Here is a 72,089-nt window from a genome sequence, read left to right as displayed (position 1 = left end):
GCTCTCATCCACTTGTTCTTGAGTGATTGTTGGTTGGAAATTTGGGTTGTTGTTGTTGATGGTCATGCCGAAGAGACCACGGATAATACCAAGAGAGTCTTCTTGGGATTGCGCATCTTTATAGGAATCCTCAATGTATTGGGTGTGGCGCTCTTTTTGGACCCCAAATTGCTCGGCCACTTGCCCTCTCCAAACATTTTGTTCCTTCCACAAGGCCTCATTTTCTCTTAGCATCTTTTTTTGGGCCGCTTTGGCCTCCGCACTCAACCTTTGATGTTCCATGCTAGCCACTCTCCATTGGTCTATGCTTTCTAGCCTTGGCCCTTGTTGTTGTTGTTGCCAAGCATAAGAACTATCAACTCTCCCACTAATGGCTTCCAATGTCCCCCGGGTGTCATTGAAGTAATCAAACATTTTTTTGTTACCAAGGGGCGATTGGAGTGCTTGAACTTCCCCCCGCCTCATACATTGGTGTATCTTATATGGTCAGGCTACTCTCAATACTCTCAATTTCCCTTTCTTCTTCACTCTCCATATTGACAATCGGGGGTGTGCCTACTCTTCTTGTTCTTACCCTTGGCCCTTGTTCTTCTTCCGCATCGGCCGGGCAAAAGAAATGTACGGCAGGTGAGCCACTAGGAATTGGATCATTTCGCGGGAGGACCATGTATGGAGTCTTCTCCATTCCCAACCAATTGCCTGAAAAATTAATTTTGTTGGTAACCTTGATCATGTGAGTTTCCTCCAATCCTTGGATATTGTAAAAGTAATTTCCCCAAACGGGAATTTGATCCTCTGGGATGTCCCCCACATACTTAGCCACAAAGAAAGTGACCAAACCTCCACTATTGATAGGACCCCCTTTTCTTTTTCGGTGCTTGATGCATGAATTGACAAAAAGTCATACCCAATCCGGCACCCCTTCACCTTCCGGAAGCATCGTCCAAATACACTCCCTCACCGCATCACTCACTTTTGTTGGCTCTTCCATAGAGAAGAACAAACAAGCTATAAACCTCATCAAAATGCGGATAACGGGGTTGGTCATGGCGGAAAGCTTGTCATTGTGGTCTTGTGTGTACCTCCCCGTAAGACTACATCATACTTTATTGAGCTTCCCCCGAGGTGGGTTTGTAACACCCCCATACTCCGAGTGCCTTACCAGGACCACTCAGGTATGAAGACATCACCATCTCGGTTGCCCGAGGTATGATAATCAAATAGACAAAACAGAAACAACATTTATTATAATAGTTTAATGAATAAGTACAATCCTCGAAACCAAACTGAAAGTATAATACATTATTCCAAACTGTCTGAGCTCAACTGAAATGTAAATAAAACTAGACTACAGCGGAAGACTCTATCGTCATGTCGTGGCCATCCCAGCTATCCCAGTATCATCTCTATACCTGCTCGATATCTGCTCACCATCCCCGAATGGATCACCGCAGGTTTACAAAACAACACCGGGTCGACTAATCACACAATCAATATAGATAACAACAATAAGACAAACAGACAAATTGAACCGCCACACACACACACATCCAACCAACCGTCTCAATCTCTCGACATCCCCACCGGACCCGCCACCCGATGGGGGACCGCAACCGTTCCCACCTAAGCCCCGCTCATCGTACGAGCGATAACCCCGCTCATTAATGTGCACATCCCTTCGTGGCGGGTTCCACGAAGGCGAAACTAGGGCGTGAGATCACTCCCGCAAGTGACCCCACTCAGCCGAGAACGCATCTCGAGAACCATCAACAAACACAACCACAATCACAATCACAATTACAATCATCATATCAATCGACTAACTACAGCACATCACCAATATCCCATTATGGGACTAATACTGAGTAGGAAATCCTACCTGGAAAGCATAATTATCAGACGGTCTCTACAAATTTGTATCAAAAAGGCTCTTCTACAAAACCTCCTCCTATCATACAAACATACAAACACTACCGAATCACAATCTACACAAAAACCCCCAAATCCCTAAATTAGGGTTTAACCAAATTAAAGGAAAGACAATAAAAAGGGTACATAGATCTTACCCTCGACGCAAGGAACTCAACGGTATAAACAACGACAAGAACTGACCGTCTGAACTCCGGGAATTGCTAAGAATGCGATTAAGAAGATGAACTTGTTTGCTTTCTCTCTTAAACAGAAATTTAGGTTTTGTAAAAGTGATTTACAATAATGACGACGAAGCTTAAATACCTTAATCGCATAATTAACAAAACCCGTGAAAACTCCCCGTAAAACCGGACACTCGATCGAGTACCCAAGGTACTCGATCGAGTACCCCTCTACTCGATCGAGTGCCCCACTACTCGATCGAGTACCCAACAGTCGAAAACTATTTTATTTCACAACTTACCCTCACTCGACAGAGTAAGGCCTACTCGATAGAGTACCCCAAGACTTATAAATACGGAGTATTACAGTCTTCCCTCCTTAAAAGGAACTTCGTCCCCGAAGTTCAACCCATACTCTAAAAACAAACATACTAACTCGATCAAGACACAACAACGTGACTAAGAACTCAAAACGAAACTCCAACCCAAACATGAACTCGTAACGCCAACTTCACTAACTATTCCTACCTCCACAACATGGCTCACGATATCGTATCTACCACATATATATCTCATACGACACTAACTCCATACATAACCAACTACATAAATATCAAACGGAATGTTACATTCTACCACCCTTAAAAGGAACTTCGTCCTCGAAGTTTACTCACACTCATAACATCATCCTCCAACTGTCAACACTATATAAAATATTCTCATACTCCGAAGCATCACACTACTACAAGCACGGCCATGGCCTTTTATAAGTATTATCCACAAAACAAATCCCTCCTTTACGCTACGCTAACACTCTACTTCCAATTATATTACCGCATGCACCACCATGAAACTCTCTTTTATTGCATCCTACTCCTCTTAAGACAAATGTTACGTCCTCGTAACTCACTAATACTAAATCCTTAGCTATATTTCATTACCCTCTTTACCACTACATGTCAAAGATAACCGTTTATAAACCAAACACTCACTATTCTTATATCCAAGGCTCCCGTACATAAACATTTCTCATTCCTCAACTCATTCGGCGTAGCACCTAACCTATACCATAAACTCGTAGCAAATCGCCATACCCACTCTTCATTATTACTGCCAAACAACATACCTCTCTATGTAAGGCACTTATCTCCCAGAAGCATAACTCACGATCCGCACTCGTTACGTACACGCACACTAGATCCTCAAGTTCTTTCTTTCATTACCGCAAAACTCATACACAACTTGACATGACACTAATTCCCCCAACACCCTACACTCATTGTCTCAACAAAAGATTATGAACTACCTGCCGCTTTCAGATCATTACAACACATATTCCGCGAATCATTTACCATTACCATGTCTCATCTGAAAACAAGATCAAAATTATCAGAACAACCTCTCACAACCGTGTCCCATCAACAGAATATCATTATACCATGACAACAACGAAAACATATTCAACTCTATTTCATATCATACTCTACCTCATTCCCAACTTAACCTGGTAAAGAAAACATCAATAAGCAAGACAACTGTCTATCTGCACAAACTGAAACTCGCAGGGAGCAACATCAAACAAAACAACAATCTATGTATAACTGGTATGTACTTTCGAAACTCGAATCATAATCATCCCGCCTACTCCACCACAACCGGTGACGGCATCACAACACCGCCACCAACAGCCACACCGTAGTGCGAAAATACCCGTATCACAGCACTATGTACCGTGCCCGGATCACCACCCGAGGCACCACAACCACACCGATAGACATCACAACTGCATACAGCTCCCATAAACACTGACTCAGAATAACTTTTCAGACCAGAAAAACTTACTCAAATCCACTTTACTAAATCATAACACAACATATTTTATGAATTAAACAGATAATAACCTCGTGAATATCATCCCCTTACCATATCACAGATTGACATGTATCATGAATACAGACAAGCATAACTAGTCATGCCAAATCAGTCAAATTATTACCCTTTTTTAAACATCGTTCCATTACGTTCTCGTATCCAACATGTATTACAGAAAATTCAGATAACAACATTATAACTATCACACCATACCGCTTCTCGTGAGGTCACAACCTCACACAAACATTATACACATCATAGACCCGTAATCACATCCAACTGGTCAGTCCTGATCACGTAAGTTACCACTCAACATAGGTTACCTGCCGCCCGAGCTTAACTCATCTGCCCCTCACAACATTTTCCCCTATTCGCACAACCATCACTTCTTGTCAAGTATAACCATACCATTACTATTCAACTATTAGCATCCGCCTCATCTAACCACATCTTATACCTTCTCACAACTATACACAACAATCAGGTCCCTACCAAATCAACCTCTTTTGAATTGTTACCTTTATAATATACCATCACTCTTAACCCTTAGTCACCAACCATAACACCACTATTGTCCGGACATCAAACCTCTTTCACTCATCTCTAAACATCACGATTTCTTTCCTATCTTCGGTTAACATTCCAAATAACTATCATCAAATTCACCAACAAAATTTACATCAACATCATTCCCAATACTGTCTTATTTGTATTGTCATCCAACTCTCCACCAAATATCTCGTATCCTGCCAATACTCCACCAACTTATTACTCCCTTAATTCCTCGAAACTCATTATCAATCATATTGTCCTGAAACTTCTATATAATCATTAACTAATATCCTCATGATAATATCATAAATCTCGACGATTCCTTACTTCTATATCACATAACTCTGGTCAACATTTTTCTCAGCTTACTTTTATCTTTCTTTTCTCTTTACACTCAACAATAACAATTAATAGCTCAATTTCTTATTCCTTCTAGCTAACTCTTTAGTAATCCAGTTACCCTTTCGTTGCTCCAAAACTCAAATTCCATTATTTTCTACCGACATCATCTCACTCTTTCTTACCATGGATCTTCTCTTATTATGCTATCACTCACACTTGCCACTAATCTATCCATAAAATCAACGTTCACTGTCCAAACAATTGCATCTCCTTTGTACCTCTCTAGAAATCAGAATTCATTTAATACCGTCAATTGCCCAAGGAAATCCCACAGTGGTTTCACCTCTTAATAAACCAAATCTCCCCAAACTCCCTCACTGTCTACAAATCCACCTCGCGACATGTCTCCACAAAGTTCCCTATATACCCCTCTTCTCAACCCCTTTAAAACGAACTTTCACTATGTATATTCTTAACTCACACGACTCCTAACCATCCCCCTCCATGATTCTTTACACATCTCAAGCTGCCACCATTTGCGTCCCTCATTTCAATCTTTTCATTCTCACGTTCCATAAACTCACACCATCCCTTGCCCACACTCATTTACTTTTGCATTACCCAACATACAAACATATCGCTCATCTCATCTCACAAAACATGCTCTATGTCTCAATAAACCATACCAATCTTCCTTTTCTTTTTCCACTATTTATCACAACACATATAACTTATGTCCTCCCACCGAACTCCTACTCACCACAGGTGCCACTCACTTCACCATAATATTGGGTAACTTACGTATCAAGACCAACATATATGTAAAACAATGCATAAAGAAGCAAAATAACATCTTTGAATTAAACATAATATGCAACGAAGTCAAAAAGGTAAGCATATGACCCAAAACAGGGGTCACTAGATCGAGTACAGGCCACTCGATCGAGTAAGGGACTTACTCGATCGAGTAGGTGAAGATCAGAAGCACGTAAAACAATTCACCAGGGCCACTCGATCGAGTAACTAACGTACTCGATCGAGTGCCCCCTTACTCGATCGAGTACCAAGGATACTCGATCGAGTACCCCAATTCTCAGCACTGTCCAGTTTTCGTAAAACAGTCATAACTCACTCTTTTCTTGGTCGTTTTGGGCGTGTGACCTATCGTTAGAATCGTAAAAGGACAAGCTATCACCTCCAATTGGAATCACATCAAAATCATTTATGAATCTCAAGTTATAACAGTTTAAAGACAACTTTCTGTAATCGGGCGACATAACTATTTGATTTTTACTTCCAAACAGCTTAAACAACAACCAAGCAAACAAAACCAGTCCAAAACTCATAAAACCAGTATTCATAATCATATGTTACTATTTTCAAAAGCCAAGCAACAACATTCATCATGCACATAGCTTATCTAACTTGCCAATTATGACTTACCCACATGTTTTTATTCTATCACTTTTCGTAAACAAAATCACAAATACATGACATCAAGTCCCCTATTCACATGTTACTACCACGATGATTCATCTTTTCCACTAATTCATCCATCATACCACATATTTATCCACCATATTCGTTCAACATATTCACTCAAAGACATGTTCAATTCACACTCCCAACCTTCTGTACTTTTACTCAACACGACAACAACAACATGTATACTTACACATCGCTTTATATATATATATAGACAAAACACTTTTCCTTACATAATTATAACATACCAAATTACATGTATCAATCCTTATACTTTCATGCTTTACAATCAACCAACATACAATTCACGTCATCATCATCTTTCAATTCGGATCCCCATCCTCCACATGCATGCATCCATCAATTCATACAACATACTACTACATAGATACACACAACACACATTAAGCACATAACGATCCCGACACATATCCCATGGTGACTGGTTCAAAATTGTAGGGCGAGTTCGCGACTTTAGGACGTCTCCCAAGTCTTTGCATTAGCTCCTACAACCTTTACCCCCGGTTCATTTTAATTGACTCCCTAGATTCATTAGATTCATTGGTTACGGGTTTCGGGATCGTCTCTCTGATACCATTTGTAAACACCCCCATACTCCGAGTGCCTTACCAGGACCACTCGGTATGAAGACATCACCATCTCGGTTGCCCGAGGTATGATAATCAAATAGACAAAACAGAAACAACATTTATTATAATAGTTTAATGAATAAGTACAATCCTCGAAACCAAACTCAAAGTATAATACATTATTCCAAACTGTCTGAGCTCAATGAAATGTAAATAAAACTAGACTACGACGGAAGACTCTATTGTCATGTCGTGGCCATCCCACTATCCCAAGATCATCTCTATACCGCTCGATATCTGCTCACCATCCCGAATGGATCACCGCAGTTTACAAAACAACACCGGTCGGTCGACTAATCACACAATCAATATAGATAACAACAATAAGACAAACAGACAATTTGAACCGCCACACACACACATCCAACCAACCGTCTCAATCTCGATCCTCCACCGGACCACCGCCGATGGGGGACCGCAGGCCGTTCCCACCTAAGCCCCGCTCATCGTACGAGCGATAACCCTGCTCATTAATGTGCACATCCCTTCTGTGGCGGGTTCCACAGAAGGCGAAACTAGGGCGTGAGATCACTCTCGCAAGTGACCCCACTCAGCCGAGAACGCATCTCGAGAACCATCAACAAACACAACCACAATCACAATCACAATTACAATCATCATATCAATCGACTAACTACAGCACATCACCAATATCCCATTATGGGACTAATACTGAGTAGGAAATCCTACCTGGAAAGCATAATTATCAGACGGTCTCTACAGCTGTATCAAAAAGGCTCTTCTACAAAACCTCCTCCTATCATACAAACATACAAACACTACCGAATCACAATCTACACAAAAACCCCCAAATCCCTAAATTAGGGTTTAACCAAATTAAAGGAAAGACAATAAAAAGGGTACATAGATCTTACCCTCGACGCAAGGAACTCAACGGTATAAACAACGACAAGAACTGCGACCGTCCGAACTCCGGAATTGCTAAGAATGCGATTAAGAAGATGAACTTGTTTGCTTTCTCTCTTAAACAGAAATTTAGGTTTTGTAAAAGTGATTTACAATAATGACGACGAAGCTTAAATACCTTAATCGCATAATTAACAAAACCCGTGAAAACTCCCCGTAAAACCGGACACTCGATCGAGTACCCAAGGTACTCGATCGAGTACCCCCCTACTCGATCGAGTGCCCCAGCTACTCGATCGAGTACCCAACAGGTCAGAAACTATTTTATTTCACAACTTACCCTCACTCGACAGAGTAAGGCCTACTCGATAGAGTACCCCAAGACTTATAAATACGGAGTATTACAGGGTTAACAAGGGACGGACGTTGGGTGATGTCTAATACCTCCCGGACTTCCTCAAAAGTTATTGAATGCCACACCTTGTTTAGCCTAAACTTGATCCTCTCATTAGCACCCTCCCCCGTGAGGGTGATTGTGGTGAGAAATTCAAAGATATATGATTGAAAAGTGTCCGCATATATATCCATGTACCTCTCTAATTCCACCCGACTCAAAAGTTAGAAGGTGAGCTCTTCTAGTCCTAATTTTTGGAGGGTGTCTTGGTGGAGAAATTTGGTTATGGACAAGGGGTGGTCTTTCTCTAGCCTTTTGAAAGTCTTTTTGAGTTCGACATTCAACCCCTCATCTCCCAAAAATGGCTTTGGTGCACTTAGTTTCCCTTGTTGGACGACCTTTCTTTTACTGAAAACCATTGTACCCAGTGAGAAGAAGCAACAACAATACCAACAATGCACTCAAAACTGTTTTTCACTCTTAGAGGCAATTCAAGAAACACCTTCTATGAACTACTTTAAGAGGGTAGAAATGAATGATGTTTGATGACTTCCTTTGCCCTCACTCAGAAAACAAGTTTAATCCAGCAATTATACACCACAAGTGACAATCACAATCCAAAAAATGACACAAATTGAGACTAACTTCGGATTTCCTAAAGCAAAAATGAAAGAGTTTGTAAACGTTGTCTTATACCTTCCCGATTCCACTTAATTTGCTTGATGATTGATTTATAATACCAATTAACCCTCCTAGAGTGCTCCAATACCTAAGGAAACCACTTGAGATGCTTGAAATCAAAGGTTTGAAGAGTTAGGGTTTGGGACGAAATTGGGCAAAAATTCAGATTTTTGATGCAAAAATTGATTGATTGATGGTGGTGTTATTTGGAGATGAATTTGATGATGAAGTTGGTAGTTTGTTGAAGTTGTAAGTGGATTTGATGGGGTGTTTAATGTTGGTGTTGGTAATAGAAGGTGTTTGTGTTGGAATATGTGTCCTCCGACAATAATGCGATCACAACTGTCGACCATGATGATCACATGTTTAAATCTCGTTTTTAAGAATACATGTGGGATGTAATATCTTACAGTCAACTGGTCCACACATATCGGTAATGATTGGCTGACTAGAGTTTGACATTACTGTCGTGCGACGGTGGTGATCAGTTGATCCCCTTAGGCCATACCTAAAGGGTAACACTCTTAATTAAATATTAATTGATCGTATGACGATACGAGTTAATTAAATTACTTAAAATTGACGGACGATTTTGGAAGTAATATTTACGTGTCTCATTGTAATTTGATTAAATAAGATACGGTCTAAGTAATCAAATTGTTTTATTACTTAGATGAAATTATTGTTTACGGAAACAATTGAAACTGAATGAATAATTTATTATAAATACAAGATGTTGTGATTTATAAATTAGTAAACCATTTTAGTACAAGTAATTGTGAATTACTATGTTAATTTTTATACGTGACATATTTTATTAATATGTTGATTTTTAATTGTTAAAAATACATTTCATATATAAGATGTCATGTAATGTGTCACATGTGACATATTGACAAAATCACAAATAAAATGGACTCATCCATTTTATGTGTGTGTCTTAAAATGGAGGGTGTATTAGGATAAAAATTGTGTTGATTATTTATAAGTGGAAAACATAATTATAAAACCTACACCTAGCCTTGCATGCCTATATTCTTGGTTAGAGAATCAAGCCCATGCATAGGGCACCCTTCCACACCCACCGGTTTTGCCCTCTAAAGAGCATCAAATGGGTTCTTTCATTATTCATTCACACAATTCTTATTTCTAGTGTAAGAAATAGAACTCTCTTAATATCTTATAAAAATTAGAGAGATAAAACTCAAAAATTCCTTCCTCTATATTTCGAAATAATAGAGAACAAAATAAATACTTTGGGTCAATTTTTAGTAAGATTATTATTATTCTAGATCAAGTAATATTAATCTATTAAGGGGTTATCTTGGGTATTCATCTTTGGAAGGGATTCTATCTTTGAATCTTTGTTCATCCATATAAGGAAAGCTCAAGAACAAGTAAGAAGGAGATCCTACTTGTGCCATTTGATCCAAAATTTTATAGTAAGGAAAACGATCTCTTCTCTATTCTTATTCATGTTTGCATGCATAAGATCTATATTTAATTTTATCACTAAATTAATTGTAACATATATGAATATGTTGTATAATGAGATTATTTATTTCTAACAAGCGGTATCATGAGCCTTAGGTTGTTTGCATGCAAATCGGTTATTGTTTTTCCGAGTTATATGATTAATAAACAAAACTTATAAATTTGTGTTTATTATGAGATATCACGAAGTTTATTTGCATGTTAAAGTTTCTGGTCCTAAAATGTATTTAGGATTTTTTGGTTTATTTATGGATTTTATTGTTCATTTTATATAGTAATGGCATTAAATTGTGATTTTTATGATAAAAATGTCATTTTTGGACTAAAGATAGCTAATCTTCGATTTTTTCAGTGGTTTTTGGATATGTTTTCAAATATATTATCTATTGATGACCTGTAAATTTTCATAATAAAATGAGTTGTTATACTCGAAATATGGATTTTTCAAGTTAAAATCGTATTTAATTGGTTAAATAGGTTAATATGAGTTATATTTCGAATCTGGTCATAGAAATTTAGTATGTTGTCACATGCAATTTTACAAGACGTGTGTAAAATATTTGTCTATAATGAAGTCTTTATGCATGATTTATGAATTTTTGATGAAAAATCACATAAATAGTGACTTTAATTAGTAAAAATGCTAAAACATACTTCATGACTAAGGAAAAACGTCACATATTGCATTTTATCATGTATCTCAGATCTAAAAGTGAAAAGTTGATAAAAATATTTTTTCTCATATTTTTATGGCAATAATTGATAAATCCGATAAACCGCAACATTGTTTTTCTCGATAAATTTCGAAATTTTTAACCTAAGTTTTTGAACATTATGAATGTCATGGTATTTTTCCAGAATGTTCATGAGTTTAAATTTCAAATTTTGAAATTATTTGAAATTTTTATGATTTAATTTGAAGTTTATGACATATTTTTGTATTTTAAAGTCCATTTATGAACAATATTAAGAAATCTAGGTTAATTATTGTCAAATGTTAGTGGAGACTAATTTTGAGTCCTAAGTTGGTTAGGGTAATTAACTAGTACATAAATATGATTTTAAGTAATTATTGTGATTATAAAAGGGTTAAATCACGCAAATCCGTAAAAACCGATTAATATACAATACTGGCTCCTTAAAGGCGATTTAGCATAAAATTGGGCATGTTCATACATAATATAATGCTGCATTTTATTTATGATTGTCATATTTTAATTTTATGTAATTTTTGAATTATGTAATTTTAGTTAGTATGGCATTAGTTTTAATTGATATTACCCGAAATGTATGGGAATATCGATTCGGTTGTAATTTATTGTGATCTCGTATCATCGTTTTGTAATTTAATAGATTTATTTTTATTTTAATTACAAATGTATAATAGGAAATTATGTAATTTATTATGTAATTTTATTATTCCGGAGTTCCTTGAAGACGGTGCCACTCGAGAAGGCGATCCATTAAAGAAAGTGTTGCCTTGAAATGCGTGCCAAGACCGAAGTCAAGGGATCAATGGAGTTGGTTTCCGAATTTGTAATAGTTTATTAGATTTACTATTTTAGGAAGGCCATACTAGGATTTGGTTTATGCTTTGCATTTTATTTATATGTTGCATGCATCGCTAAATCGCCATAACTAAACATGCATTTTAAATCGAATTTATCAACCGTGTCAATTATAATTATCGTAGTTCACCGCTTTAGTTCACTTAAAACTGATAGATAATAAATTGACATGACCTCTCGCTAAAAAAAATAAACAATTGAGACTTAGCCTTACCAAAAAGTAGAAACCATGAAAACATATTTCGTGAGGGAGTGCACTCGGCTTTACCGGGGTACAAACCTTGTTACGTAGGGGAAGTGGGTGATAAATGTCTACCCACCGAATTTATAAAGATGAGGGTTGTTTTCGGCTTTACCGATGCCCAAGTTGATGTAAATTTGGATCATGGACACATTTATTCGAAATTTGGGTTGAACTCAACGAAAGTATTCTCGACGGTTGCCGGATGTGTTTCGGGCTAAAGATAAATATTAATGTAATTTTATCGACCAAGAGTTCTAAAAGTAGACTCGATTAAAGTGTTAATCCACCGAGTTATATTGATAAGGGTTGTATTCGGCTTTACCAATGCCTAAGTTAATATGAATTTGGGTCTTGGAATCATTTATAATAGTAGGGTAGAGGTCACTATATAAATGTTCATATCTTGTTAAATTTCATTTACAAGTATGATTTAAAAAGACAAATGTTAATTTTTCCTTTTCCTCCATACTTGTAGTTCATTACAATGAATCCATCAAACGCTACCACACCGATAACTATTGAGTCTTGCCACAATGTTTTTGACGACGTTTGCTTCAACAATGATTTCGACACTACTAGAGAAATTTCTTTTGGGATAGGTTCGGATGGAAACATAAACTTCGTCACTTCTTCTAAACCTTCTACTACTACAAGATCTCTTGTGAGCCGGTCTCAGGAAGACCACCTCATAAAATCTATAGGATCTTTGTCTTTGGAAGAGAAAGATGCCAAAACTAGTGGGAGCTTAAGCAATCAAGTTCTTGCTTCCAAGGGCAAAAAGTTTAAGAAGAAGGGAAAAAAAGGGAAAAACTTCAAGCAAGTTGAAGATGAGTGCCATTATTGCTATGGCATGGGACATTGGCTTAGGAATTGTCCCGTATATTTGCGAAATATAAGGAAAGGAATCATCGTTCCAAAAGGTAAAATTCTTAAGGAAATTTATGTTATTGATGTAAATTATACTTCCACTATGTAGATACCCGTATCCGTCGATATTGGAATTTATAGAGAACCCGACAAACACCCGATGATGATAGGACACATGTATTTATTTAGTTGTCATTGTCATTATTTGGGTTCGTTTTACGATGTAGAATGAGCGTTGTCGACGGAGTATTTTAATTTAAATGATATTTAAATTAAATGTTTTTTTAAGAGAATTCATTTTATTGCTTTATTTTGAATTTATTTTCTCAAGTTTATTTTATTGAAAATAAAATAAATATTTGATTTGAAAAATCATTTTATGAGTATATTTGATTTGAAAAATCATTTATTTTAATGTGTTAATTGATTTGAAAAATCGATTTTAAAAGCGAAGAAAACTCGTTTTGAACACGCGTTTTGGAGCGCGATTTTAGCTCGGTTTTTGAGCCCGTTTTCTTTACGAGTTGGCACGAATATCGAGTACACTAATCAACCTAAGCCTCTACCCATCCACCCCAGTTCGAACCCCCTAACCATGGCCCAAATCACGTCCCAAACACCCCCCAACAGCCCGCACAAAAAACACGAGCAGCCCCCTGTTTTGCGTGCCAAATCCCGAGTCCAAAACCCGCTCCAAACACCACCAAAACCCGTACCCATTAACCCTAACCCATAACCTAATATCCTACCCATATTACCTTACCTTAACCCCTAAAAAAACCCCCCATACGAACCCTAGAAAACCCCCCAAAAGCTGCTGGACAACAGCTATGCTCAGCCGAGCCCGTCTGCCTCTCCTCCCTTTTAACCTACTTTAACTCCTTATAAATACCACCCCTTCACCATACATTCATTCCTCTAAGTTCTTCATACATACTACCGTCATTCACAAGCTTTAACCCCCAAAAACAAACCCTAATTGCCTCTCAAAAACCCTCCACAAAACCGACATCCAAACTGGAACAGTTTGTGTGTCCTCTTCGAAAAACAATTCGTTCCTCCTTCAAACCTCCATCAAAACTCGAGTTTCTTATTCCTAATTAACCATACAACATCCATCTACACATTAGATAAAGATTTACGAGCCAAATTGCCCTTGAGAGTACACGAATTCCCTCGAAAAAGCAGTGTTATACACTCTGTTTTTGTGACTTTTTCCTGTCTGTCCAGTTCTGTTTGTGCTCGTTTTTCGTGCCCAATAACTCAAAACGAGCAGGGATTGTTTTAAGATCTCTGTTCTCCTCTCTTTCTAGTTTTCAAAACATCTTTTAAATCGAATTTTCACCATGAAACGAGAGAGAAATCGCTGTTTGAAAGTTGCTGTCCAGATTCGATAAAAACGTGTTGTTTGCTTTGTTTCTTCGTCGACGACGGCCTCTCGAGATAAAATCTACCATCGATTACGACCCAAGACGGTGTCAACGATACATGTAGGTTGAGGGTGCATCAAATCCTCTTCTTTCTCCCTTTTATTTCGTTTTTTATGTTTGTTTTTTATAGTTTGTTTTTGTTTGTTTATCGTTTTTTTGTTTATCGATTATTATAATTAACTACGAAACTAGTTTAGTCCGAGTATGAGTTAAAGTACCACCATGAACACCCGCGTTGACCTGAGATGGGAAAGAAACCGCTACATCAGTCGGTCGTACACCCCCGTCCCATTTACATATCCTCGTGTTCAAGGTAGGGCATTAATAAAACGAGTTCTAACTTCGCTCTTCGCTTTTGACCCCTCTTTTGTTTCGTGTGATTCGACCCACCTTAGGACCCGTCACATGTTAGTATGACCTCTGATTGTTAACATATAACTCATTTAGATGACATTAGATCAATTTGATAACCTAATTAGACACATTAGGGTACATCGACGTAGCTTTAAAAATCAACTAACAATTCTGTAACTTAATTGAATGCATCTCTCTCTCTTTCACCTAATTTCTCGCTAGTATAAGAGTGCGTGATTAGAACCTTCTTATTAACACTCGATGAGTTAAATTAATTAGCAAACTTGACCTGATTGGACCCCTTTAGGCCGTGTAGAATGCGCGTTTGCAAGGTATCTTTTCAAATCGATCAACGTCGTTTCTAACTTGTTTTCTAGCCGGCTTTCGAACTTGTTTCGCAATCAATCGATCTAACTAATGAACCCGACCTAGGACTTAGGGTTGGACGTGGCTTTAGGCCGTGAGGCTTGGCCGTGTCCTTTGGTTTTTTTCTTGTTTCGTTTGTTTTGCAACGTTCGTTCTTTATTTGTTTTGTCGCTTGTAATTTATCGTTTGTTATCGAGTTGTAATTTTCGAGTTAGCTTTCTTTTATCGAGTCAAAACCTCTTTCAAAACCTTAGTCTTGTTTGGTTAGATGGTTGTGCCCCAATGCATGTAAGAGCGTAGTAAATCGCATGTTGTTTAAAGCAACATGGCCCGATTTATGCTAATGCATGCTTCGGTGCGTGGCCCAATGTCTAATTCGATAAGATTAAGTGAAAGCACGCATTACGAGGAGTGACCCAAGGCCGTGAGTCATGTGAGCCGTGGGCCACCCCTTTGTGCACGTTTCCCTAGGCCGAATGGCCGTATAATGCGTCTTGTACGGTTTTGTGTATAGCGTTGTATTTTAGATCGAGTTGTATTTCTAATTTCTCGTTGTGTCGGCATGAAATGCCTGGGTTGTAATAGGGTAGATCCCAACGGCTCCCCCATCCCCCCTTAAGCCTTGTTTGCTTTGTTTTGTATGTTGTTAGATTAATCAACCCACATGCTAAATTACAACTTTGACAAAGTTAGTTTAGTTGCATCTAAAACGACATAGAAATTGTTGTCACATGTTAGGGTTTTGAAAACGATGTTTGCATATCATATATCATAGTAGCTATGACCTTGTTTGGAATCCGACACTTGACTTAGTAGAGGCCGTTATTGACGGGCGGGGTTAGGTGTCCTTATGGGCTTCCTAACACGTACCCTCACCCCTTACTCAAGATCTATGGTTTGTGGATCCGTCTAAATACCATTGGATTACGAGAGTCATTCAAATCGAGTGATATAGGGTACAAGTCTTTATCTTTAATCACTCGTAGTCGATTGGCTTTATGCTTTTCGATGAAAGGTGTAAAGTTGACTTGAACGGTTCCAAGTTCCCAAAAAACTTGGTGGCGACTCTAATATGTCTTAATTCGATTCGAAAGAACCTCGAGTCGATTATGCCTAGTGTGGATCCCGCGGACGCAGCTTCCCGAGGGCCTTGTCCACGATTTGGCGACTCACTGGGGAAAAGAGGACTAGTTACACTTTGTTTCTAGGGTCTTTTCCTCCGAGGTGAAACTTGAAAAGAAAGTGTTGGAAAGTAAAACATTACTCATAGTGCTACGATTCATGCATAAACCCTTAAGGATTTTCCCGGGCCGTCCTAGCGTTTCTTTGTGATGCGTGGGGGGCAACGTCCCACTATGCTAGGAAGCTGCACATTGCTCACTTCCACTTCACCTCGCGTGGTTCTTGATGGTGGGGACGCTCTTCTAGGTACTTTACCTTAAGGCCCTTGCTCTATAAGACCGCAAAAGGATGGAGGGCATAGACCTTCTTGTAGAAGACTTGCCGAGACTTAGAGATGTCTAGGAGCATACATCCTTATAACATGAGAATGACAATGTGCAAGTTGTTTTCCCAAGTCTTTTCAAAATTTTCCATGTCCATTTCAAAACCGAACTTTTGAACAACTTACTTTCAAAATTAGCATGGTTTTAAAAACGCGAATCTTTGCCCAAATAGGACTAGATTTTTCGGCCCAAAATAAGCTTTTATAGCCGGCATGTTGCCCATTTCAAATCTCATTTTCAAATCGATCATTCGTTTTTCAAAATCAATCCAAAATGCCTCTCGAACCTCAACCAAGCATGAAATGCGTCGAGTCGTGTCCGGGTCATGGCCGTGTTAGGCCGGGTGTGTTTCGTTCTAAGAGTCTAGAACGTGACCCTGTTGGGTCACCCAAGCTCACCCCTTGGGCTTTGAGTCATGTTGGTCGACCATTTGGTCTAGGATAGTCCACAGACACGTCCAAGCTAGGCCCTTTAGGACGTTTCACCTGAACCTAAGGACTATGTTGGTCCAATCACGGGTTTAGTCACACCGAGTCCGGTTTAGAATCGTGCTATGACAGTTTGAGTCATGTCGTTTTGCCGAGTCTAAAATGAACCAAGGTCTAAATCCAACCGTGAGTCGAACCTTTGGTTAGTCAGTCTCAAGTCGAGTCTTTGTTGAAGTCAAGTTGAGGTCGTGTCCTCAAGTGTGCAGGGGCTCTTACTTTAAATATTGACTCAGTACGGGGTTTTCTTGTAGAAAGGCCGCCAAAAACCCAACGTCAAGCAATGGAAGATGCTGTTAACAAGCTCACTGAGGCCGTGAACCTCATGATGACCTGAATGGATGCAATCGAATCTAAGCTGGGTGAAGATTCCCCTCCACCTCTGACTGATCTGGAGAAATGATTCAAGTTCATTGAAGACCGTTTGAAACTCTCCCAGGGGAAGAACATCCACTACGAAAATGCTAGGGCCTATGCCCCAGTTCAGGATAAGTTGCCCACAAACATGGTACTCACTGATATCCCAAAGTTTAAGGGCACAGAAGATCCAGTCCACCATGTTAAGGCCTATAAGGGGTACTTAGCACTCAAGGAGTACTGCTTGACATGCTCTCTGAAATTTTCGCTCAATCTCTGGATGAACACCCGAAGGCGTGGTTCTACAATCTTGACCTTAAGAACTTCCCCACTTTCGAAGATATTACGGTGGAGTTCTGCAAGCACTATGCTGATAATGTCGAGATTCAAACCAACATAAGAACATTGGAGGTGATGACACAGAAAGACAAAGAAGGCTTTACTGAATTCCTTGCAAGATGGCGCGCTGAAAGCGTGAAATTAGCCAAGAAGCCTGACGAAGTTGAAATGGTAGATAAGTTCGTAAAGAATCTACGACCTATTTACCGCAATGCTCTGAAATACCAGAATTTTGGCTCTTTCAAAGAATTGATAAGAATCGGGATTAAGGTAGAAGATGATGTCATAAGGGCAGAGGCTGAAAAGCCGAAAGGGTACCAAGGGGCCTCATCGTCTAAGGCCAAGGCCCCAGCAACGACCCATATTGATGAAGCCATCAATCTCTTAGAAGGGCAATCGAAGAAGCCGCAGCGCCAAGCTCCGAGGGCATTCACCGATATCGGATGCACTTATACATACGCTCTCCAAAGGCTCATAACCCAAGGAAAGCTGAAGCCTATTGGTCCAACTCCGGACCCTCCCGCTGATCAACAAGGTAAATGGTATAAACCAAATGCCTACTGTGCCTTTTATCAAGGGAAAGGCCATGATACTGAAAGGTGCTATCGACTGAAGCACGAAATCCAATATATGATTGAGAATGGAACACTCCCGATCCCAACTGTTAAACCTAATAACATCACCAATCCATTTGGCGATCACTCCAACTTTGTTTATGTCGAAGACAATGTCGATTATTCCCATCTTATCCGCCCATGTCACTTGAAAGGGGTGTTTATCGGGAAAATATTTGTGGATTGCTTTGAATTCTTGCCAAACCCGAAGAATGAAATTCAAGTCGGGAGTCTTACTCTAGAATGTACTCCTCTCATTAACGAAGTTAATAAAAGACAATTCGATTCACCAACCTTCATCACTGGCGTAGATCCTCAGAGGACTACCTCGGGATGGAGGCAGACCATCAAAGGGATCAAGGACCAGAGCCGAGCATCTAAGCTGACAACTGAACAAGGGAAAGCTCAAGACCAGATTTGAAAAATTATGAGTCGGGATCTGTTTTCTTTTCTTAGTCGAGTCGAGTCTAGGACTTTCTTTTCTTGAAGTTGAGTCGTTTGTCCCGCGATGACCTAGGGTGTGTCCTAGGAATCGTTCCTTTAAGTCTGTTAAGCAATTGCCTTTCCAATAAAAGTTGCAGTTTCGTTTCCAAATTTCTCTTGTTTTCAATCCTCAATCATTCTGAAAGCATGATGAAATGCACAACACACTCAAAGGCATCTCGGGAATAGAAATATGTCCCGTTTCAAAATGTAAGGTACACTAGGATCCCGTGTTTGATTCCTTTACCTATTCCATGTCTGGTGGTAGAAAACCTCCATCTGAACCAATGTTTGTGACAAGCTTTTAGATGACTTTATGACAAACCCGGACTAGCTCCTTGTTTCCCCTATCGATGATGGAAGGCAAGCCTTTTCCCCAACAAAATCATCCCATCTCGAAGAGAGAGGATATCAACCCGTTCTAATAAGGAATTGTTAGTTCCTACCCAAATTAGTTGGCGAAGCCATGTTTTCAAGGTGTATCCATTTGTGACTAAAAGAATGAATAGAAGATCATTTTCAAAAATTGGAAAAATGAAAAAAATTAAAAAAGAAAAAAGAAAAATGAAAAAAGATGAAAGAAAAAAAAAAGAAAAAAGATGTTGAAGTCATTGCAGAACGCTTTTGGTTGAATGTCGAAGTTACGGAAGCCAGAAGTCAAGTCAAGTACCCATAGTTGAAGTTCAATGGGCGAAGCCCAAAGCGTAAGTAGTGACCTCTATACCCTCTAAGTCCTTCCTGAGACAGTTACAAGGGGATAGTCAGGAATTTTGAGAATCATTCCGCTTGTGCTGTTACACCCAGCCTTTAGGGTCCAGATATGGAAATTTGAACCCACATTGTTTTCCAACCCATTTGCACTCGGGTTTCATCAAACCCGAGACACCTTTCCAACCACGATGTAAGCCATAACCCATTGGCCTTAGCACCAGAAAATAAACCTTCAGAATGACGGTCCACTATTCAAGCCTTTTGTTGCCAAACTCCACATCCCAAAGAACCACAACCTTTTGTACCAACCCTAGACACGGGATTTAACGGTACCTTACATGCTAGAATGGAATACGACATGATACCTTAGGTGAAACCTTCGAGTGTGTACACACAATCAATATGCCAAGTTTATGCACCATGATCGAACTACGTCGGATTTGATTTCGCTCCACGCGAATACGTAGGCAGTCCTTCAGGATAAGGGATTCAATCCACTCATCAACCAAGTTGTCATCTTGTCGGTTTCTTACGGGTCTTAACCAAGTCCAAATGAAGCCACCTTTGTTTGAGTCGGTCTTAGCACTCGATGTAGGCTAGGATAAGGATATAGGTTCAGATGAGTAATGTCAAGTCTCGGAATGAGCTTTATCTAACGGTGTAGGCAAAGATGCTGAGTCAGATAGATGTGGGTTTGTGTTAGGAACAGAAAATATGAAAAACCCGCTGAAAAGAAAGAAGGCGTGGAAGAAAAATAGTAAAAGCCCGCTGAAAAGAAAGAAGGCGGTGGCAAGAAATGATGAAAACTCGCTGAAAAGAAAGGAGGCGAGATGAAAAGTGACAGAATGTTCCCAACAAGAGTGATGTGTGATGTCTAAGTGCTTTCATAAGATCAGTCTGTGTTTAGTGTCGGGCGAAGCCAACGTTGTTGCTCTGTGATTTTTAATCCACCTTGTCAATGCCAAGTGATCTTGATTCCCGTGTGCCCTCGGGAGCATGCCCATGACATACGATATCTCCGTCCCAAGTTCGACGACCTTGTGATTCCCATTTGCCATCTTTTGGCGCCGGAATGGCCAATTTACCTTTCTACCCCCAACAAGTCAATAATTGAATTAAAGCCCGCGCACACTTAGGGTTTTATTTTCCTTTTTTGTTTTACGGTAGCGGGCTACGCCCACGTTATTTACGAGTCATACAGAGTGTCTGAGTCGTGTTTCATGCTCACCCATCAAGGTTCGATTTCCAAAATTTAAAAATTTCAAAATTCCAAAAACTTTTTGCGAATTGTGGATAGATGATCCAAGTAATAGAATCTTTGCGGGTCGATAGCCCAATCAGTCAAAATTTTCAAATTCAATTTTTGAAGGGTCGATGGCCCAACATACCAAGTAATGTCAAATTTCAAACTTCGGGTCGATAGCCCAATTATTCAAAATTTTCAAATTCAATTTTCGGGTCGATGACCCAGTATTTCAAATGATCCGATTTTAAGATCGATGATCCAAATGTGCTTATGTGATGATTATTGCTAGTACGTTTTTGTGTTTCAAATGTAGCAGGATATGCTTCAACTGGGGGCTCTAAAGTCTTCGACTTTAGAGCCATTACAAATCGGGGCTCTGGCCGTTGGCTTCGAGACCATTATCAAGATGAAAGGGATGACATCCACCATTAATTCAATTCAATACAAGAGTATGAAATGGAAGAATTAAGCGGTGAAAGCAAATGATGAAAGTGGCGGCAACCTCCTCGGAAAGTCCGTCCCATTTTGGCACATGCCGGAGATGATAAATTTTGGGCAAGTGTCGTGAGATGATGAATTTTGGACAAATGCCGCGAGATGATAAACTTTGGGCATGTGTCGATGGGTGGCGAACTACGACGTGGGTTTGATTCCGTCAGAAACGGATACGTAGGCGCCTAAGGATAAGGCTCAATCCACCATATATGCAATTTATGGGTCGATGACCAACGATGATAATTCGACGCAACAGAAGGAAGAGTTAATCCCCGACGAAGTTTCAGGTATGATCTCTTCTTATGGCTGGCGAGCTTATATACGCAAGTCTAATGGACTATAAACGACCCGCAGAATCCTCAGGTCGAGAGGGACCTGGGGTATACTTTGACTTTCGCCTTGTCCAAGCCTCAGTCAAAGTGGGGGCTCTCTAGATACCCGTATCCGTCGATATTGGAATTTATAGAGAACCCGACAAATACCCGATGATGATAGGACACATGTATTTATTTAGTTGTCATTGTCATTATTTGGGTTCGTTTTACGATGTAGAATGAGCGTTGTCGACGGAGTATTTTAATTTAAATGATATTTAAATTAAATGTTTTTTTAAGAGAATTCATTTTATTGCTTTATTTTGAATTTATTTTCTCAATTTTATTTTATTGAAAATAAAATAAATATTTGATTTGAAAAATCATTTTATGAGTATATTTGATTTGAAAAATCATTTATTTTAATGTGTTAATTGATTTGAAAAATCGATTTTAAAAGCGAAGAAAACTCGTTTTGAACACGCGTTTTGGAGCGCGATTTTAGCTCGGTTTTTGAGCCCGTTTTCTTTACGAGTTGGCACGAATCTCGAGTACACTAATCAACCTAAGCCTCTACCCATCCACCCCAGTTCGAACCCCCTAACCATGGCCCAAATCACGTCCCAAACACCCCCCAACAGCCCGCACAAAAAACACGAGCAGCCCCCTGTTTTGCGTGCCAAATCCCAAGTCCAAAACCCGCTCCAAACACCACCAAAACCCGTACCCATTAACCCTAACCCATACCCTAATATCCTACCCATATTACCTTACCTTAACCCCCAAGAAAACCCCCCATACGAACCCTAGAAAACCCCCCAAAAGCTGCTGGACAGCAGCTATGCTCAGCCGAGCCCGTCTGCCTCTTCTCCCTTTTAACCTACTTTAACTCCTTATAAATACCACCCCTTCACCATACATTCATTCCTCTAAGTTCTCCATACATACTACCGTCATTCACAAGCTTTAAACCCCAGAAACAAACCCTAATTGCCTCTCAAAAACCCTCCACAAAACCGACATCCAAACTGGAACAGTTTGTGTGTCCTCTTCGAAAAACAATTCGTTCCTCCTTCAAACCTCCATCAAAACTCGAGTTTCTTGTTCCTAATTAACCGTACAACATCCATCTACACATTAGACAAAGATTTACGAGCCAAATTGCCCTTGAGAGTACACGAATTCCCTCGAAAAACAGAGTGTTATACACTCTGTTTTTTTCCTCGACTTTCTGTCTGTCCAGTTCTGTTTGTGCTCGTTTTTCGTGCCCAATAACTCAAAACGAGCAGGGATTGTTTTAAGATCTCTGTTCTCCTCTCTTTCTAGTTTTCAAAACATCTTTTAAATCGAATTTTCACCGTGAAACGAGAGAGAAATCGCTGTTTGAAAGTTGCTGTCCAGATTCGATAAAAACGTGTTGTTTGCTTTGTTTCTTCGTCAACGACGGCCTCTCGAGATAAAATCTACCATCGATTACGACCCAAGACGGTGTCAACGATACATGTAGGTTGAGGGTGCATCAAATCCTCTTCTTTCTCCCTTTTATTTCGTTTTTTATGTTTGTTTTTTATAGTTTGTTTTTGTTTGTTTATCGTTTTTTTGTTTATCGATTATTATAATTAACTACGAAACTAGTTTAGTCCGAGTATGAGTTAAAGTACCACCATGAACACCCGCGTTGACCTGAGATGGGAAAGAAACCGCTACATCAGTCGGTCGTACACCCCCGTCTCATTTACATATCCTCGTGTTCAAGGTAGGGCATTAATAAAACGAGTTCTAACTTCGCTCTTCGCTTTTGACCCCTCTTTTGTTTCGTGTGATTCGACCCACCTTAGGACCCGTCACATGTTATTATGACCTCTGATTGTTAACATATAACTCATTTAGATGACATTAGATCAATTTGATAACCTAATTAGACACATTAGGGTACATCGACGTAGCTTTAAAAATCAACTAACAATTACAGAACTTAATTGAATGCATCTCTCTCTCTTTCACCTAATTTCTCGCTAGTATAAGAGTGCGTGATTAGCACCTTCTTATTAACACTCGATGAGTTAAATTAATTAGCAAACTTGACCAAATTGGACCCCTTTAGGCCGTGTAGAATGCGCGTTTGCAAGGTATCTTTTCAAATCGATCAACGTCGTTTCTAACTTGTTTTCTAGCCCGCTTTCGAACGTGGCTTTAGGCCGTGAGGCTTGGCCGTGTCCTTTGGTTTTTTTCTTGTTTCGTTTGTTTTGCAACGTTCGTTCTTTATTTGTTTTGTCGCTTGTAATTTATCGTTTGTTATCGAGTTGTAATTTTCGAGTTAGCTTTCTTTTATCGAGTCAAAAACTCTTTCAAAACCTTAGTCTTGTTTGGTTAGATGGTTGTGCCCCAATGCATGTAAGAGCGTAGTAAATCGCATGTTGTTTAAAGCAACATGGCCCGATTTATGCTAATGCATGCTTCGGTGCGTGGCCCAATGTCTAATTCGATAAGATTAAGTGAAAGCATGCATTACGAGGAGTGACCTAAGGCCGTGAGTCATGTGAGCCGTGGGCCACCCCTTTGTGCACGTTTCCCTAGGCCGAATGGCCGTATAATGCGTCTTGTACGGTTTTGTGTATAGCGTTGTATTTTAGATCGAGTTGTATTTCTAATTTCTCGTTGTGTCGGCATGAAATGCCTGGGTTGTAATAGGGTAGATCCCAACGGCTCCCCCATTCCCCCTTAAGCCTTGTTTGCTTTGTTTTGTATGTTGTTAGATTAATCAACCCACATGCTAAATTACAACTTTGACAAAGTTAGTTTAGTTGCATCTAAAACGACATAGAAATTGTTGTCACATGTTAGGGTTTTGAAAACAATGTTTGCATATCATATATCGTAGTAGCTATGACCTTGTTTGAAATCCGACACTTGACTTAGTAGAGGCCGTTATTGACGGGCGGGGTTAGGTGTCCTTATGGGCTTCCTAACACGTACCCTCACCCCTTACTCAAGATCTATGGTTTGTGGATCCGTCTAAATACCATTGGATTACGAGAGTCATTCAAATCGAGTGATATAGGGTACAAGTCTTTATCTTTAATCACTCGTAGTCGATTGGCTTTATGCTTTTCGATGAAAGGTGTAAAGTTGACTTGAACGGTTCCAAGTTCCCAAAAAACTTGGTGGCGACTCTAATATGTCTTAATTCGATTCGAAAGAACCTCGAGTCGATTATGCCTAGTGTGGATCCCGCGGACGCAGTTCCCGAGGGCCTTGTTCACACACTACGACATGGGTTTTGGATACCGGTTGTGGTTCTCACCTTTGTAATCATTTACAGGGGTTAAGAGACGTGAAGAGGCTTAGCAAAGGAGATGTGGATCTACGCCTTGGAAATGGAGCTCGAGTAGCGGCTGAATCCAAGGGAACTTATGTATTAGCTTTGCCTAATGGGTTTGAGTTGTATTTACATAATTGTTTTTATGTGCCTACACTTTCTAAAAACATTATTTCAATCGCTATGTTAGACATGGACGGTTTTTGTTTTGTCATTAAGAACAATCGTTGTACTATTTCAAGGAATGACTTGGTTATAGGCCAAGCTCCTTCCATTAATGGCATTTACATTTTAGAAACCTCGAATCCAACTAATGACATCTACAACATTCAATCAAAAAAAATCAAATCAAGTGATCCAAATGAATCGTTCATTTGGCATTGTCGATTAGGTCACATAAACGAGAATCGCATCAAAAGATTAATTTCAACTAATGTGATTACACCATTTGATTATCAATCATATGGAACATGCGAATATTGCCTTCTTGGCAAGATGACTCGAAATCCTTTTAGTGGTAAAGGGACACGAGCAAGTGAGCTATTGGGACTCATACATACCGATGTGTGTGGACCAATGAGTATCACCGCTCGTGGAAATTATGACTACTTCATAACCTTCACCGATGACTTGAGTAGATATGGGTATATCTATTTAATGAAGCATAAAAGTGAAGCTTTTGAGAAATTCAAGGAATTTCAAAACGAAGTAGAGAACCAATTAAACAAAAAGATAAAAGCACTACGATCCGATCGTGGTGGAGAATATCTTAGCCTTGAATTCGATTCACACTTGAAAGGTTGTGGTATTATATCACAACTTTCTCCACCCGGAATACCCCAACTCAATGGTGTTGCCGAAAGGAGAAATCGAACCCTACTTGATATGGTTCGATCCATGATGAGTCAAACCGAGTTACCGAACTCGTTTTGGGGATTTGCGATTCAAACCACAATAAGATCTTTGAACAATTGTCCCACCAAAGCCACCGAGAAAACTCTATTTGAGATATGGAAAGGAAGAGTTCCTAATATATCCTACATGAAAATTTGGGGTTGTAATGCTTATGTCAAAACCAAAAATGACAATAAGCTAGCCCCACGATCTGAAAAAATGCACCTTTGTAGGCTATTCCAACACCCGAGGTTATTACTTCTATAAACCTCAAGAAAACAAAGTGTTTGTGTCTTGTGAGGCTGTCTTCTTAGAAAGAGACTTTATTTCTAAGAGACAGAGTGGGAGAAATTTTGAACTTGATGAAATTCAAAAGCCACAAACCGAGGTAGAGACGCAAGAAGATGTTCCTTCGTCGTAGCACGGTTGTCCCTCCTCCTCTTAGAAGAACAGGCCGAGTTATTCGCCATCCCGATCGATATGTGGGACTTATCGAAGAAGATGGAACACTCGATGTGTTGCTTTTAGAAAGTGACGAGCCCGCCACCTACAAAACCGCAATCTCTAGTCTAAATTCCTCCTTATGGGTTGAAGCCATGAAGTCCGAGATGGATTCTATGCATGAAAACCAAGTTTGGAACTTGGTGGATTTGCCTAAAGGGGTAAGACCTCTTCAATGCAAATGGATTTTCAAGGTAAAAAATTGCATAGAAAAACATGATGATGTCTACAAAGCTAGGCTAGTGGCAAAAGGATTTACCCAAGTCCAAGGTCTTCATTATGATGAAACCTTCACCCCCGTAGCCAAGCTAAGATCCATACGGATTTTGTTAGCGATTGCCGCATTTCATGATTATGAAATATGGCAAATGGATGTCAAAACCGCTTTTCTAAATGGGCATTTAGAAGAGGAGGTGTACATGATACAACCCGAAGGTTTTGTCGATTCTAAAAATCCTAACAAAGTGTGCAAACTTAAGAGAACCATTTATTGATTTAAGCAAGCATCTAGAAGTTAGAATCATCGATTTGATCATGTGATAAAAGAGAATGGTTTCGCTCGAAGTGTTGAGGAACCATGTTTATACATGAAATTTAGTGGGATCAATGTTGTGTTCCTAATCTTGTATGTCGATGACATACTACTCATTGGAAATGATATTCCGATGTTGTCTTCCGTTAAGAAGTGGTTAGGTAACCACTTCCAAATGAAGGATTTAGGAGAGGCACAACGCATATTAGGTATCCGGACCCATAGAGATAGATCCAAGAGGATATTGGCACTAAGTCAAGAATCTTATGTTGATAAGATTCTTCGACGTTTCAGCATGGACAAATCAAAAAGGGGATTGGTACCTATGGTAACTGGGACTATATTGAGCAAGTCTCAATCTCCCTCCGAACCCCATGATGTTGAACGTATGAAGATGATCCCTTATGCTTCCGCTGTTGGATCAATCATGTACGACATGATATGCACACGTCCTGATGTCTCGTATGCCTTGAGCATGATGAGTAGATATCAAGGAAATCCAGGTGAGAGTCACTGGATAGTCGTCAAGAACATCCTTAAGTACTTGAGAAGAACTAAGGATTCTGTCTTAGTATTTGCAGGAGACACCGAGCTGCGTGTTAATGGATACATGGACTCAAGTTTTCAAACAGACAAAGATGATATGAAATCACAAGCTGGTTTTGTTTCCATGCTCAATGGTGGTGCTGTTAGCTGGAGAAGCTTCAAGGAAGCTGTAACTGCGGATTCAACCACGGAGGCTGAGTACATTGCAGCATCAGAAGCTGCCAAGGAAGCTATATGGATCAGGCAATTCACGGAAGGTCTAAGAGTAGTACCTACCGCCAATGATCCCATCACTCTATATTGTGATAATAGTGGGACGATCTTCCAAGCTAAAGAGCCAAAGTCTAGTAATAGATCTAGACACGTACTTAGAAAATATCATGTCATTATAGATTTCATTGAAAGAAAGGAAATTGCGATTTGTAAGGTTGGGACGGATGACAATATAGCCGATCCGCTCACCAAGCCTTTATCGCAGGCTAAGCATGATGGTCATGTTGCGTCCATGGTACTTAAACGTGTACCAAGTTTGTGTTAGATTTTGAAATGAATTAAAAGTGTTGTTTTTGTTCATGTTCATAATCACATTTGTCTTTTATCTTTTCCTTATACATTGTTACATCCAAACGGGTTGTAGTGACAATTGAACCCCGTTAAAGTGAACACGGATTAACATTGTATTCGCCCATAGCCACTTGTATGAGGTGACGTCTCGAAGTGACTAGAGTGTGATGCGATTGATGGCAAGTTCAAGTGCCATGAAGTCATGTGAGATGACTAGTCGATCACATAGACAGACTGTTAGGAACACTTTGTCGGGCTAATGACCGCTTATAGAGTTCTGGCAAATTTATATAGCCTGGTCGTGGCGAGAGCTACTATAGTATTCTAATGAGTCGATTCTTTTGACTAAAGACTATTCGCCTAAGGTGGTACAGTTACAGATTAACTTTGATTTATGTTACTACGACCTTCGTAAATGGGGTCAAATGGGCATATTTTGGGTTATAATAGCTGTGGCTAGTCGAAGGGAATAAGTGCGATAGGAATTGTCCACCCCTTGTCAGGGTTATAACAATATCTCAGGGCCACTCGAGGAGTAATGAACTGGAAATGCATGGCCACGCTCGGAAGGTATCTATGGTAGATAATTCCGGTCAATCAGTTATTCTCCAGATCGAGGAAACCACTCTTGATATGATCACTTGCAAGTACGACCTGAAAGACACCTTGCATTGAGTGGGAGATAGTAATAGGACAAGAGAATTGGTAACGCACACTTGTCGAGGACAAGTGGGAGATTGTTGGAATATGTGTCCTCCGACAATAATGCGATCACAACTGTCGATCATGATGATAACATGTTTAAATCTCGTTTTTAAGAATACATGTGGGATGTAATATTTTACAGTCAACTGGTCCACACATATCGGTAATAATTTGCTGACTAGAGTTTGACATTACTGTCGTGCGACGGTGGTGATGAGTTGATCCCCTTAGGTCATACCTAAAGGGTAACACTCTTAATCGAATATTTAATTGATCGTATGACGATACGAGTTAATTAAATTACTTAAAATTGACGGACGGTTGATGCATGTATTTTACATAAGGTTTTTACCTCATTTTTACACGCATTTCTGTACTATTTATGTAGCATCTAGCTACAAATGCCCCCGAATATCCTACTTTGGTTCTTTTTATGTAATTTGCAGGAATTAATCAAAGAGGAACTAAATCGAGCCTTAAATCGTACCATTTGCATGCATTTATGGAGAACGAGGAGCCGGAGCTTGGAGATCTAACACTTGGGAGACGCGTGAGCTGGTTTTGGGAAGTAATTCAAGGTCTAACGTGCTTAAACAGCTCGATCGAGTGATTTATTACTCGATCGAATGCTTTATATACTCCAAGTTGCTCGATCGAGCAGTCTAAGGAGCCAATCGAGAAGACCTTGCAAGGAATGCTCGATCGAGTGGTTTATTTCCACTCGATCGAGTAGTTTGTCCGGCTTTAGTTTATTTTCCGCCTAATTTCGTATGGACTTTTGTAATTAGTCCATAGATTAGGTTTAGTTGGATTTTTCGTATAAGACTGAGAGGGAACAACGTAACTCCTCTCTTCTCTTCATCCCTCACACACTGACTTTACTCTATATTTTTCTACTGTTTATTGGTTTTAGTTATCTTTCTACACTTTTGCTATTCGGATTCAGATTGTATTGGTACTATCATTCTTCTTTAATCTTTTAATCTTATTTATTGCTTTAATTTCTCCTCTCTTTATTGTTATCATAATTGCTTTAATCCGATCTTTATCAGTTTTGTCATTATGTTCAGTTTCGATTGTCTATTTGTTATTATTGTTAATTCAATGATGATGCGTAGCTAATTCCCCTCTGCTAAGACTATAGGGGATCCATAATTATGAAGGGAAAGTAATTGATTTATTGGGTTAATGCTGGTATAATCTTTGTTGTTAACTGCTGCAATTAATTGTATCTGTTTAATTGAGTCGACGCAATTAGGCATTTATATCTTAGTGACCCTTGACCTGGACCAAAAGGTTGGAATAGGCGAGACTAGTGGCGAACAATAGGGCATTATAGTTAGGGCAGAAGCTAAGATATTCGTGCTTTAGGGCGAATTGAGACCGAAAGGAGATATTCACTGCCCCTCAGACCGTATCTGCACTGACCTGAGACCTAGATTACTTGACCGAATGATTATGGTGAACCATCTATCTTAGCTGTTTTCTCTGCTTGATTTATCCTTATTCTCTTATCCCCTCTTTCTTATCCTTGTCCTTAGTTAGAATCAATCATTTAAAAACCCCCCATATTGGTTACCTTAACGGACTTAGATTAAGTGGACATTTTCCCTTCTCCCTGTGGATTCGACCCGACTTCCCTAGCTATATTAGTTAGAGCCAGTTGGTTATTTTTGATAGGTATACGACTGCCCTGTCAAATTTTGGCGCCGTTGTCGGGGAGGTGGTGCAATTTTGTTGTTTTATTTAAGTTTGTTTCTCGTCTCAAGGAATTTATTCCTTGAGACTGATCTCATTTTTTTTGCAAATTTTTTGATTAGCTTTGCAGGTTAGTAGTTGCTTTGTGAAATCTATTTGCCAGAATGCCCAAGCTAGCCAGCCATTCAGAGCCTACTGTGGATTCACTTCCAAAAGGTTTCCTATTACCCATTACTGATCAGGGAAACTTTGGAATCCACCCATCTTATATACAGCTGGTAGAGAGAAATCTCTTTAGGGGGGTACCTGAAGAAGATCCATGCAGGCATATAGAGCTTTTTACGGAGTATTGCTCTACCATTCCCCTCTCTGCTGGGGTGACACAGGATAAAGTGAAAGGAGCCCTCTTTCGCTTTTCTTTAGCCGATGATGCCCGGAAGTGGTTGAGAGATCTTGATAGGGAGGCAGCCGGTGTAACCGACTGGAATTCCCTTGCTTTAGCCTTTTACAGGCGATATTTTCCGCTGCAGCGCACCAATACCTTGAGAGCTCAGATTAGTTCTTTTGAGCAGCTACCTACTGAAGATTTGAATGGGGCTTGGACTAGATTCAAGAAACTTGTCCGCTCTGTGCCTCATCACGGGTTCAAGAAATGGTTCCTTTGTACCCAATTCTACAATGGGTTATATCGGAGCGAGAGAGCTATTTTTGACAGCGTAGCTAAAGGGAGATTCACAAAGAATGTTGAATATGACCAAGGGTGACGTCTCATTGAGGAGATGGCTATTCATATCTCTGAATATGAAAATCCCCGAGGTAGTGAGCAGGTTATTGAGTCAGCAGCTGCTGCAGTGGAAGGTCCTAGCAAAAGTCTAGGTAATGTGGAGATTGCAGAAGTTTCAGGCGAAAGTGCTCAAGTTTGTTCAATTAATGAGTATGTTGAGCTATGTGGTAGATGTGGTATGGAAGGGCATGACCCTATTGGATGCCTGGCGAGTACAGAACGTGTCCTTGCTTATCAGAAATACAAGCAAGGAGTTCCTTTTTCTCACTGCATTTTGTAAAGAAATAAGGAATGCTCCTACTCTTTATACGCCAATCCGCAACCCGTTCCTCCTCCCGCAAATCAAGAAATTGCCGAACTGAAATCCTTTATGTTTAGCATAACACAACAATTTGAGGAGAAGTGCAATAGGAAAGAAAATGTCATAGCAGAGTTGAGAGAACAAGTCGCGCAGTTAACACTCGCGAAGGACCAAGCCAAACTTCTACCGACATGCAATCCAGCCAATGTAACAAATCTCCAATTCGGCTTTACTCATGAAGGGTCAAAAGCATTAGAATACGGGGTTTTGATAGCTGAAGATACGCCGGAGGATGATATAGACGAGTTTCTGGACGAAATTGTTGCTGCGTGTGTTCCAGACACTCGATCGAGTGAAAAATCTACTCGATCGAGTGAATTTATTCATCCCATCACTCGATCGAGTGAAAATAGTAGTCGATCGAGAAGTGCAGAAATTGAAGATAGTCGATCGAGTGATATTCTTACTCGATCGACCAAGTTTGCTGAGGAAATCACTCAATCGAGTGATAAAAATGCTCGATCGAGTAAAGCAGAAAAAGACAATGGTCGATCGAGTAAGGAAAGTGGTCGATCGAGTATTTCTCAACTTGAAATCACTCGATCGAGTGATAAAAGTACTCGATCGAGTACCATAAGCGGCGGAGATCCTACTTTACTATCTAATTCCGCTACCGTGTAATCTTCCCCTGCTGTGGAGACGTCACACACTGATAAAGGTAAAGAGAAGGTAGCGGGTTCACTCGTTGCTACCAGAGTGCCCTTCCCAGGTCGTCTGAAGGACGCAAAGATCGAGCGACAGTACGGTAAGTTTGTGGACATTGTGAAGAATCTCCAGGTAATTTTCCCTTTTACCGAACTTTTTACTCAGGTACCTACTTACGCTAAGTTTATGAAAGATATTATGACGCGTAAGAGAGATTTAAGCGAATATGAGACGGTTTCATTTATGGAGGAGTCTAGCAATTTACTTTTAAATAAGGCTCCACCAAAAATGAAAGACCTGGGCAGCTTTTCTATTACCTGTATTATAGGCAATGTGGTTATTGATAAGGCTCTTTGTGACTTAGGAGCCAGTGTTAGTGTCATGCCTCTATCTGTCTGCAAGAAACTGAACATGAGTCATCTTAAAATGACCAACATTACCCTACAGATGACTGATAGATCTGTTAGGAAGCCTTTAGGTGTCTTAGAGGACGTGCCTATGAAAATAGGCAAGCTCTTTATCCCAGTTGATTTCATTGTTTTAGACATAGCTGAGGACACCCGAACCCCAATTATCTTAGGAAGACCCTTCCTTTGCACAGCTGGGGCCGTTATTGATGTCAAACAAGGGCGTTTGACTCTTGCAGTAGGGGATGACGCGATCACTTTCAGTCTGCATAGTACTTTGGCTCGGCCAATGATAGAGGATACTTGTTATTCAGTTGATATTATTGACGAGTCTATTTATGACTTCTGGTCGGGTTCTTTTATGAAGGACCCAATAGAAGCTCTTATGCTTTTTGATGAGTGTGCAGATAGCCCAGATGACGATGACGCTGTGTTGGATTTGCTTGTTGATGATTTAGATGAGCCTGAACTCTCTGAAGCTGAGGGAGAGCAAGTAGAACAGATGATTAGCACTCTTTGCTCCATTGAGGTAAAGGTAACGGAGCGTAAGCCTCTCCCTTCTCATCTTAAATATGTTTTCTTAGACGATACAAAGCAATATCCAGTCATTGTTAGTGCTAAGCTTAATGATGATCAGCTGACCTCTTTGTTAGCTGTACTTAAGAAAAACAGGAAAGCACTGGGTTATTCATTGGACGATATCAAGGGGATTAGTCCCGATATTTGTATGCACAGGATAGAGCACGAGGAAGATCACAAACCTTGCAGACAGGGTCAGCGTAGACTGAACCAGAAGATGCAGAATGTTGTGATGGCTGAGGTAATGAAGCTGCTCGACGCAGGTATTATTTATTTCGTTGGTCACTCTAAATGGGTGAGTCCAGTATAGGTGGTCCCGAAGAAAGGAGGGACAACTGTAGCTAAGAATGATAAGGATGAGTTAATACCTACTCGAGTAGTCACTGGTTGGCGGATGTGCATAGATTACAGACAGCTTAATGCCGCCACCAAGAAAGATCACTTCCCCCTTCCTTTTATTGATCACATGGTAGAAAGGTTAGCTTCTCATAAATTTTTCTGCTATTTAGACGGGTACTCTGGGTTCTTTCAGATCCCTATACACCCAAACGATCAAGCTAAGACTACATTTACTTGTCCTCGGGGAGTTTTTGCTTATCGCAGGATGCCCTTTGGTTTATGTAATGCCCCTGCTACCTTTCAAAGGTGCATGATGGGGATATTTTCAGAGTATATTGAGTCTATTATGGAAGTTTTCGTGGACGATTTCAGTGTTTATGGAAGTGATTTTTCTAACTGTCTGTCTAACCTTGAGAAAGTGTTGCAGCGCTGTATTGAGGTTAATCTTGTGCTGAACTTGGAGAAGTGCCACTTTATGGTCAACGAGGGAGTTGTCTTGGGGCACTTAGTTTCTGACAGGGGAATAGAGGTTGATAAAGCAAAGGTGGAAGTGATTCAGCAATTACCACCTCCTATCAATGTTAAGGGGGTGAGGAGTTTCCTTGGCCACGCCGGCTTTTATCGCCGGTTTATCAAGGACTTCTCAAAAATTGCTAAATCACTTACACAATTGCTACTTAAGGATGCCCCTTTTGTGTTTACTGATGAGTGTCTTTCTGCTTTTAACAAGTTAAAGTAGGCTCTAGTCTCTGGGCCGATCATACAGCCTCCCGACTGGGACTTCCCGTTTAAGATAATGTGTGATGCCAGTGACTATACACTAGGAGCGGTGCTAGGCCAAAGGAAAGACAAAGCTCTAAACACTATCTACTATGCGAGCCGAACTCTAAATGAGGCTCAAGTGAAGTATACTACCACTGAGAAAGAGCTGCTAGCTGTAGTTTATGCCTTAGAGAAGTTTCGTTCTTATTTAGTTGGGTCGGTTCTTGTTTTTACCGACCATGCAGCTTTGAGGCATCTTCTTGCTAAGAAGGAGTCTAAACCACGGCTCTTCGAGATGGATACTCCTTCTTCAGAGTTTGATTTACAGATTAAGGATAAGAAAGGAGCTGAGAACGTTGTAGCTGATCACTTGTCGCGACTGATGCGACAAGAAGGGGAAGATTCTCTACCTATTGATGATTCTTTTCCTGACGATACTTTAATTGCTGTTATATCGTCTATTGTTAACCAAGAGCCTTGGTATGTAAATATAGCTAAGTTCGTTGTCAGTGGCAAGCTGCCGCCTGACGTTTCTCATCAGCAGAGGAAGCGTTTTCTGTATAACGCTAAGTAGTATTTCTGGGACGATCGTTATTTGTTTAAGGAATGTGCAGACAGTCTCTACAAACGGTTTATTCCGTAGTGGGAGGCCAAAGTAGTCCTGGAAGGCTGTCACTCCTCTTCCTATGGTGGTCACCACGGTCCATCGTGCACCGTGGCTAAGGTACTTCAGTCTGGTTTTTACTGGCCTTCTTTGTTTGCTGATGCTAAGTCTTTTGTTTTAGCTTGTGATGCTTGCCAACGATCAGGGAATATTTCAAAGAGACATGAGATGCCACAAAACAGCATCTTAGAGGTTGAGGTTTTCGATGTTTGGGGCATTGATTTCCAAGGACCGTTCCCGTCTAGTAAAGGTAACAGGTATATCTTAGTGGCTGTTGATTATGTGTCGAAATGGGTTGAGGCAATTGCTTCACCTCATTGTGACGCCAAGACCGTGATAAAAATGTTTAAAAAGGTCATATTTTCCCGATTTGGTGTCCCTAGGGTCGTCATTAGTGATGGGGGAATGCACTTTAAGGAAAAGAAACTAACTTCTATTCTGTCTAAAGTTGGTGTCCAACACCGGCGTGGTTTGGGGTACCATCCCCAAACTAGTGATCAGGTTGAGGTCTCTAACCGCGAGTTGAAAGAGATCTTGTCTAAGGTAGTTTCTAAATCACAGAAGGACTGGAGTCTTAAGTTAGAGGACACATTATGGGCTTACAGAACTGCCTTTAAGACACTAATTGGTGCATCTCCTTATAGGTTAGTTTATGGGAAATCGTGTCACTTACCTGTTGAATTGGAATGTAAGGCTTGGTGGGCAATTCGTGAGCTTAACTTCGATCCTAAGTTGTGTGGTCAGAATCGTCTTTTGCAGCTAGATGAGTTGGAAGAGTTTAGGCTTAATGCCTATAATAGCTCGCGCATTTACAAAGAAAAGACGAAGAGATGGCATGACAAGAGAATTCTACCTCGGGAGTTTCATGTTGGGCAAAAGGTGCTGCTGTTTAATGCCCGATTGAGACTATTTCCTGGCAAGCTGAAGTCCAGGTGGAGTGGTCCTTATACGGTGACAGCTGTTACCAAGTTTGGATCCGTGGAGCTCGAAAAGTCTGAAGGTAGTAGGTTCAAGGTGAATGGGCAATATGTGAAGCATTACTACGAGGAAAATGAAGGTGACAATCGAGTTGAAGTCTTGTACTTCGACGAGCTAGATGTGCCGGTTAATTGATGCCAGAAAGGTCGTGCGGGACGTCATAAACCAGCGCTCCCCGGGAGGCAGCCCAGACTGTGTTGTTGTACTTTTGTTGAACATTTTATTTTCCTTTCGCTTTTTGTTGAACTTTAGACGCTGTTTTACGAACTATTTATACTTTCCTTGCTTTTAACACGTATTTTTGCAGGTGATCGAGTAGTTTTTCTACTCGATCGAGCATTTTTGGGGTTTTAGTCACTCGATCGAGTGATATTTTTACTCGATCGACCAAAGCAAAAATCACGTTTACTCGATCGAGTAGTTTTCTACTCGATCGAGTCCTTCCATTTACCATTTCACTCGATCGAGCAGTTCCAAGTTACTCGATCGAGTGGTTTCGTCTTCCAGCAGCTATTTTACGTCTATGGAGCTACTGCTTGACTTTCTTTGACCTCCCATGTTCATGGTCGGTTTGGGGAGGTCCCTCCTTATGACGTTTTGTAAGTTTTTCGACTCCACTTCTCCTTTTCTCTTTAGTTTGAATTTCTTTCCCTATTTTTAGTACAATGAGGGCATTGTACGGTTTGGTTTGGGGAGGTATGCATCCATATCTGTGTCTGTCTGCATGTTTTCTTGCATTTTTGCTTGCACGTTTAATTATTATCGCATGCATTGTTGTTTTAATTAATTCAAAAAAAAAAAATCGTAAAATTCAAAAATTTTCATGTTTAATTTGAGTCGGAACGTTTGAACATTGACGCTACATTGAATCTTTACTTAAGCCTTGCATATTCTTGACATTTAGTTGGCATGATTGTGTGCATGATCTAAGAGTTTTTGTTTCTTTCTTATCTGAACGAATAGACTTGACTCTTTTATCGGCAAGCTACTTTACATTCTGAGGTTAGAGCTTATAAACTGGTGACATTCATGACCGGTTTCATTTCGGATGTGAGTAGTACTCTCTTTAAGGCATGTAACATCAATTTGCATAAGCATGAGTCTAGTCTTCTTAATACCTGTATGCATTCGGTCTGTGGATGGTGACACATGTTAGGAAAGGCAGTTCCCTTTATTTCATTCTACCCATGAGCCCCACATAGCCAAATTGCCTTTTTGTCCTTTTAACTACTTTCTATAATACTTCATACCCTAGCTGAGCTAGTGATGAGTAGTTGTTGGAATGTTTTATTGCAATATGGTTATTTTATCTGATTTCAGAAGTTGGTGGAAGAACTGAAGGGAATGAAAAAAAGTGATGGATGAAAAATGAAAAAAAAAATGGAAAAGAAAAAAAAGAGAACGAAAAAAAAGAAAAGAAAAAGAAGAAAAAAAAGAAAGAGAAATCATGTGTGGAAAAAATGAGAAATTATACAATGATTTTCACTCCCATGTTTTATTTATATCTTATGGGGAGTTTACGAGTTTGTTATGGTGTTCGTGAGTAGAGTGCATGATTTTTGCACCGTTTCATCTTGTTATATTGAGTACGAAGTTGGGATGCAGTTCAAATTTGGATTTCCTTGTTGCTAGCTTGGCTATTAACCCTACATATCCAAATTCATTTTAGCCCCTTCTTACCCATTACCTCACTTACCCAAAAGTAAGTCCTCGGCATGTGTCTTGGTCATTAGTATGGTTGGAATGCATATGTATGGTTGTAGAGACTTTATTCATGTTAACTGCATGCATGTTCTTATAGATCGAGTTAGGTGAGTGTCTTTACTTCTTTCTATCTTTCACATATATACTCACCTTGTGCCAATAGTGAGCGACGAGCGATCCGAGAGAGTCCGATATCTTTTGAGTCTTGCAAGGTCGACGGTTCAGTAAGTTTGAAACATTGATCTAATTCGTTTGCACTTCTCATTTGCCACTTTGTCATTTTGTTGCATTAAATTGGTTTTGGTGGGTGATTTGTAGCTGATGCGTTAGTCCCGTTCCACTGTTTATTCTTAGTTGCATTCATATTTTGCTTGGGGACAAGCAAATATTTGGTTTGGGGAGATTTGATGCATGTATTTTACATAAGGTTTTTACCTCATTTTTACACGCATTTCTGTACTATTTATGTAGCATCTAGCTACAAATGCCCCCGAATATCCTACTTTGGTTCTTTTTATGTAATTTGCAGGAATTAATCAAAGAGGAACTAAATCGAGCCTTAAATCGTACCATTTGCATGCATTTATGGAGAACGAGGAGCCGGAGCTTGGAGATCTAACACTTGGGAGACGCGTGAGCTGGTTTCGGGAAGTAATTCAAGGTCTAACGTGCTTAAACAACTCGATCGAGTGATTTATTACTCGATCGAATGCTTTATATACTCCAAGTTGCTCGATCGAGCAGTCCAAGGAGCCAATCGAGAAGACCTTGCAAGGAATGCTCGATCGAGTGGTTTATTTCCACTCGATCGAGTGCTTTGGTGCTAGTTTGCTCGATCGAGTGGTTTATTTCCACTCGATCGAGTAGTTTGTCCGGCTTTAGTTTATTTTCCGCCTAATTTCGTATGGGCTTTTGTAGTTAGTCCATAGATTAGGTTTAGTTGGATTTTTCTTATAAGACTGAGAGGGAACAACGTAACTCCTCTCTTCTCTTCTTCCCTCACACACTGACTTTACTCTATATTTTTCTACTATTTATTGGTTTTAGTTATCTTTCTACACTTTTGCTACTCGGATTCAGATTGTATTGGTACTATCATTCTTCTTTAATATTTTAATCTTATTTATTGCTTTAATTTCTCCTCTCCTTATTCTTATCATAATTGCTTTAATCCGATCTTTATCAGTTTTGTCATTATGTTCAGTTTCGATTGTCTATTTGTTATTATTGTTAATTCAATGATGATGCGTAGCTAATTCCCCTCTGCTAAGACTATAGGGGATCCATAATTATGAAGGAAAAGTAATTGATTTATTGGGTTAATGCTGGTATAATCTTTGTTGTTAACTGCTGCAATTAATTGTATCTGTTTAATTGAGTCGACGCAATTAGGCATTTATATCTTAGTGACCCTTGACCTGGACCGAAAGGTTGGAATAGGCGAGACTAGTGGCGAACAATAGGGCATTATAGTTAGGGCAGAAGCTAAGCTATTCGTGCTTTAGGGCGAATGGAGACCGAAAGGAGATATTCACTGCCCCTCAGACCGTATCTGCACTGACCTGAGACCTAGATTACTTGACCGAATGATTATGGTGAACCATCTGTCTTAGCTGTTTTCTCTGCTTGATTTATCCTTATTCTCTTATCCCCTCTTTCTTATCCTTGTCCTTAGTTAGAATCAATCATTTAAAAACCCCCATATTGGTTACCTTAACGGACTTAGATTAAGCTGACATTTTCCCATCTCCCTGTGGATTCGACCCGACTTCCCTAGCTATATTTGTTAGAGCCAGTTGGTTATTTTTGATAGGTATATGACTACCCTGTCAACGGTTTTGGAAGTAATATTTAGGTGTCTCACTGTAATTTGATTAAATAAGATACGGTCTAAGTAATCGAATTGTTTTATTACTTAGATGAAATTATTGTTTACGGAAACAATTGAAACTGAATGAATAATTTATTATAAATACAAGATGTTGTGATTTATAAATTAGTAAACCATTTTGGTACAAGTAATTGTGAATTACTATGTTAATTTTTATAAGTGACATACTTTATTAATATGTTGATTTTTAATTGTTAAAAATACATTTCATATATAAGATGTCATGTAATATGTCACATGTGACATATTGACAAAATCACAAATAAAATGGACTCATCCATTTTATGTGTGTGTACCGAAATGGAGGATTTATTAGGATAAAAATTGTGTTGATTATTTATAAGTGGAAAACATAATTATAAAACCTACACCTAGCCTTGCATGCCTATATTCTTGGTTAGAGAATCAAGCCCATGCATAGGGCACCCTTCCACACCCACCGGTTTTGCCCTCTAAAGAGCATCAAATGGGTTCTTTCATTATTCATTCACACAATTCTTATTTCTAGTGTAAGAAATAGAACTCTCTTAATATCTTATAAAAATTTGAGAGATAAAACTCCAAAATTCCTTCCTCTATATTTCGAAATAATAGAGAACAAAATAAATATTTTGGGTCAATTTTTAGTAAGATTATTATTATTCTAGATCAAGTAATATTAATCTATTAAGGGGTTATCTTGGGTATTCATCTTTGGGAGGGATTCTATCTTTGAATCTTTGTTCATCCATATAAGGAAAGCTCAAGAACAAGTAAGAAGGAGATCTTACTTGTGCCCTTTGATCCGAAATTTTATAGTAAGGAAACCGATTTCTTCTCTATTCTTATTCATGTTTGAAGGCATAAGATCTATATTTAATTTTATGACTAAATTAATTGTAACATATACGAATATGTTGTATAATGAGATTATTTATTTCTAACAGTTTGGGGTTGACGGTTATCGAAAATTATGAGGAGATAATGAAAACTTCTCGTGTTGGAGGCTTAAGACTCAACCCATGGCAGCTCAGAGCGCAGCCTGCACAATTGTGCGGAGGCTGCGCCTTTTTGCGCAGATTGCTCCTTTTTGCGCAAGCTGCACTTTGGATTGGATTCGTTGCTTTAATTTCGAGTCCCAACTTTTTGCCATGTCGAATTTTCTTGCCTTCTTTTGTTCATTTCCCCCATGTGACCCAAGTAGTTGATGTTTCGGGTCATTTCACCACTCATTGCTACCTTGACACGCTTCCTAAGAATCTTCTTCCGACTCCCTACACACCTCAACAAACCATCAAAAGGTTCCAAAATTAATCCTCATATATATATATATATATATATATATATATATATATATATATATATATATATATATATATATATATATATATATATATATATATATATATATATATATATATATGAGAAAGGTACACACTAGCTAGGAAACCAGTAAATGTGCAAAAAGGAAACTATTCTATTAAAGCATGTAAAGTCTATTCTAAATGATAGAGTATGTACAAACTTTTGCCGTTTATTTATTATCGATGGCTCAACTATTGCTTCTCATGAGTCAATCGTCGTAATTCGGTTCCTCTAGAGTGAGCTTCTCTTCTCAATGCACTTCAATTCCTTCTTGATAGGGTTTCATTCTTTGCCCATTTACTTTAATTGTCTTACCTGAGCTTGGGTTCTCTACCTCTACCGCACCATGAGAGTGAACTTTTGTGATAACGTATGGACCCATCCATCGAGATCTTAGTTTCCCGGAGAAAAGCTTGAGCCGGTTTTGGAATAAAAGCACTTTTTGCCCCTCTTTGAGCTCTTTCCTACTTATTAGCTTGTCATACCAAACCCGTGATTTCTCCTTATAGATGAGGCGTTCTCATAAGAATCAAGTCGAATTTTTTAAATTTCTTGGAGTTGCAATTTCCTATGCAATCCCGCCTCATCAAGGTTTTGGTTAAAGGCTTTGATGGCCCAAAATGCCTTGTGTTCAACTTCCACGGGGAGGTGACATGCTTTGCCATAGATGAGCCTATATGGGGACATTCCTATTGGAGTTTTGTAAGCTGTCCTATAGGCCCATAAGGCATCATCTAGCCTCTTGCTCCAATCCTTCTGGTCGGGATTCACCGTTTTCTCCAAAATGCCCTTGATTTCTCGGTTGGATACTTCCGCTTGGCCGTTCGTTTGAGGGTGATAGGCCGTGGAGACTTTATGGACAATTCCATATTTTTTTAGCAATGCTTCAATCACCTTATTGCAAAAATGTGTCCCTCTATCACTTATGATCGCCTTAGGGTATCCAAACCTTGAAAAGATGTTGCTTTGGACAAAGGCACTCACCGTCTTGGCATCATCGGTTAGGGTGGGAATGGCTTCCACCCATTTTGATACGTAGTCCACGGCTAGAAGAACGTATAGAAATCCAAGGGAATTTGGAAAGGGTCCTATGAAGTCCATACCCCACACATCGAAGATTTCACAAATGAGCATTGAATGTTGAGGCATCTCATTTCTCCTTGAGATATACCCAACCCTTTGGTAACGATCACAAGTCTTGACAAATGCATGTGCATTCCTAAAGAGACTTAGCCAATAAAAACCGCACTCAAGCCCTTTTCATTCCGTCCATTGGGAACCAAAATGCCCTCCACAAGCATACTCGTGACAATGTTTAAGAATACCCAGAATCTCACCATCCACCACGCAACAGCGAATCACTTGATCTTGACAAAACTTCCAAAGGTGTGGGTCGTCCCATGAATAATACTTGGAGTTGGCTTTAATCTTGCTTCTTTGGCTCGAGTATAAAGTGGATAGAAACCTTTTGGTTACCATATCATTGACCATTTTGGCATACCATGGTTCAATAGTTGTCAAAGCATATGGGGATTCATGTGGTAGGCTCCCATCCACTACACCCATCCTCTCTAGTTGCTTTTGTTCAAGATTCAACCGGCTAAGGTGGTCGGCCACCACATTAGCTAATCTCTTCTTTTCCCTTATTTCAATATCTAACTCACTCAAGAGGAGGACCCACCGCATAAGTCTTAGTTTTGTATCTTTCTTTCCCACGAGTTGAGTGATGGCCTTGTGGTCGCTGTAAACGATTACTTTAACACCCAATAGAAAAGAGCGAAATTTTTCAAGGGCGTACACTACCGCCAACAATTCCTTCTCGGTTGTGATGTAGTTCTTTTGAGCATCATTAAGAAGGGAGGAGGCGTATTGGATAACATAGGAAGCTTTGTCTTCTCTTTGTCCCAACAAGGCTCCAATAGCATAGTCGCTTGCATTCGTCATTATCTCTAAGGGGACATTTCAATTAGGAGCTCGTATGATTGGGGTTGAAACTAGCTTCTCCTTCAAGGTGTCAAAGGCCTTCTTGCATTCCTCATCAAATACAAATTCCGCATCCTTATAAAGCAACCTACACATGGGGTTATCAATCTTCTAAAAATTTTTAATAAAACGACGATAAAAACCCACATGGCCAAGGAACAACCTCACATCTCGAGTATTATTGGGATAGGGTAAGGATTGGATGACTTCCACCTTTGCACTATCCACTTAAATCCCTCTTTTAGATATCACGTGTCCCAATACGATGCCACTCTCAATTATTAGATGGCATTTTTTGGAGTTTAACACTAAATAAGAGTCAATGCATCATACTAGGACCGTGGTGAGGTGGTCCAAGCAAGAGTCAAAAGAGTCTTCATGGACGGTGAAATCATCCATGAAGATCTCTACGGTGCATTCAACAAGGTCGGAAAATATACTCATCATGCACCGTTGGAACGTTCCCGGTGCATTACATAAGCCGAAAGGCATTCTTTGATATGTGAACGTTCCAAAGGGGCATGTAAAGGTGGTTTTAGATTGATCTTCCGGTAAGATAGGGATTTGAAAGTAGCCGGAATAACCATCTAAAAAGCTATAGAACTCTTTTTCCCCAACCTTTCTAGCATTTTATCTAGAAAAGGCAAGGGAAAATGACCCTTTAAGGTGACTGCATTTAGGCGACGCTAGTCAATGAACACTCTCCACCCCGTTTGCAAGCGGGTGGGAATCATTGAACCTTGTGTGTTTTTTACTACCGTTACCCCACCTTTCTTGGGCACCACTTGAGTAGGGGTTACCTATCGAGAATCACTAATTGGAAAGATAATACCCATTTATAGAAGCTTGATGACCTCTTCCTTGACAACTTCCATCATAGGTGGGTTAAGCCTTCGTTGTGGTTACCGACGGGTTTTGTATCCTTCTCCAACCTAATCTTATGCATGCAAGTGCTTGGGCTTATCCCCTTAATATCCACGATGCTCCACCCAAATGCTCCTTTGTGTTTCTTAAGCATGCTCACCAACCTTTCTTCTTGGTCAATTGGGAGTTTGTTGGAGATGATTAAGGTAGTGTGTCATTCTCCCCAAGTAATATGTATTTAAGATGAGTTGGGAGGGGTTTGAGGTTCAATTTTGGGGGTTTTATTATAGAAGGGAGTGGTCTCTCGAGGTTGGCTTCAAGGGGTAGAAATGTACCCTTTTGACTAAAGTTGTTAAGCAAAGAGATTTGGGTGGCGTGGCAGTCCAAAGCGCAGGCTACGCCACTCTACGCAGGCTACACCACTCTGTGCAGGCTACGCCATCCTGCGCAGACTGCGGCTTTCTGCGTAGGTTGCCTTTGGGTTGTTTTCGGATCCTCTTTTTTTTTGCTTGTCTCAATCTTCATGGCCTCATCCAAGGGTTCTTCCTTCTCCAATTCCCCTATGCTTTCCTGCACATCTCGAGACAACAAAAAACGCAACCCTTCTTGGCTCAAGTCGTTAGTGAGGACCACCTCAAGTGGGTCCTTGTGACACAAGTTATACATATGGTGTTCCAAGGGTTCAAATATATATATGAAATAACACGAATGTAAGTCATTTGGTTTTTTCATGGCATCATATATATTATAGACGAGTTTCTTTCCTTCAAATTCCATGGTTACTGTTTTGGGTGGATTCTGCACGAAGCTGAATCAGGTCAGGGTAGAGTGATTGCAGGGTTAACTAGCTCGTGTACCTTGTATGTTACTGTAGGGCAGGCTTAATAATGCGTAAAGAAAAGGAAATTAAGAAAACAAGTAAGACAATAGATTTTGTACGTGGAAAATCTTTCAATGGGAAAAAACCACGGGCACCAAGCCAGGAGAGGTTTCACTATGATTTATGGAGAATAATTATATAATTAGCGTAACAACGTATTTTGCTCTAAGTATTGTGATAGTGTAGCTTGTAATGTTGTAGAATGTGTCTTGGAATGATCTCGGCTTTTCTTTATATAGTAATCTTCATAGGCTAAATAATCTCCACAATTAAAGCGTAGTATATCCTCTTAATGATGCCATTAATTGCACCTTCAATGCTCCATAATAACCCGGGTAAATGCTTGGTCATTATGATAAAATCTTCTCCTTTAATTGCTCCATAATTAGTGTGATAATCTCGATTTATTCTCCATAATTGTGCTTGACTGGTCAAATAATGTTTGGTTGCTTGACCGTTGTCCTCTCCTGCCTGGTGCCAGCCTTGACGTGCAAGTTGCAGTAATGAGAAGATAAATATCAACTTAATTGAGCAACTTCTCATTATATTCTCATTATCGCTGGGTCAGGCCAGAAATGAGAAGATAAATATCAACTTAATTAGGCAACTTCTTCAAAACGCTTGAATTGTAATCATCACAGAAGAAACGACTAGTTAGTTTAAATGCGCCAAGTGTCCCATTTACTGCAACCGCTTCAATTACTGCGTGCAAGTTGCAGTAAACCCTCGATATTCACCGCATTATAAATAGTCTTTAACTGTTGCTTCATTTTTCACCAAAATTCGATCAACTTCTCTGCAAATCTCCTAATTTTTCTTTAATCTTCTTCTTAAACCTTTGTCCAAACTCCCAGAAATTAATCACTATGGTAAAAAGAAAATCAACCAGGGGTGTTATTGCTTCTGGCACTCCTTTTGTCCAAAATCCTGAACGTACTTCTGAAAGCAAGCCTGAGTCTTCTGAAAATATTTCTTATGTCCCTACTATGGAGATGGTGTCCATCTTCTATAAAGAATTTGAATTTAAGCCATCAAAAGCGCTTGCCGAACAGTCTTCTCTTCCCAATCGTCTCAAGCCTGAGTTTGAGAAAATTCTGAAGGAGAAGGGGATTATCCCTGCTGATGTCGAGGTTTGGATTCCTGGGGATTCTCCTATCAGGGATGACTGGGCTTTTCCTGGTTGGTTCTATATCCATGATTTTGCTTTCAGGGCTGGTTGTAAGTTGCCTTTCTCTCCTTTGATGGTTTAAGTGGTCAAGGAAATTGGTATTCCTCCTTATCAGATCATGCCTATGGTTTAGAAGGTGGTTCATTCTATTGAGTTTTTATGTGACATGCATAAACTGATTCTTACTCTTGATGATTTGAAGAGTTGCTATTCCATGAGGACACACAATTCTGGCAGGGTTAGTTTCAAGGTTAGACCTTCGACTAATTCCCTTCTCAGAAATCTGGATAGTGGTGATGATAAAAGTTGGGCTGCTGGTTACATGTTCATCAGGACCAACTCGGTTGGGCCTGATCTAGCGTATCTAAACTTTGATGCCTGTACTGCTGGTAAGTATGTTGCAACTCTTTACCTGTCCTGCACATGTTTTGTTAGTTTAAAGTAGAGCGGGAAATATTTAACAGGGTATACCTCTTATGTAGTAGATGATTGGGTGAGCACCGCTGAATATCCTTCTAAAAGGGTAACTGCTTTCCTGGACATTCCTCCTGAACAGAGGTCATGGCCATTCTATTTTGGGGTGGAACGTTTTCCTCGTTGCCTGAAGGGAGAAGGTCTTTCTAAGGTTTCCAGACCTGTTAAGGCTCTTGGTTCCTCAACTTCTGGCAGTAAGACTTTTTTCTCTATGCTTCTCCATTATATTAGTCAATTTTATTATGGCTCTTCTTTATTGCTAATGCAGTTCCCCATTTTATAGCTACCGGGTCGTCTACTAGGCATACCAGGTTTGGTATGGCAGACATGAATGCCAGGCTCGCTCGGGTTAAGGAAGAAGACTCCCAGGGTAGTGGTGGTCCTGGAACTGAGGCTGATAAATCAATTGATCTGACTGATGTTCCGGCTGCTCCAGTTATTCCTGGTATTCCTGCTAAGGCTAGTCCTATTGCTCATAAGAAGAAGCAGGAAGAGGCTGGTATTCCTCCTCTTATCATGGTGGTGAAGGCTAAGGCAGGTAATTTGGAGGCTGTTAAGGAAAAGATTCAGGAATTTGCTGACCCCAACTCTCGTATAATGGCGTCAATGGACCCTATTTAATCTTCTACCAAGGCGGTTACTACGGTAGATCATGCTGTTAATCTTGTGAATGACGCCCTTGGTTCCTTGGGAGAGGTATCCTGAGTTTTCTTTTGGGTTATTTTCCTAATTCTTTTTCTAACATTTCTCTTATTTTCCAGGTCAGGCGGTAATAGCCTGTCTTGTCAATGCTTATCAGACTTCTTCATTGGTGGCTGGGACTAATATGCTCAACTCTAACGTTGATAAGCTGAAGTCTGAGCTTTTCTTTGCTCAGACTGACCTAGTTGCTACCAAGGCTGATTTGAAGAGAGCGCAGACTGAGTGTGATGCTGCCAAGGTTGAGGCTGGGTCCAGCAAGCAGTTGCTGCAGGAGGCTTTAGAAAGGAATGAAGAGCTCAACCTTGAAAAGGATGATCTGTAGGGCAAGCTTGATGATGCTGTCTTCTATTTCTTTGTCAAGGGGAAAGTTACTGCCATGTCTGAACCAGTGGAGGCTAGGGTAAAATGTAACCCTGAAGCTGAAATGGCCCTTGCTGCTAAGAGATATCCTAACCTGCACAACCTCGATGAAGAGGAGGAAGTGGAGTCTCCAGGGAAGCAGGAGGATCAGGATGCCGAGGAGGCCAAGGGAGATGTTGCTGATGCAGCTTCCCAGGAGAAGCAGTAATTTTTTTATAATAATTCAATATTTTGGTGGTTTTTGGCCCATCTAGGGGGATGTCCCTGGACAAACAATGGAGTGTCAAACCCCAGGCCTGACACAAAGACTCAATCTTTGATTAGACAAGATTCCTGAAATCTCTTAGGAATGCAATAGACTTCAGAATTGGATTAAAAATACCAGATGACCTGCTAAAATCATGAAATTTGGTGGCAAGCTAGATAAATGAATAAACTAACTCTGAGTAATTTTTCAAGATTTTTGAGATGCTCTAACTATTTTTGGTTGATTAAGTAAGTCTAGTTGACAGAATGAATCAGACAACTTGACACAAAATGTTGTTTGAGACTGAACAAGGACCAAATGATATAATTATCAACTCAAATCCCACAGAATACTCACAAGGAAGTACTAACAATTTGGAAAACTTAAACTGGAATTTATCACAGACAGGCACAGATAAATACCAACTTAAGCCAGTAACAAGACCAAACAACCCACAGTCTGAGCACATGATTGAATGAACCTTAGTAACAAACTTTGTTCAACACCTAAAGGCTAAGCACAAGATGTTAACAGGCCCGACACTTTACTACAGACTAAGCACAAGTTATAGAGATTTGAAATTAAGAGAAAACTCAGGTTTAATATTCATCAAAAGCCGCCTTAATGCAGTTGGAGTAGAGGTCCTTATATAGGCCTCTCTCTTGGAAATCTGTTACAAGTTTAACCTAGAAATCTTATCCAAGGGTCAGGATTAGTTCTTAGGACATAAACAAGGTGCTGAAAATATTTTACAATGATGACAAAATGATTTAAAGAAAATTGCAATAAAACAATAGAAAGTCTGTACTGATAGTGACATGCTGCTTCCTTGGCTGCTATGTTGCTTTGGCTGGGAGTATAAGGACGAATGGGTGCAGGAGGTGCCTTGACTTTAGTTCTTAGTTGATATCTGAAATATGGAGAGACAAGTAAAAGCATCTCAGCATCAGCTCCTTCTTTGTTAAGCCAGAAATGACAATCTGCTTTATGATTTCTGTCCCTTTCAGCAACTTGACTTTCAGTTTGATTTTCTCTTGGATGCAGTGTGAGTTAAGCCTGGCTCCTTAGGACTTTTCTTTGCTTAGTTGATCATGGTTTCAGTTGGCCAAGGTGGCAGCTAGTGGCCGAGCTTGTACTGGTACTTATGACCTCCCAAAGCAGGCTTGACAGTGGCTGTTATCAGGGTAGTGTGACTGGGATTGTTGCCTGCTCCCTGATCAGTGTTAGCCTGGTTCCTGGCTCCTGCTACAGCCTCCCTTGGTTGAACATGGCTTGTCCTTAAGCCTATAGCCTCCTCATTATCTGATTCATAGTAAGGACTGAGATCTCCCATATTGAAAGTGCCATGTACTCCATATTCACCTGGTAGATCAAGTTTGTAGACATTTGACCCAATCCTTTCAACAATTTCAAAAGGGCCATCAGCTCTTGGCATCAACTTGTTCTTCCTCCTAGCCGAGAAACTTTCTTTTCTCAGATGGATCCAGACCAGATCACCTGGCATGAACTCCTTCTTCCTTTGAGGGACCTTAGACTGCTTCTTGTACCTCTCATTAGCCTTCTCAATTTGTTTCATGACTGATTCATATAGTTTTAGCATCTGCTCAGCCCTGGCCTTAGCATCAAAGTTCACCTCTCCTCTGGGAATATTAGACAGTTTTAAGGGCATAAGTGGATTAACCCCATAGACTATCTCAAATAGACTATGACCAGTTGTAGCAGATGGTGCTCTATTGAATGCAAACTCAGCATGTGATAGTTTTAGATCCCAATCCTTCAAGGACTTGCTGACTATGCACCTCAGTATCCTCCCCAATGTCTTGTTGGTGACCTCAGTTTGGCCATCAGTTTGAGGGTGGTGAGAAGGACTGAATAACAGCTTTTTCTTCAGGAGCATCCACAGGGTCTTCCAGAAATAGCTTATGAATTTGGTGTCCCTATCAGACACTACGGTCTTTGGTGCCCCATGAAACCTCATAATTTCTTGTAAATAGAGCTCAGCAACACTGGCAGCATCCTCAGTCTTCTTGCATGCCACAAAATGAGCCATCTTGCTGAATCTATCAACAACTACCATTACAGAATCCTTGCCCCTCTAAGTTCTGGGTAAGGCAACAATAAAATCCATGCTTACATCTTCGCATGGCTTATCAGGCACTGGTAAAAGAGTATATGGACCAGCCTGGAAAGAGCTCTTGGCCTGTTGACAGACTCAACACCTTCTGAGAATGACCTGGACATCTCCCATCATCCTGGGCCAATAGAATTGATCCTGAAGGATGTCTATTGTCTGTTGGACACCAAAGTGACCTCCCAAGCCTCCTGAGTGAACTTCCCTTATCAACAGATACATGTAGGAGCCCCTAGGTACACACAACTTGTTACCCTGGAACAGGAAACCTTCCTGCAAGAGATACTTGTTTCCTAGAATCTTTTGTCCTTCAGTTTGGGCTAACCATTCTTCTGAGAAATCATGGTCCTCCTTGTACAGCTCTTTCATGAATTCAAACCCAAGGACCTTGTTTCCCATGACTGGCAGTAAGGAGTGCCTCCTTGACAATGCATCTGCCACCACATTTTGTTTTCCCTCTTTGTATTTGTTGGAAAAAGTGAATGACTGTAAGAACTCCACCCACTTAGCATGCATGTGACTCAATTTGTGCTGACCATTAATATATTTTAGGGCCTCATGGTCTAAGTGCAACACAAATGGTTTAGGCTTCAGATAATGATTCCAATGCATCAGGGCTCTAATGATGGCTTAAAACTCCTTATCATAGGTTCTTATGTACCCAATTCTATAATGGGTTATTTCCTGACCAGAGAGCCATATTAGATAACGCAGCCAAAGGGAGGTTCCAGAAAAATGTTGAAGATGATCAAGGATGGCACGTTATTGAAGAAATGGCCATTCACGTAGCTGAATATAGAAATCAGAGGAGGTAGGCGCGTAAATGAGTCTTTGGTAGCTGAGGTGGAAAGTTCCAGTGGGAGGCCAGACAATTCGGAGATGTTATAAACTACGGGTGTGCACGAACAGGTTTATGCCATATCTGAGCAGAAGGTGATTATTGGTAGATGCGGTATGAAGGGGCATAACCCTATTACTTGTATGGCGGATGTGGAGCGCGTCCGCATTTATATAAAAATTCAAGCAAGGAGTGCCATTCTCTAAGTTGTATGAAGATTTGAAAATGACAAGTACCTCTAGTCCTTCTGAACCAATGCCACAACCGATTGATCCACCCTCTACAATTGGAGAACTTGCAGAGTTGAAGTCCTTGGTGTTGAACTTAACACTTCAGTTTGGAAAGGAATCCGACAAAGATGACAATGCTATAGAAGAGCTGCAAGACCAAGTTACGCGTCTTTCATTCGCTTAAAGTCAAGTGAATCACCTACTTCCATGTGACCCGATCAATGCCATAAATATCCGAAGCGGTCTTACTTATGATGGACCGAAAATGCCGGAAGATGATGTTGTAACTGCTGATAAGACTTCGGATGTTGATTTTAAGGAGTTAAGTAACGATGTCCCTGCTGAACATTATCAGATAGCTCGATCGAATGATCCTCCCCCTCGATCGAATGATATTCTCTCCACAGGTACTCGATCGAACACTCCCTATGTTCGATCGAGAGAGGCTCAAATTGACGAATTCGATCGAGGAGATCAGTCCTCTCGATCGAGTAATTTGCCCAATAAAACTATTCGATCGAGTGATTCAGACCCTCGATCGAAATGTCCTGAACTCAATTAACTTGATCGAGAGGACTGCTTTCCTCGATCGAGTGGTTTTCCTGAAGAATGTGTTCGATCGAGTGGGAACAATGCTCGATCGACCACTTGTGCCAGCGGAAGCTCTATTTCACAGCCTAATTCCGCTACCGTGTCGTCTTCCTCTTTTGCGAAGATGTCACGTTCTGATAAAGGTAAAGAGAAAGTCGCAGGCCTACTTATTGCTTCCAGAGTTGCTTATTCGGGGCATCTGAAGGATGCTAAGGTCGAGTGACAGTACGGTAAGTTTGTGGACGTGGTTAAGAATCTTCAGGTAACCGTCCCTTTTACTGAACTTATTACCCAGGTACCTACTTACGCAAAATTTATGAAAGACATTGTGACGCGTAAGAGAGAGATTAGTGAATTTGAGACTGTTGCATTTATGGAAGAGTCTAGTAATTTACTTCTTAATAAAGCTCCACCGAAAATGAAAGACCCGGGTAGCTTCTCTATTACCTGTACCATAGGTATCGAAGTGATAGATAAGGCCCTTTGCGATTTAGGAGCCAGTGTCAGTGTCATGCCTCTTTCTGTCTGCAAGAAACATAATATGGGTCACCTTTAAATGACTAACATTACATTACAGATGGTTGATAGATCTGTTAGACGACCCTTGGGTATCTTAGAGGACGTACCTGTTAAAGTAGGAAAGTTCTTTATACCAGTCGATTTCATTGTTTTAGACATAGTTGAGGATACCCGGACCCCAATTATACTAGAAAGACCCTTCTTATGTACAGCTGGGGCCATTATTGATGTCAAACAAGGGCGGTTGACTCTTGCAGTGGGAGATGATGCGATCACTTTTAGTTTACCTGGTACACTTGCTCGGCCAATGATAGAGGATACTTGCTAATCAGTTGATATTGTTGACGAGTCTGTTTATGAGCTCTTGTCGGATTCCTTTATAAAGGATCCACTAGAGGCTTTGATGCTTTAGAATGAGGGTGCAGATAACCCAGACAACAATGACGCTGTATTGGACTTGCTAGAAGCTGCATTAGATGAGCGTGAACTCACCGACGCTGAAGGAGAGAGAGTGGAACAAATGATAAATACTCTTTGCGCCATAGAGATAAAGGTACCTGAACGTAAGCCTCTTCCTTCTCATCTTAAATATGCATTCTTGGATGATACAGAGCAATATCCAGTCACTGTTAGTGCGAAATTAGATGATGATCAACTGGCCGCTTTGTTAGCTGTTCTTAAGAAAAACAGGAAGGCCATGGTTTATTCATTGGATGACATTAAGGGCATCAGTCCTGACATTTTTATGCACAGAATTGAGCTTGAGAAAGATCACAAGCCTTACAGACAGGGTCAGCGCCGACTGAACCAGAAGATGCAGGATGTTGTGATGGCTGAGGTAATGAAGCTGCTTGATGCAGGTATTATCTATTCCGTTAGTCATTCTCAGTGGGTGAGTCCAGTTCAAGTAGTTCCTAAGAAAGAAGGGACTATTGTGGTCAAGAATGACAAAAATGAGTTGATACCTACTAGAGTAGTGACTGGTTAGCGGATATGCATAGACTACAGACAGCTGAATGCCGCCACGAAGAAAGATCACTTTCCCCTTCCTTTCATTGATCAAATGGTAGAAAGGTTAGCTTCTCATAAGTTTTTCTGTTATCTAGATGGATACTCAGGGTTCTTTCAGATCCCTATTCGTCCAGACGAGCGATCAAGAAAAGACTACTTTTACTTGTCCTCAGCGAGTTTTTGCTTATCGCAGGATGCCTTTTGGTTTATGTAATGCCCCTGCTACCTTTCAAAGGTGCACGATGGGGATATTTTCTGAGTATATAGAGTCTATTATGGAAGTCTTTATGGACGATTTTAGTGTCTTTGGAAGTGACTTTGCTAATTATCTGTGTAACCTTGATAAAGTGTTGCAGCGCTGCATTGAGGTTAATCTTGTTCTTAACTGGGAGAAGTGCCACTTTATGGTCAACGACGGAGTTGTCTTAGGGCACTTAGTTTCTGACAGGGGTATTGAGGTTGATAAAGAAAAGGTGCAAGTGATTCAACAATTGCCTCCTCCTGTTAATGTCAAAGGAGTGAGGAGCTTCCTTGGTCACGCCGACTTTTACCGCCGGTTTATCAAGAATATTTCAAAAATTGCTAAATCGCTTACACAACAGTTGCTTAAGGATGCCCCCTTTGCATTTACTGATGAGTGTCTTTCTGCTTTTAATAGGTTAAAGTAGGCTTTGATTTCAGCACCGATCATACAGCCTCCCAACTGGGACTTGCTGTTTGAGATTATGTGCGATGCTAGTGATTTTGCACTAGGAGCGGTGCTAGGCCAGCGGAAACACAAAGCTTTGAATACAATTTACTATGCGAGCCAAACTCTGGATGAGTCTCAAGTGAAGTACACCACTTCTAAGAAGAAGCTGTTAGCTGTGGTTTATGCGCTGGAAAAATTTCATTCTTACTTGATAAGGTCAAAAGTTACTATTTTTACTGACCATGCAGCGCTAAGACATCTTCTTGCTAAGAAGGAAGCTAAACCACGATTGCTGAGGTGGATACTCCTCCTTCAGGAGTTTGACTTACAGATTAAAGATAAGAAGGGTGCAGAGAACCTAGTAGCTGATCATCTGTCGCGACTATCGCAACATGAGGAAGAAGAATCTTTACCTATTGATGATTCTTTTCTCGATGACTCCTTATTTGTTGTTATGTCTGCTCATCCTAACCATGACCCTTGGTATGCCGATTTGGCTAATTACATTGTTAGTGGCGAGCAGCCACCTGACCTTTCTTATCAGCAGAAGAAGCGTTTTCTCTATAACGCTAAGCAGTACTTCTGGGATGATCCTTATTTATTTAAGGAGTGTACAGACGGTCTCTACAGATGGTGTATCCTGTAGTGGGAGACCAAGGCAATCTTGGAGGGCTGTCATTCCTCTTCTTATGCTGGTCACCACGGTCCGTCGCGCACCGTGGCTAAGGTACTTCAGTCTGGTTTTTACTGGCCTACTTTATTTGTCGATGCTAAAGTGTTTGTTTTAGCTTGTGATGCTTGCCAACGCTCTGGCAATATTTCTAAGAGACATGAGATGCCACAAAATGGCATCCTAGAGGTCCAGGTTTTTGATGTCTGGGGCATTGATTTTCAGGGATCTTCCCGTTTAGCAAAGGTAATAGGTATATTTTGGTAGCTGTGGATTATGTGTCTAAGTGGGTGGAAGCAATTGCTTCACCTAATTGTGATGCCAAGACCGTGATTAGAATGTTCAAAAAGACTATTTTTCCCCGATTTGGTGTACCTAGGGTCGTCATTAGTGATGGGAGAATGCATTTTAAAGAAAAGAAACTCACTTCTATTTTGTCTAAAGTTGGTGTCCAACACCGGCGTGGTTTGGGGTATCATCCCCAAACTAGTGGGCATGTTGAGGTCTCTAACAGGGAAATAAAAGAGATTTTGGGTAAGGTAGTTTCTAAATCACAGAAGGATTGGAGTCTAAAACTGGAGGACACATTATGGGCTTATCGGGCTGCTTTCAAAACACCGATTGGTGCATCCCCATATCCGCTGGTTTATGGGAAGTCCTGTGATTTACCTGTTGAGTTAGAGTGTAAGGCTTGGTGGACCAGTCGTGAATTAAACTTTGATCCTAAGTTGTGTGGTCATAACCGTTTATTGCAGCTAGATGAGCTAGAGGAGTTTAGGCTAAATGCCTATGATAGCTCACGCATCTATAAAGACAAGACGAAGAGATGGCATGACAAACGGATCATACCTCGAGAATTCCATGTCAGGCAGAAGGTGTTGCTGGTTAATGCCCAACTGCGCTTATTTCCTGGTAAGCTGAAGTCCAGATGGAGTGGCCCTTATACAGTGACTGGTGTCACCAAATTTGGGTCCGTCGAATTAGAGAGTTTCGAGGGCAACAGGTTCAAGGTTAATGGCCAATATGTGAAGCATTACCATGAAGCAAACGATATGGATGGTAGAGTTGAAGTCCTGTACTTCGACAATCCTGATGCGACAGCTAATTGAAGCCAGAAAGGTCGTGCGGGACCTCTTAAACCTGCGCTATCCGGGAGGCAACCCGGACTGTTTTGTTGTACGTTTGTTTAAACTTGTTTCTTTAGTTTATGTTGTGTGCCTAGACTCTAGTTTTACGAACATTCGCTGGATATTCATGCCCTTTTTTTAGTTGCGTGGTTTCTTTTATTGCGTTTTACAGGTTTCCAACGAAAATGGTTCGATCGAGAGGTTCTATTCCTCGATCGAATGCTTCTGCTGCTCCTTTCCTTCGATCGAACAACTACCCTTCTCGATCGAAAGCCTGCAAAACCCATCTACTCGATCGAGAGCCTCTTCCCCTCGATCGAGTGCTTCTAGCACCATACCCACTCGATCGAACCTCTCTGCCCTACTCGATCGAGTCCTGCTGCTATATCTCGCATGCTGCAATGATATTTGACCACTAATGACCCCCCATGTTCATGGTCGGTTTGGGGAGGTCCCTTCTTTACGTCGTCTTATAAGTTTTCCGACTTCCGTCCTCCTTTTCTCATCAGTTTGCATTTCTTCCCTGTTTTTGGTAGAATGAGGTCATTGTACGGTTTGGTTTGGGGAGGTATGCATCCATATTTGTGTCTGCATGTTATTTTGTTGCATTTCCGTTTGCACGTTTATATATTTTCGCATGCATTGTTGTTTTAAATTCAAAATTTCCGTAAAAATTCAAGAAAATTCACGTTTACTTCCGCATTTAGGTTGAGTCGGAACGTTGAACTTCTATGCTACTTTGAGTCCTTTTACCCTTACCTTGCACATTCTTAGCATTTTGTTGGCATGGTAATGTGCACAATCTACGAGTTTTTGTTTCCCTCTTATCTTAACGAATAGACTTGACTCTTATGTTGGCAAGCTACATTTGCATTCTATGGTTTAGAGCTTGATAAACTGGTGACGACACTAATGTCCAGTTTCATATAAGATGTGAGTAGTACTCTCTGTATGGCATGTAACATCAATTTACATAAGTATGAATTCAGTCTACTTGGTACCTGTATGCATTCGGTCTGTGGTTGGTGACACATGTTAGGAGAGGCGATTCCATTTATTTCATTCTACCCATGAGCTGCACATAGTCAAATTGCCTATTTTGTCCCGTATAGCTACAATCTATAATTTTGCCTACCCTAGCCGAGCTAGTAATTAGTAGCTGTTGGGAATGTTCCATTGCAATATGGTTATATATCTGATTTGAGAAATTGGTGGAAATGTTGAAGGGAATGAAAAAAAATGGAAAAGAAGAAATTGTGAAAAATTGAAAAGAGAAATATGAAAAAAGAAAGATTACGAAAAATCGAGAGCCGAAAATATATTATGTTGTAATTTCCGCTCCCATGTTATATCTGTATCTTATGGGGAGTTGACGATATTATGGTGATAGTGAGTTGTGTGCTTCAAATAAGCATTGTTTGCATTGATATATTGAGTTTGAAGTTGGGAAATGTTTCTAAATTTGGATCCGTTGTTGCTAGCTTGGCCATTAACTCCACATCTCAAAATTCATTTCAGCCCCTTCTTACCCATTACCTCACTTTCCCAAATGTAAGTCCTCAACATGTGTCTTGGTCATTAGTTGGTTGGAATGCATATGTACGGTTGTAGAGACTTTATTCATGTTAAACTGCATGCGTGTTCTTATAGGTCGAGTTAGGTGAGTGTCTTTACTTACTTTTATCTTTTACTTATTTACTCACCCTGTGCTTAATTTGTGTGATGAGCGACCCGTGAGAGTCCGATATTTACGAGTCTTGTAAGGTCGACGGTTCAATAGTTTGAGACATTGATTCAACTCGTTTGCACTTGCTCTCTGCCACTTTGTTAGTTGTTGCATTAAATTGGTTTGGGTGGATAATTTGTAGCTGATGAGTTGTTCCCGTTCCGTAGTTATCTTTAGTTGCATTCATAGTTTGCTTGGGGACAAGCAAAGGTTTGGTTTGGGGAGATTTGATGCGTGTATTTTATTTAAGGTTTTTACCTCATTTTTACATGCATTTCTTGGTTATTTATGTGGCATCAAGCTACAAATGCCCCCGAATAGTATACTTTAGTTTGTCTTATATAAATTGCAGGTATGAATCAGAAAGGAGCGAAATCGAGCCTGAACTTATCCTAATCACATGCATTTTGGAGAATAAGGAACCGGAGCATGGAATCTCTCACTTAGAGATGCGTGAAATTGTCTCGGAAGGTGCCTAAGAGTCCATCCGTGCTTATATAGCTCGATCGACCAGTTTTGCTACTACTAGTGGTCGATCGAATGCTTTATCCATCAAGAATCACTCGATCGAGCTCTGCCTTTACTCGATCGAGATAGCTACCCTCTGAAGTCTTCGATCGAACTCCATCCTTACTCGATCGAACAGATTGTCAAGCATTCTCCTCGATCGAGTGGTTTCATTTCACTTGATCGAGAACCTATGTGTTTTAGGCGGGCCTTGAGCTATTTTCAAGAGTTACTTTTATAATTAGGATAAAAAAGTTATGACAGCAGTCAAGAAGGGGGTCTCTTGTTCCTCCTCTCTCTTTTTTCCTTTGACTCTTTCTCTTACTCTCTGAGAACCTTTGCTCTTAAACCCTAACTTTGGATTTTTCCTCCTTGTAATCGGTACTCTTTATTCCACTCTTAATATTTAATCAATTACTTGTTCTATTGCTTATTTCCCTTTAATCTCTATTGTTGAATCTCTCTTTTCCTACCTCTATTATGTTGAATTTCTATAGTTTATGTATTGTTGTTGTTTTCTCAAGAATTATGCATAGCTAATCCTCTTTTGCTAAGACATAGAGGAGCCTTGATTTTAAGGAAATAGTGAATAGGTGATTAGACTTGATGCAAATTAGATCTATGTTGTTAATCGCTACATATAATTTTTATTGTCTACTTGAGTCGACGCAATTAGGTAATTAATCACGGTACACCTTGACCTAGATCGGAAGATTGGAAAAGGTAAGACCTGTAGCGAACATTAGGGCATTCTAATGAGGGCGGAAGTTAAGTTAGAGTTGTCTTAGGCCGAATAGCGGACCGGAAGGACCTTTTCAATACCCTGCAGATCGAATTTGCATTGATTTGAGACCCTAGATTACATTTCTTGAGAATCATGGTGAACCGACTGTCTTAGCTGCTTTCTCTCTGCTTGATTGTTATAAACTCTCTTCTTTATTTCTCTTATTATATCTCTCTCTTTTGACCTCCTTAGATTAGAATAATCATTTAAAAACCCCCAAGAAACTGTGACACTGACGGAGTTAGTTTAGCAGACATTTTCCCATTTCCCTGTGGAGATCGACCCTACTTACCGCTGGCTTCTATTAGTAGTACTTAGGTATTTATTTTTGATACTAAAACGATGGTACCAATAGTAGCTCTTTCCACGACCAGGCTTTATGAATTTCCAGAACTCTATAAGCGGACTTTGCCCGACCAAGTGTCCTATACAGTTTGTCTATGTGATCGACTAGTCATCCCATATGACCCTATGGCACTTGAACTTGCCATCAATCGCATCACACTCTAGTCACTTTGAGACGCCACCTCCTATAAGTAACCAGGGGCACATACTATGTCAATCCAGTTCACTTCAATGGGGTTCAATATTGTCTCAACAACCCATTTGGATATAACAAAATAATGAATGAGTTTAAAGAAACTCAAACGATAAATGCGATTATCACATATGAATAGTGAATACTTTATTACAACTTCATATCTCATAATCTGTAGTGTACATTATACACTAATTAAATTGCAATAGAAGCTTGGTAAATGGATATACCATGTATCTATGCACTCTAACTTTATTAATTGCTATTTCCTTCTATTCAATGTTATTTCTAATAACATGAATTTATCTAAGTGTATGTCTAGTCTTGTTTAATAGACTTGGGCTCTTGTACTTGGAAGATGCTCCCACAGTTATCGTTAAACTTGTGATAAAGTCTTTGGTAGAAGGATTTACTCTCATACCCTACGTTGACCATCTTATCATAATTTACTTAGATTCTGTTTGTAGAATTTGCAATGGTCGACACTAAAACATTTCTCTAGTCTCTTACTCCTAAGTCAATAATATCGGCCTAGGATTTCGATAAATCCTTATAGGTTTGGAAACTAGAGTTTGTGTAACCCTTCACAACTCGTTATTTCATCCAAACATAAGAACGAATCCTCAATTCTCCTCAAGAATCTTAAAGGATGTCCTTTAAAGCCTTCAAAAGCCCATCATTTGAATTAACTTGTTATTGACTTATTATGCTCCAAGCATATGATTCATCATAGCATGTGCATTTATTTGCATACATGATCGTTCTAATGGCGGAAACATTAGCAATCGATTTCATGTGATCAATAACGTATTTAGGTTCAGTGAATGACTATGACTTAATCATAGTAATTCCACTTTCATCAATATGAATAACCTACTCAACCTTTTTGATGTAAAACAGATATGAAAGATCTTATCATCATAAGACTCTCAACTCTATGCTAAGATTCTCTCAAATTTAACACATAGATTCGGATATCTAAAATACATCGCAACTTTTCCAAGTCTCCCAATCACTCTTTCACAGAAGAGAGCATTGAAACATTATTCTCAATAAGTAATATGTTATCAAAATATAAGACATGGAAAAGAATAATTCTGGCCCCCACTTAACTTCATGTATAATCATGATTCTTCAACAATGTGAATGAAACGATTCTCAATTATCATATGAACGAAAAGTATAATTATTACAATCCTTTGATGCTCACTTAAGACCATTCTAGAATTGCTTAAGTAAGCTATGTATAATATGTTAGGATTTTTAGATCTTTATCTAAGGTTTTGTGTTCCATACACGTCCTTCTCTAAATTCTCATTTTAGAAAAGCGAATTTTTAATATCATTCGCCATTCTTCATCAAAATGAAATATGGCAATTCCTAACATGATTTATCTTGATTAACATCTTCATGTCAATCTATGCTCTTAGGTACTCTAAAGCTCTATTTACTTTAAAGAGACCATCGCCTTAAAGTAAATCTACTCTTGAGTAATTTAATTTGGATTGTAATGCTATGGCTTGTATACAACAAAGTCGGTTTGGGACTAGGTCATAATTCCATTACTTTCGAAAAGTAACATATTAACAATAAGGCATGTGTGCTTTACTCCCACTCTATCTCAATAGATTATAGTTCCATTACATTCAAAAGTAACACATTAACTATAAGAAATGTTTGTGATGATCTACTCCCACTCTATCTCTTAGAAATACATCTATCTTCTTAAGAGATAGCTTTGTGAGTTACAAACATATGTGGTGAAGTAATAGAAGTTTGTCTAGACTGACGTGTTAACACATAAAAGACCAGCTCTATTATGGCAGCTTGATTCATGTAATATGCGAATCTAATCCATGCCATTTGTTAAATAGTCTTGCTATTTTAGGTATCTCTAGGTTGACCTTTCGTTTAAAATAACGTGTCCGTTTTGGATTGCAAATTCCCGAAATTGTGTTCGATAACTCAATCCGACTCATATGCATGTTATATAAAATCTTGAAGTCTTAAGCCCTCCCATAGCTCGTATGGAGTCTTATAAATGGTGTAGCCAATTAGTTTATAAAATTTCCCTTTTTATACTTCAATTAACTCTTTTTGACTTTTTAATCATACTTTCTTATATCAAATAAGATGTGACATTAAGTCACAAAAGCATAAGTGAGAATTAAATTCATGACTTATGAACTAATTACAATGATCCCATCGTTGTAATTCTTTTATGATTAGATTAAGTCAACATAATTTATGTTTTGATATGAAAGGTGTACAATGACTAGTTTTAGAATGAAGAAAAATTCCATGACCGAATGACTTGGGTTGAAAGCCAAGCCATTAAAATTCATACAACCATTGTTTGCAAAATGGAAATAAAACAAACTTCCATGTCCAACATGGAAATCAAAAGAAGTTCTAAAACAACAAGCCAAAATTCAACAATACTAAGAAGAAAATATAAAATAAAAAGCCAAGCTTCCATAGGTCTTCTTCTATGGGCGGCTACACTAGCATCCCTTGTTGAAGATCATCCTCAAGCTTGCTTATCCTTGCCTTTGTCTTTGCTCACATGCCCTATATCACATTTAAAAGGGGTGAAAATCACAACTTGTATCTAAATACCAAAGTTTTGATTTTTATCAATAAGATAATATATTAGAGAGTTTATTACCTACTTGAGTCACACGTCCAACTTTAACATCTCCAAGATACTTAGGGAAATTTCCCTTCCAATGGCCCATACCACAACAATAGTGGCACTTATCTTCAGAAGATGCACCCTTTTTCGGCATGGATGAGTTATTCCCAATAACTCTCACTTTGCCCTTGTTGGGTTTCTTACCCTTACTAGTACTTTTCTTAAATTTCCCTTTGCTTTTGTTGTTTAAGGCAAGCACATCCTTGGTTGAACTAACATCAAGACCTATATCCCTCTCGGCTTGCACAAGTAATATGTGCAATTCATGGAGAGAAGTCTTCATGTTTTGCATATTGTAGTTTACCCTAAACTGCACATATGCCTTTACTTTGTTCAAGGAATGTAGAACTCGGTCTATCACGAGTTGTTCGGGAATATTGACCCCTTGGATCTTAAGAGTCTCAACAAGCTCAATCAATTTGAGCACATGAGGGCTAACCTTTTGGCCCTCTTTGATGTTGATCTCGAAAAACGCATAGGCCGCCTCGTATTGGATTATCGTTGGAGCTTGCGAAAACATGGTCGCAAGCTTGGTGTAGATCTCATAGGCCACGCTCATTTTGATAGCACTCCTTTGGAGATCAGGCTTCATAGAGAAAATCAAGACATTCTTGATAGCGGCCGACTCTTTTAGGTAAGCCTCATAGGCTTCCCTTGCGGCGGAGGTTGACCTAGTAGTAGGTGTGGTGGGAGCGGCTTTGGTAAGTTAACGAAGCTTGTCATCACCTTCCGTGGCCATACGGAGTTGCGCATCCCAATCGGCGAAATTAGAACCATTCTTTTCAAGTTTGCATCGATCCATAAAGGATCGGAGTCAAGAAGCATTGGGGAGTGGTGGAGCGTTTGTGCTAGTTGATGCGGATGAAATTGGAGTCGACATTGCTAACTAATCAAATTGACTACAAAATAGAAAATGAAGGAATTATAAACATTTATCGTCTTAAAACTTGTAAATATTTTAAAACAAGTTTTAGCATTTATATAGTGACCTTTACCCAACTATAATAAATGATTCCGAGACCAAAATTCATATTAACTTGGAGTGAGCCAACGGGCCCTCTACATCTTTACTAATATAACTTTGGTGGGTTAACTCTCTTAACCGATTCTACAATTAGAACTCTCGGTCGATGATTTTACATTAAATTAATCTTTAGCCTGAACCTTTTGCATCTACGGTCGAAAAATACCTTCGTTGAGATCAACCAAATGTTCGAAGTGTAATAACTACTTATTACCCCACTTACCCAACGTCAATAGAAGCACTCCGAAAAATCTTATTATACTCCTTATGAAATTTAAACTCATGGGCTCCTACTATTTGGTAAGGCTAAGTCTCAATCTTTTAAAAGTAAAGGTCTTGTCAATTTATTATCTATCAATTTTAAGTGAACTAAAAGTCGAATTCTCGATAATTATAATTGACACGGTCGAAGACTCGCTATGATATGCATGTGTTGTTATGGCGATTTGGCAATGCATGCAACATATTAAAAGAAATGCAATACAAATAATAAATTCCTAGTATGGCCTTCCTAAAATCGAAAATCAAATAATCTATTAAATATTCGGAAACCAACTCCTTTGGTCCCTTGAATCTTCAAGTGGCACGCCTCTCAAGAACACCGTCTTCTTTGGAACGCCTTTCCGAATGGCACCGTCTTGAGTGAACTCCGGAGTTACAAATAATAATAAAAATACAAATCTATTCCTATTATACATTCTTAATATGAAAAACTAGTAAAAAACAAAAGTGATACGAGATCACATTAAATTACAACCGAATCAATATTCCCTTACATTACGGGTAATATTGATTAACACTAAGGCCATACTAAGATAATTTACATAATCAAAATTATATAAATAAAATATGACATTCAACAATGAAATATGCAGCATTATAATATGTGTCTATCATGCCAAATTATGTGCCAAATCGCCCTATTTAACTTATATCGATTATATAACCCGGTTTTATGGAAATGCACGATTTTAACTTACTAAAATCGTAACTAATACTAAAAACTAATTTTAGTTCAATTTAATTATCCTAACTCTCTTAGGTCTCAAAAATTAGTCATCACTCAATTTTCGACAATAATTCAACTTGATTTAATTTTATGCTCATTTTTTACCCTAAAATCATAAAATTTATGAAATAAATCCAAATTAAATTACAATAATTTCAAAATTTGAATTTAAAATTTTTGGACATTCTGGAATATATCCATGACACTCATAATGTCAAAAATCATGGTTAAATGTTCGAATATATTTCGAGAAAAATATAGTTGCGATTTATCGGTTTTATCAAATAAAACATCTAAAGTATACAAAAATTAATCTAATCAATTTTACAACTTTAGATATGATAATTGGGATATAAATTAAACCTAAAATAATTTTCTCATGCCATGTAATTTAATTTAGCTATTTATGCTAAAATAGTCACTATTTATGCCATTTTTACACTAAAAATTCATAAATCATGATAAATGAATCAAGTTCATCTCAAATTTTACACACAGTGAGAAAAATATGCATGTGACAACATATTAAAATGTCATGGCCTATTTCGAAGTTTAACTATATTTAACCATTTTACCTCCATTTAATTCATATTTATCTCATAAAAATCATAAACCATGAAATATTAATCACATTAATACAAAATTTTACATACAATAAGTAAAATATGCATGTGAGGTCATATAAAAATTTTAAGGTCATAGACTTAGTTTAACTTTTTTTAGCATTTTAATTTACATTTTAGTCATAAAAATTTAATAAAATAACTAAAAATCATTAAAATGAGCAATAAAATACCATATATCATAAAAATGACCTAAAAATATTTTAGGACCAGAATATATAACATGCATCAATATTTCGTGGCTTTATCTAAGAAATCACAAATTTTTTAGTTTTAATTAAGTTACTAATAACTCGAAAAAACTATAAATTGATTATGCATGCAACATCCTATGCTCTGATACCAATTGTTAGGTTCATATACCTATTATTAGACTTTTCTAATAGTGAACTAATTAACATATTAATATGAGTTCATTAGATCTAGTGCATGCATAACTAAATAAGAGATAAAATAAGAAAAACAATGTTCCTTACATTGTTATATGGCTCGAAATAAGGGCATAAATAAGGTCACCTTCCTTATTTTATCTTGAGCATAAATATAATGGACGATCCTCCTTAATCCCAAGTATTGAGATCCTCCTCTTGATTGCACCCAAAACAAATCCCTTAAACTAATATATTAACCAACTAGATTAATATACTAGTATCCTTAAAATAATTCTAATAATATTCTTATTACTACACTAGTAATCTTATATTGTTATTAGAATTTTGGATGAACAACCTAATGTTTTCTAAAACTAGTTTTAGAGAGAGTCGAGAGAGAAGGACAAGAATGCATGCATGAGAATATGGAGAAGTGAAAATTGAGAACAAAAATCTCATCATAAAAGGAGGAAGGGCCGGGTGGTGTAAGGCCTTGTGCCAATGCATGGCTACCTCTTTTCCTTTTGTTCTTCTCCAAGTAGTAGGTATGTAAGGCTAGTGTAGGATAGGTATGATTATTCTTATTTTATCACATAAAATAAATCACCCACTAACTCCTTCCACCCTCCATTTTTCGGTCCATATGTAAAATGGACTACCATTTTATTTTATCAATTTTTCACTTGTCACACAATATGTTACATGTAGCATGTAACAAGCTATTAATTAATTTAATGCATATTTATCAAATAAATATCATTTTATACATTAATTAAATTACATATAATAAATTACCTAGTGATTCTTGATCACATAAATAAAATGGGTCATATAATTATAATTTACAACATATTGTAATTATAATTAACCATTCATTCTTATCTCAATTGTTTCATAAACAATAATCAATTTTAGTAATAAAATATTGAGTAAATTGATAAATATTACCAATATAAGGACCAATTTTTATAAAGAGTACCAACATAATCAATAATTCGTAATCAGTACCAAAATATTAACTTTTATCTATGAATAGTACCAAGTCGCATTAAAATCTCATCTTAACCTACTATATAAAGTCCAAGAAACCATCACTTACGTACAAATCTTGACTCATCCACTTCCAAACTCCCTCTGTTAGATGAAAACACGTGTAAAGTAGGGAAAAAATGGAGTAAAAAGGCGACTTGGTACTATTTGTAGATAAAAGTTTTTATTTTGGTACTATTTACGAATTATTGATTATGTTGGTACTGTTTATAAAAAAGGGTCTTTATATTGGTACTGTTTGTCAATTTAAGATATAAATATTCTCTCTCACAGATAAATTGTTCAATTTTAAGGAATTGATTAACTTGTACCGTCATACAATTAATCAATTTGTCTATTAAGGGAATTGTCCTATAGGTGTGACCTTAAGGGATTAACTAATCACCACCGTCAAACGACAGTAATGTCAAACCCTAGTTAGCCAGTCATTACTGATTAATGTTGATCAGTTGACTATATAAATGAATCATCCCTTACGTATTCTTAATTTGAGATTTAAACATGTGATCGCACTATTGTTGAGGACACATACTCCAACAGATTCAACAGATACTTGGTATCTACACTAAGTAACCCAGTTACTTTCCAGATGAAGATTTGCCACCTTTCGGTGTCACTCACAATTCGGTCACATGTCTCAAAAAGAATGTACCCATGATACTAGTGGATAATGGCTCCGCAGTCAACGTCATACCACTGAAAATAGCTTACAAGCTAGGCATGAAAGAGTTAGACTGGACTCCAACCAATTAAGGTGTTCGCGCATACGATGGGACGCGATGCAAAGTGATAGGTCTCATATCTCTTACTATAGCCACTGGACCAATTGAAAGAAAGGTCGACTTTCAAATCGTAGACATCTAGGCATCTTTTAACATACTTCTAGAAGTCCATGGATTCAAGTTTCCAAAGTTGTAACATCCTCGCTTCATCAAAATATAAAAATCCCTCTAGATGGTCAAATAGTGACGATCACTTCGTCACCTATCAAAGCAGTAATCGAAAAGATGTCTAGCAATCAAGTCGTGTCGGACCCAGTGCACGAGTTAGGAGGATATCAAATCATCAACCTTGTAAAAAGTGGATTGGCACCTCTATATCTCAACCCCTATTCTAACATAGTGGTCAACCATATACTAAAATTCCAGGGATACTTCCCAGGAATGCCACTAAACCTTATTCGGAACAACACCTTCCCACCATTCAAAGAATGCCATTCCCTGAAGATACCACTAGGATTGAGATACGAGCCTACCGTATCCGAAGCTTTGTAAATGGTCACTCAAGTCACGATCGTAAAAATTGAGGAATCCAAATGCGACCATATAACCCTACGCTAAATGGGCACTTTGTCAAGGAAGGAGACCATGAATCTTTTCACGGATTTCTGAACCTTGGATGTTCAAAGGCAACATGCTAGCTAGAATAGAGGTGTTCCATGATTGCTATTTCATTCCTCAGGAAATGGTTCCTAACGTTAAAAACCATCCGACATCTTGTCTCGACGAAAAAGTCGTTAGCCATTATATTCAGAGAAGATCGATTCGTTAAGGCAGCCCAAGACGAGATTATTACCATGATACTTCGGGATGACAATTTCAACCACACAACGCTCATCACAGATGTAAACCCAGCGAACCAGCAGAAAGGATTGAGAAAGTTAATTAAATGGACCAACAATCAAGGAAGGCTCTTCAAGCTCACAACTGGAGAAGGAGAGATGTTCAAACGAGAACCAGAAGACGACGAGTTTGAATCTGAGTCGGAATCGGAGTCGGAAACTTAGTCTAAGTCTAGGGAAGTCGTTAGAGAGTCTCCTCTTGTTGTCACTCCCCATCCCATTGTTTCTCCTAGTTTAGCATCGTCTAGTAATAGTAGCTCGGGGAATGCCCCAGCAATTGTCCCTTTGCCGCCACTGACTACAGCGTAGATGGCTTCTTTGTTTCAGCTATTTTCAAACGTTAATATGAATAAATCTGATTCTGCTTACTCTTCGTATTATGTTGATTGCAATTCTATTTATGATGATACTGAGGATGATTCTGACCCAGACTCAATCGAACTACCTCCCTACATAATTAAATACATACTAGAGGAGGGTAAAGGGGCACCAATTATAGAGAACACTGAACCTATCAACGTAGGGACATATTTAGAACCCCAAGAACTTAGGATAGAGACAACCCTTGACCCAAATGAAAGAGCTCGCTTCATCGACATTCTTCATGAGTTCAAATACATCTTCGCTTGGTCCTACAAGGATATGTCAGGGATAGACATGGATATTCCCGAACATCGAATCCTAGTTAAACTAGGTTTCAAACCCGTAAAACAGAAACTTCGTCGAATGAGAAAATAATGGGCTCTCAAGATCAAAGAGGAAGTGGATAAATAGTTCAAAGCCGGGTTCATCAAAGTTTCCGAGTATTCAGACTGGGAGGCTAACATATTCCCCGTACAAAAAAAGAATGGGCGAATTCGGGTTTGTGTTAATTTCAGGGACCTAAATAAGGCCAGTCTAAAAGATGATTTCCCACTCCCACACATCTACTAGTAGATAATACAGCGAATCACACACTCCTCTCTTTTATGGATGGATATGCGAGGTATAATCAAAATTAAAATAGCTGAAGAAGATATGCATAAAACAGCGTTCGTCACCCAAAGGGGTACTTATTACTACACTGTTATACCATTCGTATTAATCAATGCTGGGGCAACGTATCAACGCAACACAAATACCCTTTTACATGACATGATGCACAAAGAAGTAGAAGTATATGTAGACGACATGATTGTCAAGTCCAAGGATAGGCAAGGTCACATCGCAAAACTTCGCAAGTTCTTTCTCAGATTGCGCAAGTACAACATGCGACTTAACCCTCAAAAATGTGCGTTTGGATTCCCATCCGGCAAGCTATTGGGGTATGTAGTCAGTCACAGGGGAATAGAGATTGGTACATCAGAGATCAAGGCTCTAATCAAGATTCCAAAGCCGTTGAAAGAAAAAGAAGTTCGGGGTTTCCTGGGCAAGGTACAGTACATAAGTCGTTTCATTTCGAAGCTCACTGTGATTTGTGAACCTATATTCAAAAAGTTCATGAAAACGGACCACACCATGTGGGACGACGATTGTCAAAAGGCATTTGACAGAATCAAGGAGATAATGGCTAAGCCACCAGTTCTAATGCCACCGTAGAAGGATCAACCCTTATCTCTGTACCTCACAGTCACACAAATGGCCATGGGGGCTATGCTCGCACAAGTTGTCGGGAAAGACGAAAGAGCTATATAATACCATAGTAAGATGTTCTTAGAATATGAGACTACGTATACACCACTTGAGAAGACATGCCTCGTTCTTGTGGGGGAAACCAAGAAGCTACGCCATTATATGCTTAGCTATTCCGTCAAGGTGTACTCAAAAAGAGATCCTTTCAAATACATTTTCGAAAAACCTATCTTAAATGGACGTTTGGCAAAGTTGACTTTGATGCTCTCAGAGTTCGATCTCAAATACGTACCCTAAAGGTCATAAAAGGACGAGCAGTTGCCAAATGCTTCGCAGACAACCCCATTCATGATACCCAAGTAGCAGATACATGGTCATTTCCAGATGAAGACATTGTACACACCGATGTAGAATCATGGGACCTCTACTTCGATGGGGCTTCCGATCTAAGAGGGTATGGTATAAGAGAGTTGCTCATTTCTCCTGAAGGTGAGCATACACCAATTTCTGTCAAACTCGACTTGGAGGTGACCAATAACGTAGCAGAATATGAGGCATGTCTTATCAGTTTACAAGCAGCAGCCAGTTTAGTTATCAGAAGACTTCTAGTCCACGGCAACGCATCTTTAATCATCAATCAAATCACTGGATCTTGGAAAATCCGAAGTGAAAGTCTTGCACCATATCAAGCCATGATAGATCAAGTGGCTTAATTCTTCGACCATGTTATTTACATACATCTACCTCGAGAATAAAATCAGTTTGCAGACGCTCTTGCAAAACTATCATTCTTTTATCAACATGCCTGACAACATGATAGAGATGCCGTTATGTATTGAACCACGGTCTGAACCAGCCTATGTGCATTTTCTCACTAATGAAAATGAAAATCAAGAGAAGCCTTGGTATCAAGCCGTTCTGAACTACAAGCTCAACCGCATATACCCACCTGATATGGATAAGAGGGGACAACGAGCAATCCGCCAATTAGCATCTCAATGTGTCCCTAAATCATGGGGAGTTATACAAAAGAACGCCACAAGGCATCTTTTTGCTTTGCGTTGATCATTTAAAAGCAAAGAAAGGTATGGAAGAAGTTTATGATGGAGAATGAGGTCCTCATATGAGTGGACCAATAATGGCAAAGAAAATCATGCGTCTAGGATAATATTGGACAACGATGGAGACAGATTGCATCAAATACGTAAGGCATTGCCATAATTACCAGATCTTCGGAGATGTTCAACCGTTCCACCATCTCTACTATACACATTGACATCTCCATGGCCGTTCTCCACTTGGGGAATTGCCATCATCGGGAAGATTACTACAGCCGGGACGGCTGGTCATTGTTTCATTTTGATAGCCATCGACTACTTCACAAAATGGGTCGAAGCAGCATCATATACCGCACTGACATCCAAGCATGTGTCTTAGTTCATATAAACCAATATCATTTGTTGATATGGGTGTCCACATGAGATAATAAGTGATAACGGGTCACACTTTCAAGCTGAAACTGAATAGTTATAGGCCAAGTACAAAATCAAGCATCATCATTCTTTGCCCAACTGACCTCAGACTAATGGTGCAGTAGAGGCAGCCAACAAAAAATGTCGTCATGATTCTCAAGAAAATGTTCGACAATTATCGAGGTTGGCCTAGCAAGGTACCCTTCGCATTATGGATATATCGAACCTTAGTCTGGACGCCCACTTAGGCTACTCCTTTCTATCTAACCTATGGCATGGAAGTCGTACAACCAGTAGAGCTCGAGATCCCATCTCTACACATTTTACTAGAAAGCTAAATTCCGGAAGCAGAATAGAATAGGGATAAATATGAAGAACTCGTTCTCTTGGACGAACGAAGACTACGTACCTTGTATAATGTTCAAACATATCAAGCACGGATTAGGAGAGCCTTCAACAAGAAAGTCAAACCTCGTAACATCAAAGTGCGAGATCTAGTGCTTAAATCTGTCCGAGCTCTTCTACCAGTCGATCCAAGGGGAAAATTCAAAAAAATTGGGCCGGTCCTTATTTAGTCAAATCTATACTCTCAGGGGTGCGGTTAGAATTACAGACTTCGATGGGAACGACTTTTCAAATCCGACTAATCTAGACCAACTCAAGCGGTATTACCCATAGAATAAAGTTTGAAACGCGCCACGCGGGATCCACGTGCCGATCTTGAGAAACGAAATACACGGCACCGACCAAACCTCGAGGTTCGTGCCACCTCGCTCTTGCGTTTTGGCATTTTTTTATTTATCCTCAGTATCATCAATATAACTTAATTGTGTTTTTATGAGGAAGTAAAGCACCATGCTTATTCCCGATGTTCATTACAAGCTCTTGTTTCGAACATTTATTCTTTTACATTTTCTATTTCGGACTACGTTTTGGGTTTGATTTCATTTTCAATGAATACGTAGGCAATCCTTCACAGGATACAACCCAATCAATTTCTAATCAAAAAATGTAAATAGAAGGACATTTACTTTGGTACTTGGAATTCCAAAGAATGAATACAAGGGGACTAATTTTAAGTTCCTAGCTAAAAACAATAGGTTTATTCATCTATTAATAAAACGCCAAAAAATTAATAAATCGGTTTATTCCATCTTCCCTTTGCCTTTGTCATTTTTCTCATACTTCTTGTCTCGACCTCTAGGGGCTGCTCTTGCGTTATTTCACCAGTGGTCTTTCTTGAGGCCTAGTCTTTCCATTTCGGTCTACAATCATCTTCTCAACAGGAGCATTCTTTGGCTTCTTCTTCGGGCGGACTACTCGGAATCCAGCTTCTTCTTTTTTATTTCGGTCAAGTATTTCTGGTTCTCCTTCGCCACTTCGTGGATCTTGTAGGTAATCGGCTCGGGCTTTCTCAACTTCTCGCGCTCATCTAAGGTTCTAGCCTTGACCCACTACAAATAAGAATCTGACACCCATAACGAACCAACTGGGACAGGCGTAAACCACATATTCCTTTGGGTCCAGCAACCTGCGGAATAGTATCA

Source organism: Silene latifolia, chromosome Y (genome assembly GCF_048544455.1).
Source record: "Silene latifolia isolate original U9 population chromosome Y, ASM4854445v1, whole genome shotgun sequence".
Taxonomy (NCBI): domain Eukaryota; kingdom Viridiplantae; phylum Streptophyta; class Magnoliopsida; order Caryophyllales; family Caryophyllaceae; genus Silene; species Silene latifolia.
This window is presented reverse-complemented; position numbering follows the sequence as displayed.